Below are 72,089 nucleotides of genomic sequence, written 5' to 3'. Positions count from 1 at the left end.
TCAGTGCTGCAAACATTGCCGACACCTGCCTAGGGCACACCCACAACACCTGCGCTGCTCACCTTCCTCCTCTCCCAACACTTCCACCACACCTACTCACAGCTACCTGCTAGCTGCGCCACTTCGAGGAAAAGCCTCCCCCTCAAAGCCACTCTCAAAGCAAAGACGACTACTCACACAGGCTCACACAGACAGCTGGCATCCACCTGCCTGCGGCAGCCCCACAACATGTCTCATGCTCACCTTCCTGCCCTCACAACACTTTACACCACACCTACTCTCACCTCACTGCTCGCAGTCCCAGCCTGCTTCAAGGGCTTCCCGACCATGACGGACTCACCGTCAAGACCTCTGCACAAGCCGACCTTGCCTCCACCTGCCTAGGGCAGCCCCACAGCACGTCACACTTGCCTTTCTGACCTCACAACACTTACACTATGCCTCCTCTCACCACACTGCAGGGACTGCTAGCTTGCTACAGCACCTTCCCCACCCTTAGAGACACAAAGTCACGACTTCTGCACCAGCCAGGCTGGCCTCCACCTGCCTAGGGCACCTCTGCAACTTCTGCCCTGCTCTCCTTCTTACTGCCCGACACTTTTCTCCAGGCCGCCTCTTACCCAAAAGCTACAACAGCTCTACTCTCTCCTCACTGCTCGCAGTCCCAGCCTGCTTCAAGGGCTTCCCGACCAGGACGGACTCACCGTCAAGACCTCTGCACAAGCTGACCTTGCCTCCACCTGCCTAGGGCAGCCCCACAACATGGGCCCTGCTCACCTTCCTGCCCTCACAACACTTTACACCACTCCTACTCTCACCAGTGCCATCCTCATCAAACGCCCAGCCCACCACACAGGCCTCCCACAGAGGAGCACTGCGCAAGCAAAGCTTGCGGCTCCATTCCTGCCGCAGCCCCACAACACCCACCAGGCTCACATTCCTCCCCTCCCAAAACTTGCACCACGCCTGCTCACACTTTACTCCTAGCAGGACCACCCTCATAAAGCCACTCCCCCACCACCCAGGGCTCCCAGGCCACGACTCAGTGCTGCAAACATTGCCGACACCTGCCTAGGGCACACCCACAACACCTGCGCTGCTCACCTTCCTCCTCTCCCAACACTTCCACCACACCTACTCACAGCTACCTGCTAGCTGCGCCACTTCGAGGAAAAGCCTCCCCCTCAAAGCCACTCTCAAAGCAAAGACGACTACTCACACAGGCTCACACAGACAGCTGGCATCCACCTGCCTGCGGCAGCCCCACAACATGTCTCATGCTCACCTTCCTGCCCTCACAACACTTTACACCACACCTACTCTCACCTCACTGCTCGCAGTCCCAGCCTGCTTCAAGGGCTTCCCGACCATGACGGACTCACCGTCAAGACCTCTGCACAAGCCGACCTTGCCTCCACCTGCCTAGGGCAGCCCCACAGCACGTCACACTTGCCTTTCTGACCTCACAACACTTACACTATGCCTCCTCTCACCACACTGCAGGGACTGCTAGCTTGCTACAGCACCTTCCCCACCCTTAGAGACACAAAGTCACGACTTCTGCACCAGCCAGGCTGGCCTCCACCTGCCTAGGGCACCTCTGCAACTTCTGCCCTGCTCTCCTTCTTACTGCCCGACACTTTTCTCCAGGCCGCCTCTTACCCAAAAGCTACAACAGCTCTACTCTCTCCTCACTGCTCGCAGTCCCAGCCTGCTTCAAGGGCTTCCCGACCAGGACGGACTCACCGTCAAGACCTCTGCACAAGCTGACCTTGCCTCCACCTGCCTAGGGCAGCCCCACAACATGGGCCCTGCTCACCTTCCTGCCCTCACAACACTTTACACCACTCCTACTCTCACCAGTGCCATCCTCATCAAACGCCCAGCCCACCACACAGGCCTCCCACAGAGGAGCACTGCGCAAGCAAAGCTTGCGGCTCCATTCCTGCCGCAGCCCCACAACACCCACCAGGCTCACATTCCTCCCCTCCCAAAACTTGCACCACGCCTGCTCACACTTTACTCCTAGCAGGACAACCCTCATAAAGCCACTCCCCCACCACCCAGGGCTCCCAGGCCACGACTCAGTGCTGCAAACATTGCCGACACCTGCCTAGGGCACACCCACAACACCTGCGCTGCTCACCTTCCTCCTCTCCCAACACTTCCACCACACCTACTCACAGCTACCTGCTAGCTGCGCCACTTCGAGGAAAAGCCTCCTCCTCAAAGCCACTCTCAAAGCAAAGACGACTACTCACACAGGCTCACACAGACAGCTGGCATCCACCTGCCTGCGGCAGCCCCACAACATGTCTCATGCTCACCTTCCTGCCCTCACAACACTTTACACCACACCTACTCTCACCTCACTGCTCGCAGTCCCAGCCTGCTTCAAGGGCTTCCCGACCATGACGGACTCACCGTCAAGACCTCTGCACAAGCCGACCTTGCCTCCACCTGCCTAGGGCAGCCCCACAGCACGTCACACTTGCCTTTCTGACCTCACAACACTTACACTATGCCTCCTCTCACCACACTGCAGGGACTGCTAGCTTGCTACAGCACCTTCCCCACCCTTAGAGACACAAAGTCACGACTTCTGCACCAGCCAGGCTGGCCTCCACCTGCCTAGGGCACCTCTGCAACTTCTGCCCTGCTCTCCTTCTTACTGCCCGACACTTTTCTCCAGGCCGCCTCTTACCCAAAAGCTACAACAGCTCTACTCTCTCCTCACTGCTCGCAGTCCCAGCCTGCTTCAAGGGCTTCCCGACCAGGACGGACTCACCGTCAAGACCTCTGCACAAGCTGACCTTGCCTCCACCTGCCTAGGGCAGCCCCACAACATGGGCCCTGCTCACCTTCCTGCCCTCACAACACTTTACACCACTCCTACTCTCACCAGTGCCATCCTCATCAAACGCCCAGCCCACCACACAGGCCTCCCACAGAGGAGCACTGCGCAAGCAAAGCTTGCGGCTCCATTCCTGCCGCAGCCCCACAACACCCACCAGGCTCACATTCCTCCCCTCCCAAAACTTGCACCACGCCTGCTCACACTTTACTCCTAGCAGGACCACCCTCATAAAGCCACTCCCCCACCACCCAGGGCTCCCAGGCCACGACTCAGTGCTGCAAACATTGCCGACACCTGCCTAGGGCACACCCACAACACCTGCGCTGCTCACCTTCCTCCTCTCCCAACACTTCCACCACACCTACTCACAGCTACCTGCTAGCTGCGCCACTTCGAGGAAAAGCCTCCCCCTCAAAGCCACTCTCAAAGCAAAGACGACTACTCACACAGGCTCACACAGACAGCTGGCATCCACCTGCCTGCGGCAGCCCCACAACATGTCTCATGCTCACCTTCCTGCCCTCACAACACTTTACACCACACCTACTCTCACCTCACTGCTCGCAGTCCCAGCCTGCTTCAAGGGCTTCCCGACCAGGACGGACTCACCGTCAAGACCTCTGCACAAGCCGACCTTGCCTCCACCTGCCTAGGGCAGCCCCACAGCACATCACACTTGCCTTTCTGACCTCACAACACTTACACTATGCCTCCTCTCACCACACTGCAGGGACTGCTAGCTTGCTACAGCACCTTCCCCACCCTTAGAGACACAAAGTCACGACTTCTGCACCAGCCAGGCTGGCCTCCACCTGCCTAGGGCAGCCCCACAGCACGTCACACTTGCCTTTCTGACCTCACAACACTTACACTATGCCTCCTCTCACCACACTGCAGGGACTGCTAGCTTGCTACAGCACCTTCCCCACCCTTAGAGACACAAAGTCACGACTTCTGCACCAGCCAGGCTGGCCTCCACCTGCCTAGGGCACCTCTGCAACTTCTGCCCTGCTCTCCTTCTTACTGCCCGACACTTTTCTCCAGGCCGCCTCTTACCCAAAAGCTACAACAGCTCTACTCTCTCCTCACTGCTCGCAGTCCCAGCCTGCTTCAAGGGCTTCCCGACCAGGACGGACTCACCGTCAAGACCTCTGCACAAGCTGACCTTGCCTCCACCTGCCTAGGGCAGCCCCACAACATGGGCCCTGCTCACCTTCCTGCCCTCACAACACTTTACACCACTCCTACTCTCACCAGTGCCATCCTCATCAAACGCCCAGCCCACCACACAGGCCTCCCACAGAGGAGCACTGCGCAAGCAAAGCTTGCGGCTCCATTCCTGCCGCAGCCCCACAACACCCACCAGGCTCACATTCCTCCCCTCCCAAAACTTGCACCACGCCTGCTCACACTTTACTCCTAGCAGGACCACCCTCATAAAGCCACTCCCCCACCACCCAGGGCTCCCAGGCCACGACTCAGTGCTGCAAACATTGCCGACACCTGCCTAGGGCACACCCACAACACCTGCGCTGCTCACCTTCCTCCTCTCCCAACACTTCCACCACACCTACTCACAGCTACCTGCTAGCTGCGCCACTTCGAGGAAAAGCCTCCTCCTCAAAGCCACTCTCAAAGCAAAGACGACTACTCACACAGGCTCACACAGACAGCTGGCATCCACCTGCCTGCGGCAGCCCCACAACATGTCTCATGCTCACCTTCCTGCCCTCACAACACTTTACACCACACCTACTCTCACCTCACTGCTCGCAGTCCCAGCCTGCTTCAAGGGCTTCCCGACCAGGACGGACTCACCGTCAAGACCTCTGCACAAGCTGACCTTGCCTCCACCTGCCTAGGGCAGCCCCACAACATGGGCCCTGCTCACCTTCCTGCCCTCACAACACTTTACACCACTCCTACTCTCACCAGTGCCATCCTCATCAAACGCCCAGCCCACCACACAGGCCTCCCACAGAGGAGCACTGCGCAAGCAAAGCTTGCGGCTCCATTCCTGCCGCAGCCCCACAACACCCACCAGGCTCACATTCCTCCCCTCCCAAAACTTGCACCACGCCTGCTCACACTTTACTCCTAGCAGGACCACCCTCATAAAGCCACTCCCCCACCACCCAGGGCTCCCAGGCCACGACTCAGTGCTGCAAACATTGCCGACACCTGCCTAGGGCACACCCACAACACCTGCGCTGCTCACCTTCCTCCTCTCCCAACACTTCCACCACACCTACTCACAGCTACCTGCTAGCTGCGCCACTTCGAGGAAAAGCCTCCTCCTCAAAGCCACTCTCAAAGCAAAGACGACTACTCACACAGGCTCACACAGACAGCTGGCATCCACCTGCCTGCGGCAGCCCCACAACATGTCTCATGCTCACCTTCCTGCCCTCACAACACTTTACACCACACCTACTCTCACCTCACTGCTCGCAGTCCCAGCCTGCTTCAAGGGCTTCCCGACCATGACGGACTCACCGTCAAGACCTCTGCACAAGCCGACCTTGCCTCCACCTGCCTAGGGCAGCCCCACAGCACGTCACACTTGCCTTTCTGACCTCACAACACTTACACTATGCCTCCTCTCACCACACTGCAGGGACTGCTAGCTTGCTACAGCACCTTCCCCACCCTTAGAGACACAAAGTCACGACTTCTGCACCAGCCAGGCTGGCCTCCACCTGCCTAGGGCACCTCTGCAACTTCTGCCCTGCTCTCCTTCTTACTGCCCGACACTTTTCTCCAGGCCGCCTCTTACCCAAAAGCTACAACAGCTCTACTCTCTCCTCACTGCTCGCAGTCCCAGCCTGCTTCAAGGGCTTCCCGACCAGGACGGACTCACCGTCAAGACCTCTGCACAAGCTGACCTTGCCTCCACCTGCCTAGGGCAGCCCCACAACATGGGCCCTGCTCACCTTCCTGCCCTCACAACACTTTACACCACTCCTACTCTCACCAGTGCCATCCTCATCAAACGCCCAGCCCACCACACAGGCCTCCCACAGAGGAGCACTGCGCAAGCAAAGCTTGCGGCTCCATTCCTGCCGCAGCCCCACAACACCCACCAGGCTCACATTCCTCCCCTCCCAAAACTTGCACCACGCCTGCTCACACTTTACTCCTAGCAGGACCACCCTCATAAAGCCACTCCCCCACCACCCAGGGCTCCCAGGCCACGACTCAGTGCTGCAAACATTGCCGACACCTGCCTAGGGCACACCCACAACACCTGCGCTGCTCACCTTCCTCCTCTCCCAACACTTCCACCACACCTACTCACAGCTACCTGCTAGCTGCGCCACTTCGAGGAAAAGCCTCCCCCTCAAAGCCACTCTCAAAGCAAAGACGACTACTCACACAGGCTCACACAGACAGCTGGCATCCACCTGCCTGCGGCAGCCCCACAACATGTCTCATGCTCACCTTCCTGCCCTCACAACACTTTACACCACACCTACTCTCACCTCACTGCTCGCAGTCCCAGCCTGCTTCAAGGGCTTCCCGACCATGACGGACTCACCGTCAAGACCTCTGCACAAGCCGACCTTGCCTCCACCTGCCTAGGGCAGCCCCACAGCACGTCACACTTGCCTTTCTGACCTCACAACACTTACACTATGCCTCCTCTCGCCACACTGCAGGGACTGCTAGCTTGCTACAGCACCTTCCCCACCCTTAGAGACACAAAGTCACGACTTCTGCACCAGCCAAGCTGGCCTCCACCTGCCTAGGGCACCTCTGCAACTTCTGCCCTGCTCTCCTTCTTACCGCCCGACACTTTTCTCCAGGCCGCCTCTTACCCAAAAGCTACAACAGCTCTACTCTCTCCTCACTGCTCGCAGTCCCAGCCTGCTTCAAGGGCTTCCCGACCAGGACGGACTCACCGTCAAGACCTCTGCACAAGCTGACCTTGCCTCCACCTGCCTAGGGCAGCCCCACAACATGGGCCCTGCTCACCTTCCTGCCCTCACAACACTTTACACCACTCCTACTCTCACCAGTGCCATCCTCATCAAACGCCCAGCCCACCACACAGGCCTCCCACAGAGGAGCACTGCGCAAGCAAAGCTTGCGGCTCCATTCCTGCCGCAGCCCCACAACACCCACCAGGCTCACATTCCTCCCCTCCCAAAACTTGCACCACGCCTGCTCACACTTTACTCCTAGCAGGACCACCCTCATAAAGCCACTCCCCCACCACCCAGGGCTCCCAGGCCACGACTCAGTGCTGCAAACATTGCCGACACCTGCCTAGGGCACACCCACAACACCTGCGCTGCTCACCTTCCTCCTCTCCCAACACTTCCACCACACCTACTCACAGCTACCTGCTAGCTGCGCCACTTCGAGGAAAAGCCTCCTCCTCAAAGCCACTCTCAAAGCAAAGACGACTACTCACACAGGCTCACACAGACAGCTGGCATCCACCTGCCTGCGGCAGCCCCACAACATGTCTCATGCTCACCTTCCTGCCCTCACAACACTTTACACCACACCTACTCTCACCTCACTGCTCGCAGTCCCAGCCTGCTTCAAGGGCTTCCCGACCAGGACGGACTCACCGTCAAGACCTCTGCACAAGCCGACCTTGCCTCCACCTGCCTAGGGCAGCCCCACAGCACGTCACACTTGCCTTTCTGACCTCACAACACTTACACTATGCCTCCTCTCACCACACTGCAGGGACTGCTAGCTTGCTACAGCACCTTCCCCACCCTTAGAGACACAAAGTCACGACTTCTGCACCAGCCAGGCTGGCCTCCACCTGCCTAGGGCACCTCTGCAACTTCTGCCCTGCTCTCCTTCTTACTGCCCGACACTTTTCTCCAGGCCGCCTCTTACCCAAAAGCTACAACAGCTCTACTCTCTCCTCACTGCTCGCAGTCCCAGCCTGCTTCAAGGGCTTCCCGACCAGGACGGACTCACCGTCAAGACCTCTGCACAAGCTGACCTTGCCTCCACCTGCCTAGGGCAGCCCCACAACATGGGCCCTGCTCACCTTCCTGCCCTCACAACACTTTACACCACTCCTACTCTCACCAGTGCCATCCTCATCAAACGCCCAGCCCACCACACAGGCCTCCCACAGAGGAGCACTGCGCAAGCAAAGCTTGCGGCTCCATTCCTGCCGCAGCCCCACAACACCCACCAGGCTCACATTCCTCCCCTCCCAAAACTTGCACCATGCCTGCTCACACTTTACTCCTAGCAGGACCACCCTCATAAAGCCACTCCCCCACCACCCAGGGCTCCCAGGCCACGACTCAGTGCTGCAAACATTGCCGACACCTGCCTAGGGCACACCCACAACACCTGCGCTGCTCACCTTCCTCCTCTCCCAACACTTCCACCACACCTACTCACAGCTACCTGCTAGCTGCGCCACTTCGAGGAAAAGCCTCCTCCTCAAAGCCACTCTCAAAGCAAAGACGACTACTCACACAGGCTCACACAGACAGCTGGCATCCACCTGCCTGCGGCAGCCCCACAACATGTCTCATGCTCACCTTCCTGCCCTCACAACACTTTACACCACACCTACTCTCACCTCACTGCTCGCAGTCCCAGCCTGCTTCAAGGGCTTCCCGACCATGACGGACTCACCGTCAAGACCTCTGCACAAGCCGACCTTGCCTCCACCTGCCTAGGGCAGCCCCACAGCACGTCACACTTGCCTTTCTGACCTCACAACACTTACACTATGCCTCCTCTCACCACACTGCAGGGACTGCTAGCTTGCTACAGCACCTTCCCCACCCTTAGAGACACAAAGTCACGACTTCTGCACCAGCCAGGCTGGCCTCCACCTGCCTAGGGCACCTCTGCAACTTCTGCCCTGCTCTCCTTCTTACTGCCCGACACTTTTCTCCAGGCCGCCTCTTACCCAAAAGCTACAACAGCTCTACTCTCTCCTCACTGCTCGCAGTCCCAGCCTGCTTCAAGGGCTTCCCGACCAGGACGGACTCACCGTCAAGACCTCTGCACAAGCTGACCTTGCCTCCACCTGCCTAGGGCAGCCCCACAACATGGGCCCTGCTCACCTTCCTGCCCTCACAACACTTTACACCACTCCTACTCTCACCAGTGCCATCCTCATCAAACGCCCAGCCCACCACACAGGCCTCCCACAGACGAGCACTGCGCAAGCAAAGCTTGCGGCTCCATTCCTGCCGCAGCCCCACAACACCCACCAGGCTCACATTCCTCCCCTCCCAAAACTTGCACCACGCCTGCTCACACTTTACTCCTAGCAGGACCACCCTCATAAAGCCACTCCCCCACCACCCAGGGCTCCCAGGCCACGACTCAGTGCTGCAAACATTGCCGACACCTGCCTAGGGCACACCCACAACACCTGCGCTGCTCACCTTCCTCCTCTCCCAACACTTCCACCACACCTACTCACAGCTACCTGCTAGCTGCGCCACTTCGAGGAAAAGCCTCCTCCTCAAAGCCACTCTCAAAGCAAAGACGACTACTCACACAGGCTCACACAGACAGCCGGCATCCACCTGCCTGCGGCAGCCCCACAACATGTCTCATGCTCACCTTCCTGCCCTCACAACACTTTACACCACACCTACTCTCACCTCACTGCTCGCAGTCCCAGCCTGCTTCAAGGGCTTCCCGACCATGACGGACTCACCGTCAAGACCTCTGCACAAGCCGACCTTGCCTCCACCTGCCTAGGGCAGCCCCACAGCACGTCACACTTGCCTTTCTGACCTCACAACACTTACACTATGCCTCCTCTCACCACACTGCAGGGACTGCTAGCTTGCTACAGCACCTTCCCCACCCTTAGAGACACAAAGTCACGACTTCTGCACCAGCCAGGCTGGCCTCCACCTGCCTAGGGCACCTCTGCAACTTCTGCCCTGCTCTCCTTCTTACTGCCCGACACTTTTCTCCAGGCCGCCTCTTACCCAAAAGCTACAACAGCTCTACTCTCTCCTCACTGCTCGCAGTCCCAGCCTGCTTCAAGGGCTTCCCGACCAGGACGGACTCACCGTCAAGACCTCTGCACAAGCTGACCTTGCCTCCACCTGCCTAGGGCAGCCCCACAACATGGGCCCTGCTCACCTTCCTGCCCTCACAACACTTTACACCACTCCTACTCTCACCAGTGCCATCCTCATCAAACGCCCAGCCCACCACACAGGCCTCCCACAGAGGAGCACTGCGCAAGCAAAGCTTGCGGCTCCATTCCTGCCGCAGCCCCACAACACCCACCAGGCTCACATTCCTCCCCTCCCAAAACTTGCACCACGCCTGCTCACACTTTACTCCTAGCAGGACCACCCTCATAAAGCCACTCCCCCACCACCCAGGGCTCCCAGGCCACGACTCAGTGCTGCAAACATTGCCGACACCTGCCTAGGGCACACCCACAACACCTGCGCTGCTCACCTTCCTCCTCTCCCAACACTTCCACCACACCTACTCACAGCTACCTGCTAGCTGCGCCACTTCGAGGAAAAGCCTCCTCCTCAAAGCCACTCTCAAAGCAAAGACGACTACTCACACAGGCTCACACAGACAGCTGGCATCCACCTGCCTGCGGCAGCCCCACAACATGTCTCATGCTCACCTTCCTGCCCTCACAACACTTTACACCACACCTACTCTCACCTCACTGCTCGCAGTCCCAGCCTGCTTCAAGGGCTTCCCGACCATGACGGACTCACCGTCAAGACCTCTGCACAAGCCGACCTTGCCTCCACCTGCCTAGGGCAGCCCCACAGCACGTCACACTTGCCTTTCTGACCTCACAACACTTACACTATGCCTCCTCTCACCACACTGCAGGGACTGCTAGCTTGCTACAGCACCTTCCCCACCCTTAGAGACACAAAGTCACGACTTCTGCACCAGCCAGGCTGGCCTCCACCTGCCTAGGGCACCTCTGCAACTTCTGCCCTGCTCTCCTTCTTACTGCCCGACACTTTTCTCCAGGCCGCCTCTTACCCAAAAGCTACAACAGCTCTACTCTCTCCTCACTGCTCGCAGTCCCAGCCTGCTTCAAGGGCTTCCCGACCAGGACGGACTCACCGTCAAGACCTCTGCACAAGCTGACCTTGCCTCCACCTGCCTAGGGCAGCCCCACAACATGGGCCCTGCTCACCTTCCTGCCCTCACAACACTTTACACCACTCCTACTCTCACCAGTGCCATCCTCATCAAACGCCCAGCCCACCACACAGGCCTCCCACAGAGGAGCACTGCGCAAGCAAAGCTTGCGGCTCCATTCCTGCCGCAGCCCCACAACACCCACCAGGCTCACATTCCTCCCCTCCCAAAACTTGCACCACGCCTGCTCACACTTTACTCCTAGCAGGACCACCCTCATAAAGCCACTCCCCCACCACCCAGGGCTCCCAGGCCACGACTCAGTGCTGCAAACATTGCCGACACCTGCCTAGGGCACACCCACAACACCTGCGCTGCTCACCTTCCTCCTCTCCCAACACTTCCACCACACCTACTCACAGCTACCTGCTAGCTGCGCCACTTCGAGGAAAAGCCTCCTCCTCAAAGCCACTCTCAAAGCAAAGACGACTACTCACACAGGCTCACACAGACAGCTGGCATCCACCTGCCTGCGGCAGCCCCACAACATGTCTCATGCTCACCTTCCTGCCCTCACAACACTTTACACCACACCTACTCTCACCTCACTGCTCGCAGTCCCAGCCTGCTTCAAGGGCTTCCCGACCATGACGGACTCACCGTCAAGACCTCTGCACAAGCCGACCTTGCCTCCACCTGCCTAGGGCAGCCCCACAGCACGTCACACTTGCCTTTCTGACCTCACAACACTTACACTATGCCTCCTCTCACCACACTGCAGGGACTGCTAGCTTGCTACAGCACCTTCCCCACCCTTAGAGACACAAAGTCACGACTTCTGCACCAGCCAGGCTGGCCTCCACCTGCCTAGGGCACCTCTGCAACTTCTGCCCTGCTCTCCTTCTTACTGCCCGACACTTTTCTCCAGGCCGCCTCTTACCCAAAAGCTACAACAGCTCTACTCTCTCCTCACTGCTCGCAGTCCCAGCCTGCTTCAAGGGCTTCCCGACCAGGACGGACTCACCGTCAAGACCTCTGCACAAGCTGACCTTGCCTCCACCTGCCTAGGGCAGCCCCACAACATGGGCCCTGCTCACCTTCCTGCCCTCACAACACTTTACACCACTCCTACTCTCACCAGTGCCATCCTCATCAAACGCCCAGCCCACCACACAGGCCTCCCACAGAGGAGCACTGCGCAAGCAAAGCTTGCGGCTCCATTCCTGCCGCAGCCCCACAACACCCACCAGGCTCACATTCCTCCCCTCCCAAAACTTGCACCACGCCTGCTCACACTTTACTCCTAGCAGGACCACCCTCATAAAGCCACTCCCCCACCACCCAGGGCTCCCAGGCCACGACTCAGTGCTGCAAACATTGCCGACACCTGCCTAGGGCACACCCACAACACCTGCGCTGCTCACCTTCCTCCTCTCCCAACACTTCCACCACACCTACTCACAGCTACCTGCTAGCTGCGCCACTTCGAGGAAAAGCCTCCTCCTCAAAGCCACTCTCAAAGCAAAGACGACTACTCACACAGGCTCACACAGACAGCCGGCATCCACCTGCCTGCGGCAGCCCCACAACATGTCTCATGCTCACCTTCCTGCCCTCACAACACTTTACACCACACCTACTCTCACCTCACTGCTCGCAGTCCCAGCCTGCTTCAAGGGCTTCCCGACCATGACGGACTCACCGTCAAGACCTCTGCACAAGCCGACCTTGCCTCCACCTGCCTAGGGCAGCCCCACAGCACGTCACACTTGCCTTTCTGACCTCACAACACTTACACTATGCCTCCTCTCACCACACTGCAGGGACTGCTAGCTTGCTACAGCACCTTCCCCACCCTTAGAGACACAAAGTCACGACTTCTGCACCAGCCAAGCTGGCCTCCACCTGCCTAGGGCACCTCTGCAACTTCTGCCCTGCTCTCCTTCTTACCGCCCGACACTTTTCTCCAGGCCGCCTCTTACCCAAAAGCTACAACAGCTCTACTCTCTCCTCACTGCTCGCAGTCCCAGCCTGCTTCAAGGGCTTCCCGACCAGGACGGACTCACCGTCAAGACCTCTGCACAAGCTGACCTTGCCTCCACCTGCCTAGGGCAGCCCCACAACATGGGCCCTGCTCACCTTCCTGCCCTCACAACACTTTACACCACTCCTACTCTCACCAGTGCCATCCTCATCAAACGCCCAGCCCACCACACAGGCCTCCCACAGAGGAGCACTGCGCAAGCAAAGCTTGCGGCTCCATTCCTGCCGCAGCCCCACAACACCCACCAGGCTCACATTCCTCCCCTCCCAAAACTTGCACCACGCCTGCTCACACTTTACTCCTAGCAGGACCACCCTCATAAAGCCACTCCCCCACCACCCAGGGCTCCCAGGCCACGACTCAGTGCTGCAAACATTGCCGACACCTGCCTAGGGCACACCCACAACACCTGCGCTGCTCACCTTCCTCCTCTCCCAACACTTCCACCACACCTACTCACAGCTACCTGCTAGCTGCGCCACTTCGAGGAAAAGCCTCCTCCTCAAAGCCACTCTCAAAGCAAAGACGACTACTCACACAGGCTCACACAGACAGCTGGCATCCACCTGCCTGCGGCAGCCCCACAACATGTCTCACGCTCACCTTCCTGCCCTCACAACACTTTACACCACACCTACTCTCACCTCACTGCTCGCAGTCCCAGCCTGCTTCAAGGGCTTCCCGACCATGACGGACTCACCGTCAAGACCTCTGCACAAGCCGACCTTGCCTCCACCTGCCTAGGGCAGCCCCACAGCACGTCACACTTGCCTTTCTGACCTCACAACACTTACACTATGCCTCCTCTCACCACACTGCAGGGACTGCTAGCTTGCTACAGCACCTTCCCCACCCTTAGAGACACAAAGTCACGACTTCTGCACCAGCCAGGCTGGCCTCCACCTGCCTAGGGCACCTCTGCAACTTCTGCCCTGCTCTCCTTCTTACTGCCCGACACTTTTCTCCAGGCCGCCTCTTACCCAAAAGCTACAACAGCTCTACTCTCTCCTCACTGCTCGCAGTCCCAGCCTGCTTCAAGGGCTTCCCGACCAGGACGGACTCACCGTCAAGACCTCTGCACAAGCTGACCTTGCCTCCACCTGCCTAGGGCAGCCCCACAACATGGGCCCTGCTCACCTTCCTGCCCTCACAACACTTTACACCACTCCTACTCTCACCAGTGCCATCCTCATCAAACGCCCAGCCCACCACACAGGCCTCCCACAGACGAGCACTGCGCAAGCAAAGCTTGCGGCTCCATTCCTGCCGCAGCCCCACAACACCCACCAGGCTCACATTCCTCCCCTCCCAAAACTTGCACCACGCCTGCTCACACTTTACTCCTAGCAGGACCACCCTCATAAAGCCACTCCCCCACCACCCAGGGCTCCCAGGCCACGACTCAGTGCTGCAAACATTGCCGACACCTGCCTAGGGCACACCCACAACACCTGCGCTGCTCACCTTCCTCCTCTCCCAACACTTCCACCACACCTACTCACAGCTACCTGCTAGCTGCGCCACTTCGAGGAAAAGCCTCCTCCTCAAAGCCACTCTCAAAGCAAAGACGACTACTCACACAGGCTCACACAGACAGCTGGCATCCACCTGCCTGCGGCAGCCCCACAACATGTCTCATGCTCACCTTCCTGCCCTCACAACACTTTACACCACACCTACTCTCACCTCACTGCTCGCAGTCCCAGCCTGCTTCAAGGGCTTCCCGACCATGACGGACTCACCGTCAAGACCTCTGCACAAGCCGACCTTGCCTCCACCTGCCTAGGGCAGCCCCACAGCACGTCACACTTGCCTTTCTGACCTCACAACACTTACACTATGCCTCCTCTCACCACACTGCAGGGACTGCTAGCTTGCTACAGCACCTTCCCCACCCTTAGAGACACAAAGTCACGACTTCTGCACCAGCCAAGCTGGCCTCCACCTGCCTAGGGCACCTCTGCAACTTCTGCCCTGCTCTCCTTCTTACCGCCCGACACTTTTCTCCAGGCCGCCTCTTACCCAAAAGCTACAACAGCTCTACTCTCTCCTCACTGCTCGCAGTCCCAGCCTGCTTCAAGGGCTTCCCGACCAGGACGGACTCACCGTCAAGACCTCTGCACAAGCTGACCTTGCCTCCACCTGCCTAGGGCAGCCCCACAACATGGGCCCTGCTCACCTTCCTGCCCTCACAACACTTTACACCACTCCTACTCTCACCAGTGCCATCCTCATCAAACGCCCAGCCCACCACACAGGCCTCCCACAGAGGAGCACTGCGCAAGCAAAGCTTGCGGCTCCATTCCTGCCGCAGCCCCACAACACCCACCAGGCTCACATTCCTCCCCTCCCAAAACTTGCACCACGCCTGCTCACACTTTACTCCTAGCAGGACCACCCTCATAAAGCCACTCCCCCACCACCCAGGGCTCCCAGGCCACGACTCAGTGCTGCAAACATTGCCGACACCTGCCTAGGGCACACCCACAACACCTGCGCTGCTCACCTTCCTCCTCTCCCAACACTTCCACCACACCTACTCACAGCTACCTGCTAGCTGCGCCACTTCGAGGAAAAGCCTCCTCCTCAAAGCCACTCTCAAAGCAAAGACGACTACTCACACAGGCTCACACAGACAGCTGGCATCCACCTGCCTGCGGCAGCCCCACAACATGTCTCATGCTCACCTTCCTGCCCTCACAACACTTTACACCACACCTACTCTCACCTCACTGCTCGCAGTCCCAGCCTGCTTCAAGGGCTTCCCGACCATGACGGACTCACCGTCAAGACCTCTGCACAAGCCGACCTTGCCTCCACCTGCCTAGGGCAGCCCCACAGCACGTCACACTTGCCTTTCTGACCTCACAACACTTACACTATGCCTCCTCTCACCACACTGCAGGGACTGCTAGCTTGCTACAGCACCTTCCCCACCCTTAGAGACACAAAGTCACGACTTCTGCACCAGCCAGGCTGGCCTCCACCTGCCTAGGGCACCTCTGCAACTTCTGCCCTGCTCTCCTTCTTACCGCCCGACACTTTTCTCCAGGCCGCCTCTTACCCAAAAGCTACAACAGCTCTACTCTCTCCTCACTGCTCGCAGTCCCAGCCTGCTTCAAGGGCTTCCCGACCAGGACGGACTCACCGTCAAGACCTCTGCACAAGCTGACCTTGCCTCCACCTGCCTAGGGCAGCCCCACAACATGGGCCCTGCTCACCTTCCTGCCCTCACAACACTTTACACCACTCCTACTCTCACCAGTGCCATCCTCATCAAACGCCCAGCCCACCACACAGGCCTCCCACAGAGGAGCACTGCGCAAGCAAAGCTTGCGGCTCCATTCCTGCCGCAGCCCCACAACACCCACCAGGCTCACATTCCTCCCCTCCCAAAACTTGCACCACGCCTGCTCACACTTTACTCCTAGCAGGACCACCCTCATAAAGCCACTCCCCCACCACCCAGGGCTCCCAGGCCACGACTCAGTGCTGCAAACATTGCCGACACCTGCCTAGGGCACACCCACAACACCTGCGCTGCTCACCTTCCTCCTCTCCCAACACTTCCACCACACCTACTCACAGCTACCTGCTAGCTGCGCCACTTCGAGGAAAAGCCTCCTCCTCAAAGCCACTCTCAAAGCAAAGACGACTACTCACACAGGCTCACACAGACAGCTGGCATCCACCTGCCTGCGGCAGCCCCACAACATGTCTCACGCTCACCTTCCTGCCCTCACAACACTTTACACCACACCTACTCTCACCTCACTGCTCGCAGTCCCAGCCTGCTTCAAGGGCTTCCCGACCATGACGGACTCACCGTCAAGACCTCTGCACAAGCCGACCTTGCCTCCACCTGCCTAGGGCAGCCCCACAGCACGTCACACTTGCCTTTCTGACCTCACAACACTTACACTATGCCTCCTCTCACCACACTGCAGGGACTGCTAGCTTCCTACAGCACCTTCCCCACCCTTAGAGACACAAAGTCACGACTTCTGCACCAGCCAGGCTGGCCTCCACCTGCCTAGGGCACCTCTGCAACTTCTGCCCTGCTCTCCTTCTTACTGCCCGACACTTTTCTCCAGGCCGCCTCTTACCCAAAAGCTACAACAGCTCTACTCTCTCCTCACTGCTCGCAGTCCCAGCCTGCTTCAAGGGCTTCCCGACCAGGACGGACTCACCGTCAAGACCTCTGCACAAGCTGACCTTGCCTCCACCTGCCTAGGGCAGCCCCACAACATGGGCCCTGCTCACCTTCCTGCCCTCACAACACTTTACACCACTCCTACTCTCACCAGTGCCATCCTCATCAAACGCCCAGCCCACCACACAGGCCTCCCACAGAGGAGCACTGCGCAAGCAAAGCTTGCGGCTCCATTCCTGCCGCAGCCCCACAACACCCACCAGGCTCACATTCCTCCCCTCCCAAAACTTGCACCACGCCTGCTCACACTTTACTCCTAGCAGGACCACCCTCATAAAGCCACTCCCCCACCACCCAGGGCTCCCAGGCCACGACTCAGTGCTGCAAACATTGCCGACACCTGCCTAGGGCACACCCACAACACCTGCGCTGCTCACCTTCCTCCTCTCCCAACACTTCCACCACACCTACTCACAGCTACCTGCTAGCTGCGCCACTTCGAGGAAAAGCCTCCTCCTCAAAGCCACTCTCAAAGCAAAGACGACTACTCACACAGGCTCACACAGACAGCTGGCATCCACCTGCCTGCGGCAGCCCCACAACATGTCTCATGCTCACCTTCCTGCCCTCACAACACTTTACACCACACCTACTCTCACCTCACTGCTCGCAGTCCCAGCCTGCTTCAAGGGCTTCCCGACCATGACGGACTCACCGTCAAGACCTCTGCACAAGCCGACCTTGCCTCCACCTGCCTAGGGCAGCCCCACAGCACGTCACACTTGCCTTTCTGACCTCACAACACTTACACTATGCCTCCTCTCACCACACTGCAGGGACTGCTAGCTTGCTACAGCACCTTCCCCACCCTTAGAGACACAAAGTCACGACTTCTGCACCAGCCAGGCTGGCCTCCACCTGCCTAGGGCACCTCTGCAACTTCTGCCCTGCTCTCCTTCTTACTGCCCGACACTTTTCTCCAGGCCGCCTCTTACCCAAAAGCTACAACAGCTCTACTCTCTCCTCACTGCTCGCAGTCCCAGCCTGCTTCAAGGGCTTCCCGACCAGGACGGACTCACCGTCAAGACCTCTGCACAAGCTGACCTTGCCTCCACCTGCCTAGGGCAGCCCCACAACATGGGCCCTGCTCACCTTCCTGCCCTCACAACACTTTACACCACTCCTACTCTCACCAGTGCCATCCTCATCAAACGCCCAGCCCACCACACAGGCCTCCCACAGAGGAGCACTGCGCAAGCAAAGCTTGCGGCTCCATTCCTGCCGCAGCCCCACAACACCCACCAGGCTCACATTCCTCCCCTCCCAAAACTTGCACCACGCCTGCTCACACTTTACTCCTAGCAGGACCACCCTCATAAAGCCACTCCCCCACCACCCAGGGCTCCCAGGCCACGACTCAGTGCTGCAAACATTGCCGACACCTGCCTAGGGCACACCCACAACACCTGCGCTGCTCACCTTCCTCCTCTCCCAACACTTCCACCACACCTACTCACAGCTACCTGCTAGCTGCGCCACTTCGAGGAAAAGCCTCCTCCTCAAAGCCACTCTCAAAGCAAAGACGACTACTCACACAGGCTCACACAGACAGCTGGCATCCACCTGCCTGCGGCAGCCCCACAACATGTCTCATGCTCACCTTCCTGCCCTCACAACACTTTACACCACACCTACTCTCACCTCACTGCTCGCAGTCCCAGCCTGCTTCAAGGGCTTCCCGACCATGACGGACTCACCGTCAAGACCTCTGCACAAGCCGACCTTGCCTCCACCTGCCTAGGGCAGCCCCACAGCACGTCACACTTGCCTTTCTGACCTCACAACACTTACACTATGCCTCCTCTCACCACACTGCAGGGACTGCTAGCTTGCTACAGCACCTTCCCCACCCTTAGAGACACAAAGTCACGACTTCTGCACCAGCCAGGCTGGCCTCCACCTGCCTAGGGCACCTCTGCAACTTCTGCCCTGCTCTCCTTCTTACTGCCCGACACTTTTCTCCAGGCCGCCTCTTACCCAAAAGCTACAACAGCTCTACTCTCTCCTCACTGCTCGCAGTCCCAGCCTGCTTCAAGGGCTTCCCGACCAGGACGGACTCACCGTCAAGACCTCTGCACAAGCTGACCTTGCCTCCACCTGCCTAGGGCAGCCCCACAACATGGGCCCTGCTCACCTTCCTGCCCTCACAACACTTTACACCACTCCTACTCTCACCAGTGCCATCCTCATCAAACGCCCAGCCCACCACACAGGCCTCCCACAGAGGAGCACTGCGCAAGCAAAGCTTGCGGCTCCATTCCTGCCGCAGCCCCACAACACCCACCAGGCTCACATTCCTCCCCTCCCAAAACTTGCACCACGCCTGCTCACACTTTACTCCTAGCAGGACCACCCTCATAAAGCCACTCCCCCACCACCCAGGGCTCCCAGGCCACGACTCAGTGCTGCAAACATTGCCGACACCTGCCTAGGGCACACCCACAACACCTGCGCTGCTCACCTTCCTCCTCTCCCAACACTTCCACCACACCTACTCACAGCTACCTGCTAGCTGCGCCACTTCGAGGAAAAGCCTCCTCCTCAAAGCCACTCTCAAAGCAAAGACGACTACTCACACAGGCTCACACAGACAGCTGGCATCCACCTGCCTGCGGCAGCCCCACAACATGTCTCATGCTCACCTTCCTGCCCTCACAACACTTTACACCACACCTACTCTCACCTCACTGCTCGCAGTCCCAGCCTGCTTCAAGGGCTTCCCGACCATGACGGACTCACCGTCAAGACCTCTGCACAAGCCGACCTTGCCTCCACCTGCCTAGGGCAGCCCCACAGCACGTCACACTTGCCTTTCTGACCTCACAACACTTACACTATGCCTCCTCTCACCACACTGCAGGGACTGCTAGCTTGCTACAGCACCTTCCCCACCCTTAGAGACACAAAGTCACGACTTCTGCACCAGCCAGGCTGGCCTCCACCTGCCTAGGGCACCTCTGCAACTTCTGCCCTGCTCTCCTTCTTACTGCCCGACACTTTTCTCCAGGCCGCCTCTTACCCAAAAGCTACAACAGCTCTACTCTCTCCTCACTGCTCGCAGTCCCAGCCTGCTTCAAGGGCTTCCCGACCAGGACGGACTCACCGTCAAGACCTCTGCACAAGCTGACCTTGCCTCCACCTGCCTAGGGCAGCCCCACAACATGGGCCCTGCTCACCTTCCTGCCCTCACAACACTTTACACCACTCCTACTCTCACCAGTGCCATCCTCATCAAACGCCCAGCCCACCACACAGGCCTCCCACAGAGGAGCACTGCGCAAGCAAAGCTTGCGGCTCCATTCCTGCCGCAGCCCCACAACACCCACCAGGCTCACATTCCTCCCCTCCCAAAACTTGCACCACGCCTGCTCACACTTTACTCCTAGCAGGACCACCCTCATAAAGCCACTCCCCCACCACCCAGGGCTCCCAGGCCACGACTCAGTGCTGCAAACATTGCCGACACCTGCCTAGGGCACACCCACAACACCTGCGCTGCTCACCTTCCTCCTCTCCCAACACTTCCACCACACCTACTCACAGCTACCTGCTAGCTGCGCCACTTCGAGGAAAAGCCTCCTCCTCAAAGCCACTCTCAAAGCAAAGACGACTACTCACACAGGCTCACACAGACAGCTGGCATCCACCTGCCTGCGGCAGCCCCACAACATGTCTCATGCTCACCTTCCTGCCCTCACAACACTTTACACCACACCTACTCTCACCTCACTGCTCGCAGTCCCAGCCTGCTTCAAGGGCTTCCCGACCATGACGGACTCACCGTCAAGACCTCTGCACAAGCCGACCTTGCCTCCACCTGCCTAGGGCAGCCCCACAGCACGTCACACTTGCCTTTCTGACCTCACAACACTTACACTATGCCTCCTCTCACCACACTGCAGGGACTGCTAGCTTGCTACAGCACCTTCCCCACCCTTAGAGACACAAAGTCACGACTTCTGCACCAGCCAGGCTGGCCTCCACCTGCCTAGGGCACCTCTGCAACTTCTGCCCTGCTCTCCTTCTTACTGCCCGACACTTTTCTCCAGGCCGCCTCTTACCCAAAAGCTACAACAGCTCTACTCTCTCCTCACTGCTCGCAGTCCCAGCCTGCTTCAAGGGCTTCCCGACCAGGACGGACTCACCGTCAAGACCTCTGCACAAGCTGACCTTGCCTCCACCTGCCTAGGGCAGCCCCACAACATGGGCCCTGCTCACCTTCCTGCCCTCACAACACTTTACACCACTCCTACTCTCACCAGTGCCATCCTCATCAAACGCCCAGCCCACCACACAGGCCTCCCACAGAGGAGCACTGCGCAAGCAAAGCTTGCGGCTCCATTCCTGCCGCAGCCCCACAACACCCACCAGGCTCACATTCCTCCCCTCCCAAAACTTGCACCACGCCTGCTCACACTTTACTCCTAGCAGGACCACCCTCATAAAGCCACTCCCCCACCACCCAGGGCTCCCAGGCCACGACTCAGTGCTGCAAACATTGCCGACACCTGCCTAGGGCACACCCACAACACCTGCGCTGCTCACCTTCCTCCTCTCCCAACACTTCCACCACACCTACTCACAGCTACCTGCTAGCTGCGCCACTTCGAGGAAAAGCCTCCTCCTCAAAGCCACTCTCAAAGCAAAGACGACTACTCACACAGGCTCACACAGACAGCTGGCATCCACCTGCCTGCGGCAGCCCCACAACATGTCTCACGCTCACCTTCCTGCCCTCACAACACTTTACACCACACCTACTCTCACCTCACTGCTCGCAGTCCCAGCCTGCTTCAAGGGCTTCCCGACCATGACGGACTCACCGTCAAGACCTCTGCACAAGCCGACCTTGCCTCCACCTGCCTAGGGCAGCCCCACAGCACGTCACACTTGCCTTTCTGACCTCACAACACTTACACTATGCCTCCTCTCACCACACTGCAGGGACTGCTAGCTTGCTACAGCACCTTCCCCACCCTTAGAGACACAAAGTCACGACTTCTGCACCAGCCAGGCTGGCCTCCACCTGCCTAGGGCACCTCTGCAACTTCTGCCCTGCTCTCCTTCTTACTGCCCGACACTTTTCTCCAGGCCGCCTCTTACCCAAAAGCTACAACAGCTCTACTCTCTCCTCACTGCTCGCAGTCCCAGCCTGCTTCAAGGGCTTCCCGACCAGGACGGACTCACCGTCAAGACCTCTGCACAAGCTGACCTTGCCTCCACCTGCCTAGGGCAGCCCCACAACATGGGCCCTGCTCACCTTCCTGCCCTCACAACACTTTACACCACTCCTACTCTCACCAGTGCCATCCTCATCAAACGCCCAGCCCACCACACAGGCCTCCCACAGACGAGCACTGCGCAAGCAAAGCTTGCGGCTCCATTCCTGCCGCAGCCCCACAACACCCACCAGGCTCACATTCCTCCCCTCCCAAAACTTGCACCACGCCTGCTCACACTTTACTCCTAGCAGGACCACCCTCATAAAGCCACTCCCCCACCACCCAGGGCTCCCAGGCCACGACTCAGTGCTGCAAACATTGCCGACACCTGCCTAGGGCACACCCACAACACCTGCGCTGCTCACCTTCCTCCTTTCCCAACACTTCCACCACACCTACTCACAGCTACCTGCTAGCTGCGCCACTTCGAGGAAAAGCCTCCTCCTCAAAGCCACTCTCAAAGCAAAGACGACTACTCACACAGGCTCACACAGACAGCTGGCATCCACCTGCCTGCGGCAGCCCCACAACATGTCTCACGCTCACCTTCCTGCCCTCACAACACTTTACACCACACCTACTCTCACCTCACTGCTCGCAGTCCCAGCCTGCTTCAAGGGCTTCCCGACCATGACGGACTCACCGTCAAGACCTCTGCACAAGCCGACCTTGCCTCCACCTGCCTAGGGCAGCCCCACAGCACGTCACACTTGCCTTTCTGACCTCACAACACTTACACTATGCCTCCTCTCACCACACTGCAGGGACTGCTAGCTTGCTACAGCACCTTCCCCACCCTTAGAGACACAAAGTCACGACTTCTGCACCAGCCAGGCTGGCCTCCACCTGCCTAGGGCACCTCTGCAACTTCTGCCCTGCTCTCCTTCTTACCGCCCGACACTTTTCTCCAGGCCGCCTCTTACCCAAAAGCTACAACAGCTCTACTCTCTCCTCACTGCTCGCAGTCCCAGCCTGCTTCAAGGGCTTCCCGACCAGGACGGACTCACCGTCAAGACCTCTGCACAAGCTGACCTTGCCTCCACCTGCCTAGGGCAGCCCCACAACATGGGCCCTGCTCACCTTCCTGCCCTCACAACACTTTACACCACTCCTACTCTCACCAGTGCCATCCTCATCAAACGCCCAGCCCACCACACAGGCCTCCCACAGAGGAGCACTGCGCAAGCAAAGCTTGCGGCTCCATTCCTGCCGCAGCCCCACAACACCCACCAGGCTCACATTCCTCCCCTCCCAAAACTTGCACCACGCCTGCTCACACTTTACTCCTAGCAGGACCACCCTCATAAAGCCACTCCCCCACCACCCAGGGCTCCCAGGCCACGACTCAGTGCTGCAAACATTGCCGACACCTGCCTAGGGCACACCCACAACACCTGCGCTGCTCACCTTCCTCCTCTCCCAACACTTCCACCACACCTACTCACAGCTACCTGCTAGCTGCGCCACTTCGAGGAAAAGCCTCCTCCTCAAAGCCACTCTCAAAGCAAAGACGACTACTCACACAGGCTCACACAGACAGCTGGCATCCACCTGCCTGCGGCAGCCCCACAACATGTCTCATGCTCACCTTCCTGCCCTCACAACACTTTACACCACACCTACTCTCACCTCACTGCTCGCAGTCCCAGCCTGCTTCAAGGGCTTCCCGACCATGACGGACTCACCGTCAAGACCTCTGCACAAGCCGACCTTGCCTCCACCTGCCTAGGGCAGCCCCACAGCACGTCACACTTGCCTTTCTGACCTCACAACACTTACACTATGCCTCCTCTCACCACACTGCAGGGACTGCTAGCTTGCTACAGCACCTTCCCCACCCTTAGAGACACAAAGTCACGACTTCTGCACCAGCCAGGCTGGCCTCCACCTGCCTAGGGCACCTCTGCAACTTCTGCCCTGCTCTCCTTCTTACCGCCCGACACTTTTCTCCAGGCCGCCTCTTACCCAAAAGCTACAACAGCTCTACTCTCTCCTCACTGCTCGCAGTCCCAGCCTGCTTCAAGGGCTTCCCGACCAGGACGGACTCACCGTCAAGACCTCTGCACAAGCTGACCTTGCCTCCACTTGCCTAGGGCAGCCCCACAACATGGGCCCTGCTCACCTTCCTGCCCTCACAACACTTTACACCACTCCTACTCTCACCAGTGCCATCCTCATCAAACGCCCAGCCCACCACACAGGCCTCCCACAGAGGAGCACTGCGCAAGCAAAGCTTGCGGCTCCATTCCTGCCGCAGCCCCACAACACCCACCAGGCTCACATTCCTCCCCTCCCAAAACTTGCACCACGCCTGCTCACACTTTACTCCTAGCAGGACCACCCTCATAAAGCCACTCCCCCACCACCCAGGGCTCCCAGGCCACGACTCAGTGCTGCAAACATTGCCGACACCTGCCTAGGGCACACCCACAACACCTGCGCTGCTCACCTTCCTCCTCTCCCAACACTTCCACCACACCTACTCACAGCTACCTGCTAGCTGCGCCACTTCGAGGAAAAGCCTCCTCCTCAAAGCCACTCTCAAAGCAAAGACGACTACTCACACAGGCTCACACAGACAGCTGGCATCCACCTGCCTGCGGCAGCCCCACAACATGTCTCATGCTCACCTTCCTGCCCTCACAACACTTTACACCACACCTACTCTCACCTCACTGCTCGCAGTCCCAGCCTGCTTCAAGGGCTTCCCGACCATGACGGACTCACCGTCAAGACCTCTGCACAAGCCGACCTTGCCTCCACCTGCCTAGGGCAGCCCCACAGCACGTCACACTTGCCTTTCTGACCTCACAACACTTACACTATGCCTCCTCTCACCACACTGCAGGGACTGCTAGCTTGCTACAGCACCTTCCCCACCCTTAGAGACACAAAGTCACGACTTCTGCACCAGCCAGGCTGGCCTCCACCTGCCTAGGGCACCTCTGCAACTTCTGCCCTGCTCTCCTTCTTACTGCCCGACACTTTTCTCCAGGCCGCCTCTTACCCAAAAGCTACAACAGCTCTACTCTCTCCTCACTGCTCGCAGTCCCAGCCTGCTTCAAGGGCTTCCCGACCAGGACGGACTCACCGTCAAGACCTCTGCACAAGCTGACCTTGCCTCCACCTGCCTAGGGCAGCCCCACAACATGGGCCCTGCTCACCTTCCTGCCCTCACAACACTTTACACCACTCCTACTCTCACCAGTGCCATCCTCATCAAACGCCCAGCCCACCACACAGGCCTCCCACAGACGAGCACTGCGCAAGCAAAGCTTGCGGCTCCATTCCTGCCGCAGCCCCACAACACCCACCAGGCTCACATTCCTCCCCTCCCAAAACTTGCACCACGCCTGCTCACACTTTACTCCTAGCAGGACCACCCTCATAAAGCCACTCCCCCACCACCCAGGGCTCCCAGGCCACGACTCAGTGCTGCAAACATTGCCGACACCTGCCTAGGGCACACCCACAACACCTGCGCTGCTCACCTTCCTCCTCTCCCAACACTTCCACCACACCTACTCACAGCTACCTGCTAGCTGCGCCACTTCGAGGAAAAGCCTCCTCCTCAAAGCCACTCTCAAAGCAAAGACGACTACTCACACAGGCTCACACAGACAGCTGGCATCCACCTGCCTGCGGCAGCCCCACAACATGTCTCATGCTCACCTTCCTGCCCTCACAACACTTTACACCACACCTACTCTCACCTCACTGCTCGCAGTCCCAGCCTGCTTCAAGGGCTTCCCGACCATGACGGACTCACCGTCAAGACCTCTGCACAAGCCGACCTTGCCTCCACCTGCCTAGGGCAGCCCCACAGCACGTCACACTTGCCTTTCTGACCTCACAACACTTACACTATGCCTCCTCTCACCACACTGCAGGGACTGCTAGCTTGCTACAGCACCTTCCCCACCCTTAGAGACACAAAGTCACGACTTCTGCACCAGCCAGGCTGGCCTCCACCTGCCTAGGGCACCTCTGCAACTTCTGCCCTGCTCTCCTTCTTACCGCCCGACACTTTTCTCCAGGCCGCCTCTTACCCAAAAGCTACAACAGCTCTACTCTCTCCTCACTGCTCGCAGTCCCAGCCTGCTTCAAGGGCTTCCCGACCAGGACGGACTCACCGTCAAGACCTCTGCACAAGCTGACCTTGCCTCCACTTGCCTAGGGCAGCCCCACAACATGGGCCCTGCTCACCTTCCTGCCCTCACAACACTTTACACCACTCCTACTCTCACCAGTGCCATCCTCATCAAACGCCCAGCCCACCACACAGGCCTCCCACAGAGGAGCACTGCGCAAGCAAAGCTTGCGGCTCCATTCCTGCCGCAGCCCCACAACACCCACCAGGCTCACATTCCTCCCCTCCCAAAACTTGCACCACGCCTGCTCACACTTTACTCCTAGCAGGACCACCCTCATAAAGCCACTCCCCCACCACCCAGGGCTCCCAGGCCACGACTCAGTGCTGCAAACATTGCCGACACCTGCCTAGGGCACACCCACAACACCTGCGCTGCTCACCTTCCTCCTCTCCCAACACTTCCACCACACCTACTCACAGCTACCTGCTAGCTGCGCCACTTCGAGGAAAAGCCTCCTCCTCAAAGCCACTCTCAAAGCAAAGACGACTACTCACACAGGCTCACACAGACAGCTGGCATCCACCTGCCTGCGGCAGCCCCACAACATGTCTCATGCTCACCTTCCTGCCCTCACAACACTTTACACCACACCTACTCTCACCTCACTGCTCGCAGTCCCAGCCTGCTTCAAGGGCTTCCCGACCATGACGGACTCACCGTCAAGACCTCTGCACAAGCCGACCTTGCCTCCACCTGCCTAGGGCAGCCCCACAGCACGTCACACTTGCCTTTCTGACCTCACAACACTTACACTATGCCTCCTCTCACCACACTGCAGGGACTGCTAGCTTGCTACAGCACCTTCCCCACCCTTAGAGACACAAAGTCACGACTTCTGCACCAGCCAGGCTGGCCTCCACCTGCCTAGGGCACCTCTGCAACTTCTGCCCTGCTCTCCTTCTTACTGCCCGACACTTTTCTCCAGGCCGCCTCTTACCCAAAAGCTACAACAGCTCTACTCTCTCCTCACTGCTCGCAGTCCCAGCCTGCTTCAAGGGCTTCCCGACCAGGACGGACTCACCGTCAAGACCTCTGCACAAGCTGACCTTGCCTCCACCTGCCTAGGGCAGCCCCACAACATGGGCCCTGCTCACCTTCCTGCCCTCACAACACTTTACACCACTCCTACTCTCACCAGTGCCATCCTCATCAAACGCCCAGCCCACCACACAGGCCTCCCACAGACGAGCACTGCGCAAGCAAAGCTTGCGGCTCCATTCCTGCCGCAGCCCCACAACACCCACCAGGCTCACATTCCTCCCCTCCCAAAACTTGCACCACGCCTGCTCACACTTTACTCCTAGCAGGACCACCCTCATAAAGCCACTCCCCCACCACCCAGGGCTCCCAGGCCACGACTCAGTGCTGCAAACATTGCCGACACCTGCCTAGGGCACACCCACAACACCTGCGCTGCTCACCTTCCTCCTCTCCCAACACTTCCACCACACCTACTCACAGCTACCTGCTAGCTGCGCCACTTCGAGGAAAAGCCTCCTCCTCAAAGCCACTCTCAAAGCAAAGACGACTACTCACACAGGCTCACACAGACAGCTGGCATCCACCTGCCTGCGGCAGCCCCACAACATGTCTCATGCTCACCTTCCTGCCCTCACAACACTTTACACCACACCTACTCTCACCTCACTGCTCGCAGTCCCAGCCTGCTTCAAGGGCTTCCCGACCATGACGGACTCACCGTCAAGACCTCTGCACAAGCCGACCTTGCCTCCACCTGCCTAGGGCAGCCCCACAGCACGTCACACTTGCCTTTCTGACCTCACAACACTTACACTATGCCTCCTCTCACCACACTGCAGGGACTGCTAGCTTGCTACAGCACCTTCCCCACCCTTAGAGACACAAAGTCACGACTTCTGCACCAGCCAGGCTGGCCTCCACCTGCCTAGGGCACCTCTGCAACTTCTGCCCTGCTCTCCTTCTTACTGCCCGACACTTTTCTCCAGGCCGCCTCTTACCCAAAAGCTACAACAGCTCTACTCTCTCCTCACTGCTCGCAGTCCCAGCCTGCTTCAAGGGCTTCCCGACCAGGACGGACTCACCGTCAAGACCTCTGCACAAGCTGACCTTGCCTCCACCTGCCTAGGGCAGCCCCACAACATGGGCCCTGCTCACCTTCCTGCCCTCACAACACTTTACACCACTCCTACTCTCACCAGTGCCATCCTCATCAAACGCCCAGCCCACCACACAGGCCTCCCACAGAGGAGCACTGCGCAAGCAAAGCTTGCGGCTCCATTCCTGCCGCAGCCCCACAACACCCACCAGGCTCACATTCCTCCCCTCCCAAAACTTGCACCACGCCTGCTCACACTTTACTCCTAGCAGGACCACCCTCATAAAGCCACTCCCCCACCACCCAGGGCTCCCAGGCCACGACTCAGTGCTGCAAACATTGCCGACACCTGCCTAGGGCACACCCACAACACCTGCGCTGCTCACCTTCCTCCTCTCCCAACACTTCCACCACACCTACTCACAGCTACCTGCTAGCTGCGCCACTTCGAGGAAAAGCCTCCTCCTCAAAGCCACTCTCAAAGCAAAGACGACTACTCACACAGGCTCACACAGACAGCCGGCATCCACCTGCCTGCGGCAGCCCCACAACATGTCTCATGCTCACCTTCCTGCCCTCACAACACTTTACACCACACCTACTCTCACCTCACTGCTCGCAGTCCCAGCCTGCTTCAAGGGCTTCCCGACCATGACGGACTCACCGTCAAGACCTCTGCACAAGCCGACCTTGCCTCCACCTGCCTAGGGCAGCCCCACAGCACGTCACACTTGCCTTTCTGACCTCACAACACTTACACTATGCCTCCTCTCACCACACTGCAGGGACTGCTAGCTTGCTACAGCACCTTCCCCACCCTTAGAGACACAAAGTCACGACTTCTGCACCAGCCAGGCTGGCCTCCACCTGCCTAGGGCACCTCTGCAACTTCTGCCCTGCTCTCCTTCTTACTGCCCGACACTTTTCTCCAGGCCGCCTCTTACCCAAAAGCTACAACAGCTCTACTCTCTCCTCACTGCTCGCAGTCCCAGCCTGCTTCAAGGGCTTCCCGACCAGGACGGACTCACCGTCAAGACCTCTGCACAAGCTGACCTTGCCTCCACCTGCCTAGGGCAGCCCCACAACATGGGCCCTGCTCACCTTCCTGCCCTCACAACACTTTACACCACTCCTACTCTCACCAGTGCCATCCTCATCAAACGCCCAGCCCACCACACAGGCCTCCCACAGAGGAGCACTGCGCAAGCAAAGCTTGCGGCTCCATTCCTGCCGCAGCCCCACAACACCCACCAGGCTCACATTCCTCCCCTCCCAAAACTTGCACCACGCCTGCTCACACTTTACTCCTAGCAGGACCACCCTCATAAAGCCACTCCCCCACCACCCAGGGCTCCCAGGCCACGACTCAGTGCTGCAAACACTGCCGACACCTGCCTAGGGCACACCCACAACACCTGCGCTGCTCACCTTCCTCCTCTCCCAACACTTCCACCACACCTACTCACAGCTACCTGCTAGCTGCGCCACTTCGAGGAAAAGCCTCCTCCTCAAAGCCACTCTCAAAGCAAAGACGACTACTCACACAGGCTCACACAGACAGCCGGCATCCACCTGCCTGCGGCAGCCCCACAACATGTCTCACGCTCACCTTCCTGCCCTCACAACACTTTACACCACACCTACTCTCACCTCACTGCTCGCAGTCCCAGCCTGCTTCAAGGGCTTCCCGACCATGACGGACTCACCGTCAAGACCTCTGCACAAGCCGACCTTGCCTCCACCTGCCTAGGGCAGCCCCACAGCACGTCACACTTGCCTTTCTGACCTCACAACACTTACACTATGCCTCCTCTCACCACACTGCAGGGACTGCTAGCTTGCTACAGCACCTTCCCCACCCTTAGAGACACAAAGTCACGACTTCTGCACCAGCCAGGCTGGCCTCCACCTGCCTAGGGCACCTCTGCAACTTCTGCCCTGCTCTCCTTCTTACTGCCCGACACTTTTCTCCAGGCCGCCTCTTACCCAAAAGCTACAACAGCTCTACTCTCTCCTCACTGCTCGCAGTCCCAGCCTGCTTCAAGGGCTTCCCGACCAGGACGGACTCACCGTCAAGACCTCTGCACAAGCTGACCTTGCCTCCACCTGCCTAGGGCAGCCCCACAACATGGGCCCTGCTCACCTTCCTGCCCTCACAACACTTTACACCACTCCTACTCTCACCAGTGCCATCCTCATCAAACGCCCAGCCCACCACACAGGCCTCCCACAGAGGAGCACTGCGCAAGCAAAGCTTGCGGCTCCATTCCTGCCGCAGCCCCACAACACCCACCAGGCTCACATTCCTCCCCTCCCAAAACTTGCACCACGCCTGCTCACACTTTACTCCTAGCAGGACCACCCTCATAAAGCCACTCCCCCACCACCCAGGGCTCCCAGGCCACGACTCAGTGCTGCAAACATTGCCGACACCTGCCTAGGGCACACCCACAACACCTGCGCTGCTCACCTTCCTCCTCTCCCAACACTTCCACCACACCTACTCACAGCTACCTGCTAGCTGCGCCACTTCGAGGAAAAGCCTCCTCCTCAAAGCCACTCTCAAAGCAAAGACGACTACTCACACAGGCTCACACAGACAGCTGGCATCCACCTGCCTGCGGCAGCCCCACAACATGTCTCACGCTCACCTTCCTGCCCTCACAACACTTTACACCACACCTACTCTCACCTCACTGCTCGCAGTCCCAGCCTGCTTCAAGGGCTTCCCGACCATGACGGACTCACCGTCAAGACCTCTGCACAAGCCGACCTTGCCTCCACCTGCCTAGGGCAGCCCCACAGCACGTCACACTTGCCTTTCTGACCTCACAACACTTACACTATGCCTCCTCTCACCACACTGCAGGGACTGCTAGCTTGCTACAGCACCTTCCCCACCCTTAGAGACACAAAGTCACGACTTCTGCACCAGCCAAGCTGGCCTCCACCTGCCTAGGGCACCTCTGCAACTTCTGCCCTGCTCTCCTTCTTACCGCCCGACACTTTTCTCCAGGCCGCCTCTTACCCAAAAGCTACAACAGCTCTACTCTCTCCTCACTGCTCGCAGTCCCAGCCTGCTTCAAGGGCTTCCCGACCAGGACGGACTCACCGTCAAGACCTCTGCACAAGCTGACCTTGCCTCCACCTGCCTAGGGCAGCCCCACAACATGGGCCCTGCTCACCTTCCTGCCCTCACAACACTTTACACCACTCCTACTCTCACCAGTGCCATCCTCATCAAACGCCCAGCCCACCACACAGGCCTCCCACAGAGGAGCACTGCGCAAGCAAAGCTTGCGGCTCCATTCCTGCCGCAGCCCCACAACACCCACCAGGCTCACATTCCTCCCCTCCCAAAACTTGCACCACGCCTGCTCACACTTTACTCCTAGCAGGACCACCCTCATAAAGCCACTCCCCCACCACCCAGGGCTCCCAGGCCACGACTCAGTGCTGCAAACATTGCCGACACCTGCCTAGGGCACACCCACAACACCTGCGCTGCTCACCTTCCTCCTCTCCCAACACTTCCACCACACCTACTCACAGCTACCTGCTAGCTGCGCCACTTCGAGGAAAAGCCTCCTCCTCAAAGCCACTCTCAAAGCAAAGACGACTACTCACACAGGCTCACACAGACAGCTGGCATCCACCTGCCTGCGGCAGCCCCACAACATGTCTCATGCTCACCTTCCTGCCCTCACAACACTTTACACCACACCTACTCTCACCTCACTGCTCGCAGTCCCAGCCTGCTTCAAGGGCTTCCCGACCATGACGGACTCACCGTCAAGACCTCTGCACAAGCCGACCTTGCCTCCACCTGCCTAGGGCAGCCCCACAGCACGTCACACTTGCCTTTCTGACCTCACAACACTTACACTATGCCTCCTCTCACCACACTGCAGGGACTGCTAGCTTGCTACAGCACCTTCCCCACCCTTAGAGACACAAAGTCACGACTTCTGCACCAGCCAGGCTGGCCTCCACCTGCCTAGGGCACCTCTGCAACTTCTGCCCTGCTCTCCTTCTTACCGCCCGACACTTTTCTCCAGGCCGCCTCTTACCCAAAAGCTACAACAGCTCTACTCTCTCCTCACTGCTCGCAGTCCCAGCCTGCTTCAAGGGCTTCCCGACCAGGACGGACTCACCGTCAAGACCTCTGCACAAGCTGACCTTGCCTCCACCTGCCTAGGGCAGCCCCACAACATGGGCCCTGCTCACCTTCCTGCCCTCACAACACTTTACACCACTCCTACTCTCACCAGTGCCATCCTCATCAAACGCCCAGCCCACCACACAGGCCTCCCACAGAGGAGCACTGCGCAAGCAAAGCTTGCGGCTCCATTCCTGCCGCAGCCCCACAACACCCACCAGGCTCACATTCCTCCCCTCCCAAAACTTGCACCACGCCTGCTCACACTTTACTCCTAGCAGGACCACCCTCATAAAGCCACTCCCCCACCACCCAGGGCTCCCAGGCCACGACTCAGTGCTGCAAACATTGCCGACACCTGCCTAGGGCACACCCACAACACCTGCGCTGCTCACCTTCCTCCTCTCCCAACACTTCCACCACACCTACTCACAGCTACCTGCTAGCTGCGCCACTTCGAGGAAAAGCCTCCTCCTCCTCAAAGCCACTCTCAAAGCAAAGACGACTACTCACACAGGCTCACACAGACAGCTGGCATCCACCTGCCTGCGGCAGCCCCACAACATGTCTCATGCTCACCTTCCTGCCCTCACAACACTTTACACCACACCTACTCTCACCTCACTGCTCGCAGTCCCAGCCTGCTTCAAGGGCTTCCCGACCATGACGGACTCACCGTCAAGACCTCTGCACAAGCCGACCTTGCCTCCACCTGCCTAGGGCAGCCCCACAGCACGTCACACTTGCCTTTCTGACCTCACAACACTTACACTATGCCTCCTCTCACCACACTGCAGGGACTGCTAGCTTGCTACAGCACCTTCCCCACCCTTAGAGACACAAAGTCACGACTTCTGCACCAGCCAAGCTGGCCTCCACCTGCCTAGGGCACCTCTGCAACTTCTGCCCTGCTCTCCTTCTTACCGCCCGACACTTTTCTCCAGGCCGCCTCTTACCCAAAAGCTACAACAGCTCTACTCTCTCCTCACTGCTCGCAGTCCCAGCCTGCTTCAAGGGCTTCCCGACCAGGACGGACTCACCGTCAAGACCTCTGCACAAGCTGACCTTGCCTCCACCTGCCTAGGGCAGCCCCACAACATGGGCCCTGCTCACCTTCCTGCCCTCACAACACTTTACACCACTCCTACTCTCACCAGTGCCATCCTCATCAAACGCCCAGCCCACCACACAGGCCTCCCACAGAGGAGCACTGCGCAAGCAAAGCTTGCGGCTCCATTCCTGCCGCAGCCCCACAACACCCACCAGGCTCACATTCCTCCCCTCCCAAAACTTGCACCACGCCTGCTCACACTTTACTCCTAGCAGGACCACCCTCATAAAGCCACTCCCCCACCACCCAGGGCTCCCAGGCCACGACTCAGTGCTGCAAACATTGCCGACACCTGCCTAGGGCACACCCACAACACCTGCGCTGCTCACCTTCCTCCTCTCCCAACACTTCCACCACACCTACTCACAGCTACCTGCTAGCTGCGCCACTTCGAGGAAAAGCCTCCTCCTCAAAGCCACTCTCAAAGCAAAGACGACTACTCACACAGGCTCACACAGACAGCTGGCATCCACCTGCCTGCGGCAGCCCCACAACATGTCTCATGCTCACCTTCCTGCCCTCACAACACTTTACACCACACCTACTCTCACCTCACTGCTCGCAGTCCCAGCCTGCTTCAAGGGCTTCCCGACCATGACGGACTCACCGTCAAGACCTCTGCACAAGCCGACCTTGCCTCCACCTGCCTAGGGCAGCCCCACAGCACGTCACACTTGCCTTTCTGACCTCACAACACTTACACTATGCCTCCTCTCACCACACTGCAGGGACTGCTAGCTTGCTACAGCACCTTCCCCACCCTTAGAGACACAAAGTCACGACTTCTGCACCAGCCAGGCTGGCCTCCACCTGCCTAGGGCACCTCTGCAACTTCTGCCCTGCTCTCCTTCTTACCGCCCGACACTTTTCTCCAGGCCGCCTCTTACCCAAAAGCTACAACAGCTCTACTCTCTCCTCACTGCTCGCAGTCCCAGCCTGCTTCAAGGGCTTCCCGACCAGGACGGACTCACCGTCAAGACCTCTGCACAAGCTGACCTTGCCTCCACCTGCCTAGGGCAGCCCCACAACATGGGCCCTGCTCACCTTCCTGCCCTCACAACACTTTACACCACTCCTACTCTCACCAGTGCCATCCTCATCAAACGCCCAGCCCACCACACAGGCCTCCCACAGAGGAGCACTGCGCAAGCAAAGCTTGCGGCTCCATTCCTGCCGCAGCCCCACAACACCCACCAGGCTCACATTCCTCCCCTCCCAAAACTTGCACCACGCCTGCTCACACTTTACTCCTAGCAGGACCACCCTCATAAAGCCACTCCCCCACCACCCAGGGCTCCCAGGCCACGACTCAGTGCTGCAAACATTGCCGACACCTGCCTAGGGCACACCCACAACACCTGCGCTGCTCACCTTCCTCCTCTCCCAACACTTCCACCACACCTACTCACAGCTACCTGCTAGCTGCGCCACTTCGAGGAAAAGCCTCCTCCTCAAAGCCACTCTCAAAGCAAAGACGACTACTCACACAGGCTCACACAGACAGCTGGCATCCACCTGCCTGCGGCAGCCCCACAACATGTCTCATGCTCACCTTCCTGCCCTCACAACACTTTACACCACACCTACTCTCACCTCACTGCTCGCAGTCCCAGCCTGCTTCAAGGGCTTCCCGACCATGACGGACTCACCGTCAAGACCTCTGCACAAGCCGACCTTGCCTCCACCTGCCTAGGGCAGCCCCACAGCACGTCACACTTGCCTTTCTGACCTCACAACACTTACACTATGCCTCCTCTCACCACACTGCAGGGACTGCTAGCTTGCTACAGCACCTTCCCCACCCTTAGAGACACAAAGTCACGACTTCTGCACCAGCCAGGCTGGCCTCCACCTGCCTAGGGCACCTCTGCAACTTCTGCCCTGCTCTCCTTCTTACTGCCCGACACTTTTCTCCAGGCCGCCTCTTACCCAAAAGCTACAACAGCTCTACTCTCTCCTCACTGCTCGCAGTCCCAGCCTGCTTCAAGGGCTTCCCGACCAGGACGGACTCACCGTCAAGACCTCTGCACAAGCTGACCTTGCCTCCACCTGCCTAGGGCAGCCCCACAACATGGGCCCTGCTCACCTTCCTGCCCTCACAACACTTTACACCACTCCTACTCTCACCAGTGCCATCCTCATCAAACGCCCAGCCCACCACACAGGCCTCCCACAGAGGAGCACTGCGCAAGCAAAGCTTGCGGCTCCATTCCTGCCGCAGCCCCACAACACCCACCAGGCTCACATTCCTCCCCTCCCAAAACTTGCACCACGCCTGCTCACACTTTACTCCTAGCAGGACCACCCTCATAAAGCCACTCCCCCACCACCCAGGGCTCCCAGGCCACGACTCAGTGCTGCAAACATTGCCGACACCTGCCTAGGGCACACCCACAACACCTGCGCTGCTCACCTTCCTCCTCTCCCAACACTTCCACCACACCTACTCACAGCTACCTGCTAGCTGCGCCACTTCGAGGAAAAGCCTCCTCCTCAAAGCCACTCTCAAAGCAAAGACGACTACTCACACAGGCTCACACAGACAGCTGGCATCCACCTGCCTGTGGCAGCCCCACAACATGTCTCATGCTCACCTTCCTGCCCTCACAACACTTTACACCACACCTACTCTCACCTCACTGCTCGCAGTCCCAGCCTGCTTCAAGGGCTTCCCGACCAGGACGGACTCACCGTCAAGACCTCTGCACAAGCTGACCTTGCCTCCACCTGCCTAGGGCAGCCCCACAACATGGGCCCTGCTCACCTTCCTGCCCTCACAACACTTTACACCACTCCTACTCTCACCAGTGCCATCCTCATCAAACGCCCAGCCCACCACACAGGCCTCCCACAGAGGAGCACTGCGCAAGCAAAGCTTGCGGCTCCATTCCTGCCGCAGCCCCACAACACCCACCAGGCTCACATTCCTCCCCTCCCAAAACTTGCACCACGCCTGCTCACACTTTACTCCTAGCAGGACCACCCTCATAAAGCCACTCCCCCACCACCCAGGGCTCCCAGGCCACGACTCAGTGCTGCAAACATTGCCGACACCTGCCTAGGGCACACCCACAACACCTGCGCTGCTCACCTTCCTCCTCTCCCAACACTTCCACCACACCTACTCACAGCTACCTGCTAGCTGCGCCACTTCGAGGAAAAGCCTCCTCCTCAAAGCCACTCTCAAAGCAAAGACGACTACTCACACAGGCTCACACAGACAGCTGGCATCCACCTGCCTGCGGCAGCCCCACAACATGTCTCACGCTCACCTTCCTGCCCTCACAACACTTTACACCACACCTACTCTCACCTCACTGCTCGCAGTCCCAGCCTGCTTCAAGGGCTTCCCGACCATGACGGACTCACCGTCAAGACCTCTGCACAAGCCGACCTTGCCTCCACCTGCCTAGGGCAGCCCCACAGCACGTCACACTTGCCTTTCTGACCTCACAACACTTACACTATGCCTCCTCTCACCACACTGCAGGGACTGCTAGCTTGCTACAGCACCTTCCCCACCCTTAGAGACACAAAGTCACGACTTCTGCACCAGCCAGGCTGGCCTCCACCTGCCTAGGGCACCTCTGCAACTTCTGCCCTGCTCTCCTTCTTACTGCCCGACACTTTTCTCCAGGCCGCCTCTTACCCAAAAGCTACAACAGCTCTACTCTCTCCTCACTGCTCGCAGTCCCAGCCTGCTTCAAGGGCTTCCCGACCAGGACGGACTCACCGTCAAGACCTCTGCACAAGCTGACCTTGCCTCCACCTGCCTAGGGCAGCCCCACAACATGGGCCCTGCTCACCTTCCTGCCCTCACAACACTTTACACCACTCCTACTCTCACCAGTGCCATCCTCATCAAACGCCCAGCCCACCACACAGGCCTCCCACAGAGGAGCACTGCGCAAGCAAAGCTTGCGGCTCCATTCCTGCCGCAGCCCCACAACACCCACCAGGCTCACATTCCTCCCCTCCCAAAACTTGCACCACGCCTGCTCACACTTTACTCCTAGCAGGACCACCCTCATAAAGCCACTCCCCCACCACCCAGGGCTCCCAGGCCACGACTCAGTGCTGCAAACATTGCCGACACCTGCCTAGGGCACACCCACAACACCTGCGCTGCTCACCTTCCTCCTCTCCCAACACTTCCACCACACCTACTCACAGCTACCTGCTAGCTGCGCCACTTTGAGGAAAAGCCTCCTCCTCAAAGCCACTCTCAAAGCAAAGACGACTACTCACACAGGCTCACACAGACAGCTGGCATCCACCTGCCTGCGGCAGCCCCACAACATGTCTCATGCTCACCTTCCTGCCCTCACAACACTTTACACCACACCTACTCTCACCTCACTGCTCGCAGTCCCAGCCTGCTTCAAGGGCTTCCCGACCATGACGGACTCACCGTCAAGACCTCTGCACAAGCCGACCTTGCCTCCACCTGCCTAGGGCAGCCCCACAGCACGTCACACTTGCCTTTCTGACCTCACAACACTTACACTATGCCTCCTCTCACCACACTGCAGGGACTGCTAGCTTGCTACAGCACCTTCCCCACCCTTAGAGACACAAAGTCACGACTTCTGCACCAGCCAGGCTGGCCTCCACCTGCCTAGGGCACCTCTGCAACTTCTGCCCTGCTCTCCTTCTTACTGCCCGACACTTTTCTCCAGGCCGCCTCTTACCCAAAAGCTACAACAGCTCTACTCTCTCCTCACTGCTCGCAGTCCCAGCCTGCTTCAAGGGCTTCCCGACCAGGACGGACTCACCGTCAAGACCTCTGCACAAGCTGACCTTGCCTCCACCTGCCTAGGGCAGCCCCACAACATGGGCCCTGCTCACCTTCCTGCCCTCACAACACTTTACACCACTCCTACTCTCACCAGTGCCATCCTCATCAAACGCCCAGCCCACCACACAGGCCTCCCACAGAGGAGCACTGCGCAAGCAAAGCTTGCGGCTCCATTCCTGCCGCAGCCCCACAACACCCACCAGGCTCACATTCCTCCCCTCCCAAAACTTGCACCACGCCTGCTCACACTTTACTCCTAGCAGGACCACCCTCATAAAGCCACTCCCCCACCACCCAGGGCTCCCAGGCCACGACTCAGTGCTGCAAACATTGCCGACACCTGCCTAGGGCACACCCACAACACCTGCGCTGCTCACCTTCCTCCTCTCCCAACACTTCCACCACACCTACTCACAGCTACCTGCTAGCTGCGCCACTTCGAGGAAAAGCCTCCTCCTCAAAGCCACTCTCAAAGCAAAGACGACTACTCACACAGGCTCACACAGACAGCTGGCATCCACCTGCCTGCGGCAGCCCCACAACATGTCTCATGCTCACCTTCCTGCCCTCACAACACTTTACACCACACCTACTCTCACCTCACTGCTCGCAGTCCCAGCCTGCTTCAAGGGCTTCCCGACCATGACGGACTCACCGTCAAGACCTCTGCACAAGCCGACCTTGCCTCCACCTGCCTAGGGCAGCCCCACAGCACGTCACACTTGCCTTTCTGACCTCACAACACTTACACTATGCCTCCTCTCACCACACTGCAGGGACTGCTAGCTTGCTACAGCACCTTCCCCACCCTTAGAGACACAAAGTCACGACTTCTGCACCAGCCAGGCTGGCCTCCACCTGCCTAGGGCACCTCTGCAACTTCTGCCCTGCTCTCCTTCTTACTGCCCGACACTTTTCTCCAGGCCGCCTCTTACCCAAAAGCTACAACAGCTCTACTCTCTCCTCACTGCTCGCAGTCCCAGCCTGCTTCAAGGGCTTCCCGACCAGGACGGACTCACCGTCAAGACCTCTGCACAAGCTGACCTTGCCTCCACCTGCCTAGGGCAGCCCCACAACATGGGCCCTGCTCACCTTCCTGCCCTCACAACACTTTACACCACTCCTACTCTCACCAGTGCCATCCTCATCAAACGCCCAGCCCACCACACAGGCCTCCCACAGAGGAGCACTGCGCAAGCAAAGCTTGCGGCTCCATTCCTGCCGCAGCCCCACAACACCCACCAGGCTCACATTCCTCCCCTCCCAAAACTTGCACCACGCCTGCTCACACTTTACTCCTAGCAGGACCACCCTCATAAAGCCACTCCCCCACCACCCAGGGCTCCCAGGCCACGACTCAGTGCTGCAAACATTGCCGACACCTGCCTAGGGCACACCCACAACACCTGCGCTGCTCACCTTCCTCCTCTCCCAACACTTCCACCACACCTACTCACAGCTACCTGCTAGCTGCGCCACTTCGAGGAAAAGCCTCCTCCTCAAAGCCACTCTCAAAGCAAAGACGACTACTCACACAGGCTCACACAGACAGCTGGCATCCACCTGCCTGCGGCAGCCCCACAACATGTCTCACGCTCACCTTCCTGCCCTCACAACACTTTACACCACACCTACTCTCACCTCACTGCTCGCAGTCCCAGCCTGCTTCAAGGGCTTCCCGACCATGACGGACTCACCGTCAAGACCTCTGCACAAGCCGACCTTGCCTCCACCTGCCTAGGGCAGCCCCACAGCACGTCACACTTGCCTTTCTGACCTCACAACACTTACACTATGCCTCCTCTCACCACACTGCAGGGACTGCTAGCTTGCTACAGCACCTTCCCCACCCTTAGAGACACAAAGTCACGACTTCTGCACCAGCCAGGCTGGCCTCCACCTGCCTAGGGCACCTCTGCAACTTCTGCCCTGCTCTCCTTCTTACTGCCCGACACTTTTCTCCAGGCCGCCTCTTACCCAAAAGCTACAACAGCTCTACTCTCTCCTCACTGCTCGCAGTCCCAGCCTGCTTCAAGGGCTTCCCGACCAGGACGGACTCACCGTCAAGACCTCTGCACAAGCTGACCTTGCCTCCACCTGCCTAGGGCAGCCCCACAACATGGGCCCTGCTCACCTTCCTGCCCTCACAACACTTTACACCACTCCTACTCTCACCAGTGCCATCCTCATCAAACGCCCAGCCCACCACACAGGCCTCCCACAGAGGAGCACTGCGCAAGCAAAGCTTGCGGCTCCATTCCTGCCGCAGCCCCACAACACCCACCAGGCTCACATTCCTCCCCTCCCAAAACTTGCACCACGCCTGCTCACACTTTACTCCTAGCAGGACCACCCTCATAAAGCCACTCCCCCACCACCCAGGGCTCCCAGGCCACGACTCAGTGCTGCAAACATTGCCGACACCTGCCTAGGGCACACCCACAACACCTGCGCTGCTCACCTTCCTCCTCTCCCAACACTTCCACCACACCTACTCACAGCTACCTGCTAGCTGCGCCACTTCGAGGAAAAGCCTCCTCCTCAAAGCCACTCTCAAAGCAAAGACGACTACTCACACAGGCTCACACAGACAGCTGGCATCCACCTGCCTGCGGCAGCCCCACAACATGTCTCATGCTCACCTTCCTGCCCTCACAACACTTTACACCACACCTACTCTCACCTCACTGCTCGCAGTCCCAGCCTGCTTCAAGGGCTTCCCGACCATGACGGACTCACCGTCAAGACCTCTGCACAAGCCGACCTTGCCTCCACCTGCCTAGGGCAGCCCCACAGCACGTCACACTTGCCTTTCTGACCTCACAACACTTACACTATGCCTCCTCTCACCACACTGCAGGGACTGCTAGCTTGCTACAGCACCTTCCCCACCCTTAGAGACACAAAGTCACGACTTCTGCACCAGCCAGGCTGGCCTCCACCTGCCTAGGGCACCTCTGCAACTTCTGCCCTGCTCTCCTTCTTACTGCCCGACACTTTTCTCCAGGCCGCCTCTTACCCAAAAGCTACAACAGCTCTACTCTCTCCTCACTGCTCGCAGTCCCAGCCTGCTTCAAGGGCTTCCCGACCAGGACGGACTCACCGTCAAGACCTCTGCACAAGCTGACCTTGCCTCCACCTGCCTAGGGCAGCCCCACAACATGGGCCCTGCTCACCTTCCTGCCCTCACAACACTTTACACCACTCCTACTCTCACCAGTGCCATCCTCATCAAACGCCCAGCCCACCACACAGGCCTCCCACAGAGGAGCACTGCGCAAGCAAAGCTTGCGGCTCCATTCCTGCCGCAGCCCCACAACACCCACCAGGCTCACATTCCTCCCCTCCCAAAACTTGCACCACGCCTGCTCACACTTTACTCCTAGCAGGACCACCCTCATAAAGCCACTCCCCCACCACCCAGGGCTCCCAGGCCACGACTCAGTGCTGCAAACATTGCCGACACCTGCCTAGGGCACACCCACAACACCTGCGCTGCTCACCTTCCTCCTCTCCCAACACTTCCACCACACCTACTCACAGCTACCTGCTAGCTGCGCCACTTCGAGGAAAAGCCTCCTCCTCAAAGCCACTCTCAAAGCAAAGACGACTACTCACACAGGCTCACACAGACAGCTGGCATCCACCTGCCTGCGGCAGCCCCACAACATGTCTCATGCTCACCTTCCTGCCCTCACAACACTTTACACCACACCTACTCTCACCTCACTGCTCGCAGTCCCAGCCTGCTTCAAGGGCTTCCCGACCATGACGGACTCACCGTCAAGACCTCTGCACAAGCCGACCTTGCCTCCACCTGCCTAGGGCAGCCCCACAGCACGTCACACTTGCCTTTCTGACCTCACAACACTTACACTATGCCTCCTCTCACCACACTGCAGGGACTGCTAGCTTGCTACAGCACCTTCCCCACCCTTAGAGACACAAAGTCACGACTTCTGCACCAGCCAGGCTGGCCTCCACCTGCCTAGGGCACCTCTGCAACTTCTGCCCTGCTCTCCTTCTTACTGCCCGACACTTTTCTCCAGGCCGCCTCTTACCCAAAAGCTACAACAGCTCTACTCTCTCCTCACTGCTCGCAGTCCCAGCCTGCTTCAAGGGCTTCCCGACCAGGACGGACTCACCGTCAAGACCTCTGCACAAGCTGACCTTGCCTCCACCTGCCTAGGGCAGCCCCACAACATGGGCCCTGCTCACCTTCCTGCCCTCACAACACTTTACACCACTCCTACTCTCACCAGTGCCATCCTCATCAAACGCCCAGCCCACCACACAGGCCTCCCACAGAGGAGCACTGCGCAAGCAAAGCTTGCGGCTCCATTCCTGCCGCAGCCCCACAACACCCACCAGGCTCACATTCCTCCCCTCCCAAAACTTGCACCACGCCTGCTCACACTTTACTCCTAGCAGGACCACCCTCATAAAGCCACTCCCCCACCACCCAGGGCTCCCAGGCCACGACTCAGTGCTGCAAACATTGCCGACACCTGCCTAGGGCACACCCACAACACCTGCGCTGCTCACCTTCCTCCTCTCCCAACACTTCCACCACACCTACTCACAGCTACCTGCTAGCTGCGCCACTTCGAGGAAAAGCCTCCTCCTCAAAGCCACTCTCAAAGCAAAGACGACTACTCACACAGGCTCACACAGACAGCTGGCATCCACCTGCCTGCGGCAGCCCCACAACATGTCTCATGCTCACCTTCCTGCCCTCACAACACTTTACACCACACCTACTCTCACCTCACTGCTCGCAGTCCCAGCCTGCTTCAAGGGCTTCCCGACCATGACGGACTCACCGTCAAGACCTCTGCACAAGCCGACCTTGCCTCCACCTGCCTAGGGCAGCCCCACAGCACGTCACACTTGCCTTTCTGACCTCACAACACTTACACTATGCCTCCTCTCACCACACTGCAGGGACTGCTAGCTTGCTACAGCACCTTCCCCACCCTTAGAGACACAAAGTCACGACTTCTGCACCAGCCAAGCTGGCCTCCACCTGCCTAGGGCACCTCTGCAACTTCTGCCCTGCTCTCCTTCTTACCGCCCGACACTTTTCTCCAGGCCGCCTCTTACCCAAAAGCTACAACAGCTCTACTCTCTCCTCACTGCTCGCAGTCCCAGCCTGCTTCAAGGGCTTCCCGACCAGGACGGACTCACCGTCAAGACCTCTGCACAAGCTGACCTTGCCTCCACCTGCCTAGGGCAGCCCCACAACATGGGCCCTGCTCACCTTCCTGCCCTCACAACACTTTACACCACTCCTACTCTCACCAGTGCCATCCTCATCAAACGCCCAGCCCACCACACAGGCCTCCCACAGAGGAGCACTGCGCAAGCAAAGCTTGCGGCTCCATTCCTGCCGCAGCCCCACAACACCCACCAGGCTCACATTCCTCCCCTCCCAAAACTTGCACCACGCCTGCTCACACTTTACTCCTAGCAGGACCACCCTCATAAAGCCACTCCCCCACCACCCAGGGCTCCCAGGCCACGACTCAGTGCTGCAAACATTGCCGACACCTGCCTAGGGCACACCCACAACACCTGCGCTGCTCACCTTCCTCCTCTCCCAACACTTCCACCACACCTACTCACAGCTACCTGCTAGCTGCGCCACTTCGAGGAAAAGCCTCCTCCTCAAAGCCACTCTCAAAGCAAAGACGACTACTCACACAGGCTCACACAGACAGCTGGCATCCACCTGCCTGCGGCAGCCCCACAACATGTCTCATGCTCACCTTCCTGCCCTCACAACACTTTACACCACACCTACTCTCACCTCACTGCTCGCAGTCCCAGCCTGCTTCAAGGGCTTCCCGACCATGACGGACTCACCGTCAAGACCTCTGCACAAGCCGACCTTGCCTCCACCTGCCTAGGGCAGCCCCACAGCACGTCACACTTGCCTTTCTGACCTCACAACACTTACACTATGCCTCCTCTCACCACACTGCAGGGACTGCTAGCTTGCTACAGCACCTTCCCCACCCTTAGAGACACAAAGTCACGACTTCTGCACCAGCCAGGCTGGCCTCCACCTGCCTAGGGCACCTCTGCAACTTCTGCCCTGCTCTCCTTCTTACTGCCCGACACTTTTCTCCAGGCCGCCTCTTACCCAAAAGCTACAACAGCTCTACTCTCTCCTCACTGCTCGCAGTCCCAGCCTGCTTCAAGGGCTTCCCGACCAGGACGGACTCACCGTCAAGACCTCTGCACAAGCTGACCTTGCCTCCACCTGCCTAGGGCAGCCCCACAACATGGGCCCTGCTCACCTTCCTGCCCTCACAACACTTTACACCACTCCTACTCTCACCAGTGCCATCCTCATCAAACGCCCAGCCCACCACACAGGCCTCCCACAGAGGAGCACTGCGCAAGCAAAGCTTGCGGCTCCATTCCTGCCGCAGCCCCACAACACCCACCAGGCTCACATTCCTCCCCTCCCAAAACTTGCACCACGCCTGCTCACACTTTACTCCTAGCAGGACCACCCTCATAAAGCCACTCCCCCACCACCCAGGGCTCCCAGGCCACGACTCAGTGCTGCAAACATTGCCGACACCTGCCTAGGGCACACCCACAACACCTGCGCTGCTCACCTTCCTCCTCTCCCAACACTTCCACCACACCTACTCACAGCTACCTGCTAGCTGCGCCACTTCGAGGAAAAGCCTCCTCCTCAAAGCCACTCTCAAAGCAAAGACGACTACTCACACAGGCTCACACAGACAGCTGGCATCCACCTGCCTGCGGCAGCCCCACAACATGTCTCATGCTCACATTCCTGCCCTCACAACACTTTACACCACACCTACTCTCACCTCACTGCTCGCAGTCCCAGCCTGCTTCAAGGGCTTCCCGACCATGACGGACTCACCGTCAAGACCTCTGCACAAGCCGACCTTGCCTCCACCTGCCTAGGGCAGCCCCACAACATGGGCCCTGCTCACCTTCCTGCCCTCACAACACTTTACACCACTCCTACTCTCACCAGTGCCATCCTCATCAAACGCCCAGCCCACCACACAGGCCTCCCACAGAGGAGCACTGCGCAAGCAAAGCTTGCGGCTCCATTCCTGCCGCAGCCCCACAACACCCACCAGGCTCACATTCCTCCCCTCCCAAAACTTGCACCACGCCTGCTCACACTTTACTCCTAGCAGGACCACCCTCATAAAGCCACTCCCCCACCACCCAGGGCTCCCAGGCCACGACTCAGTGCTGCAAACATTGCCGACACCTGCCTAGGGCACACCCACAACACCTGCGCTGCTCACCTTCCTCCTCTCCCAACACTTCCACCACACCTACTCACAGCTACCTGCTAGCTGCGCCACTTCGAGGAAAAGCCTCCTCCTCAAAGCCACTCTCAAAGCAAAGACGACTACTCACACAGGCTCACACAGACAGCTGGCATCCACCTGCCTGCGGCAGCCCCACAACATGTCTCATGCTCACCTTCCTGCCCTCACAACACTTTACACCACACCTACTCTCACCTCACTGCTCGCAGTCCCAGCCTGCTTCAAGGGCTTCCCGACCATGACGGACTCACCGTCAAGACCTCTGCACAAGCCGACCTTGCCTCCACCTGCCTAGGGCAGCCCCACAGCACGTCACACTTGCCTTTCTGACCTCACAACACTTACACTATGCCTCCTCTCACCACACTGCAGGGACTGCTAGCTTGCTACAGCACCTTCCCCACCCTTAGAGACACAAAGTCACGACTTCTGCACCAGCCAAGCTGGCCTCCACCTGCCTAGGGCACCTCTGCAACTTCTGCCCTGCTCTCCTTCTTACCGCCCGACACTTTTCTCCAGGCCGCCTCTTACCCAAAAGCTACAACAGCTCTACTCTCTCCTCACTGCTCGCAGTCCCAGCCTGCTTCAAGGGCTTCCCGACCAGGACGGACTCACCGTCAAGACCTCTGCACAAGCTGACCTTGCCTCCACCTGCCTAGGGCAGCCCCACAACATGGGCCCTGCTCACCTTCCTGCCCTCACAACACTTTACACCACTCCTACTCTCACCAGTGCCATCCTCATCAAACGCCCAGCCCACCACACAGGCCTCCCACAGAGGAGCACTGCGCAAGCAAAGCTTGCGGCTCCATTCCTGCCGCAGCCCCACAACACCCACCAGGCTCACATTCCTCCCCTCCCAAAACTTGCACCACGCCTGCTCACACTTTACTCCTAGCAGGACCACCCTCATAAAGCCACTCCCCCACCACCCAGGGCTCCCAGGCCACGACTCAGTGCTGCAAACATTGCCGACACCTGCCTAGGGCACACCCACAACACCTGCGCTGCTCACCTTCCTCCTCTCCCAACACTTCCACCACACCTACTCACAGCTACCTGCTAGCTGCGCCACTTCGAGGAAAAGCCTCCTCCTCAAAGCCACTCTCAAAGCAAAGACAACTACTCACACAGGCTCACACAGACAGCTGGCATCCACCTGCCTGCGGCAGCCCCACAACATGTCTCATGCTCACCTTCCTGCCCTCACAACACTTTACACCACACCTACTCTCACCTCACTGCTCGCAGTCCCAGCCTGCTTCAAGGGCTTCCCGACCATGACGGACTCACCGTCAAGACCTCTGCACAAGCCGACCTTGCCTCCACCTGCCTAGGGCAGCCCCACAGCACGTCACACTTGCCTTTCTGACCTCACAACACTTACACTATGCCTCCTCTCACCACACTGCAGGGACTGCTAGCTTGCTACAGCACCTTCCCCACCCTTAGAGACACAAAGTCACGACTTCTGCACCAGCCAGGCTGGCCTCCACCTGCCTAGGGCACCTCTGCAACTTCTGCCCTGCTCTCCTTCTTACTGCCCGACACTTTTCTCCAGGCCGCCTCTTACCCAAAAGCTACAACAGCTCTACTCTCTCCTCACTGCTCGCAGTCCCAGCCTGCTTCAAGGGCTTCCCGACCAGGACGGACTCACCGTCAAGACCTCTGCACAAGCTGACCTTGCCTCCACCTGCCTAGGGCAGCCCCACAACATGGGCCCTGCTCACCTTCCTGCCCTCACAACACTTTACACCACTCCTACTCTCACCAGTGCCATCCTCATCAAACGCCCAGCCCACCACACAGGCCTCCCACAGAGGAGCACTGCGCAAGCAAAGCTTGCGGCTCCATTCCTGCCGCAGCCCCACAACACCCACCAGGCTCACATTCCTCCCCTCCCAAAACTTGCACCACGCCTGCTCACACTTTACTCCTAGCAGGACCACCCTCATAAAGCCACTCCCCCACCACCCAGGGCTCCCAGGCCACGACTCAGTGCTGCAAACATTGCCGACACCTGCCTAGGGCACACCCACAACACCTGCGCTGCTCACCTTCCTCCTCTCCCAACACTTCCACCACACCTACTCACAGCTACCTGCTAGCTGCGCCACTTCGAGGAAAAGCCTCCTCCTCAAAGCCACTCTCAAAGCAAAGACAACTACTCACACAGGCTCACACAGACAGCTGGCATCCACCTGCCTGCGGCAGCCCCACAACATGTCTCATGCTCACCTTCCTGCCCTCACAACACTTTACACCACACCTACTCTCACCTCACTGCTCGCAGTCCCAGCCTGCTTCAAGGGCTTCCCGACCATGACGGACTCACCGTCAAGACCTCTGCACAAGCCGACCTTGCCTCCACCTGCCTAGGGCAGCCCCACAGCACGTCACACTTGCCTTTCTGACCTCACAACACTTACACTATGCCTCCTCTCACCACACTGCAGGGACTGCTAGCTTGCTACAGCACCTTCCCCACCCTTAGAGACACAAAGTCACGACTTCTGCACCAGCCAGGCTGGCCTCCACCTGCCTAGGGCACCTCTGCAACTTCTGCCCTGCTCTTCTTCTTACTGCCCGACACTTTTCTCCAGGCCGCCTCTTACCCAAAAGCTACAACAGCTCTACTCTCTCCTCACTGCTCGCAGTCCCAGCCTGCTTCAAGGGCTTCCCGACCAGGACGGACTCACCGTCAAGACCTCTGCACAAGCTGACCTTGCCTCCACCTGCCTAGGGCAGCCCCACAACATGGGCCCTGCTCACCTTCCTGCCCTCACAACACTTTACACCACTCCTACTCTCACCAGTGCCATCCTCATCAAACGCCCAGCCCACCACACAGGCCTCCTACAGAGGAGCACTGCGCAAGCAAAGCTTGCGGCTCCATTCCTGCCGCAGCCCCACAACACCCACCAGGCTCACATTCCTCCCCTCCCAAAACTTGCACCACGCCTGCTCACACTTTACTCCTAGCAGGACCACCCTCATAAAGCCACTCCCCCACCACCCAGGGCTCCCAGGCCACGACTCAGTGCTGCAAACATTGCCGACACCTGCCTAGGGCACACCCACAACACCTGCGCTGCTCACCTTCCTCCTCTCCCAACACTTCCACCACACCTACTCACAGCTACCTGCTAGCTGCGCCACTTCGAGGAAAAGCCTCCTCCTCAAAGCCACTCTCAAAGCAAAGACGACTACTCACACAGGCTCACACAGACAGCTGGCATCCACCTGCCTGCGGCAGCCCCACAACATGTCTCATGCTCACCTTCCTGCCCTCACAACACTTTACACCACACCTACTCTCACCTCACTGCTCGCAGTCCCAGCCTGCTTCAAGGGCTTCCCGACCAGGACGGACTCACCGTCAAGACCTCTGCACAAGCTGACCTTGCCTCCACCTGCCTAGGGCAGCCCCACAACATGGGCCCTGCTCACCTTCCTGCCCTCACAACACTTTACACCACTCCTACTCTCACCAGTGCCATCCTCATCAAACGCCCAGCCCACCACACAGGCCTCCCACAGAGGAGCACTGCGCAAGCAAAGCTTGCGGCTCCATTCCTGCCGCAGCCCCACAACACCCACCAGGCTCACATTCCTCCCCTCCCAAAACTTGCACCACGCCTGCTCACACTTTACTCCTAGCAGGACCACCCTCATAAAGCCACTCCCCCACCACCCAGGGCTCCCAGGCCACGACTCAGTGCTGCAAACATTGCCGACACCTGCCTAGGGCACACCCACAACACCTGCGCTGCTCACCTTCCTCCTCTCCCAACACTTCCACCACACCTACTCACAGCTACCTGCTAGCTGCGCCACTTCGAGGAAAAGCCTCCTCCTCAAAGCCACTCTCAAAGCAAAGACGACTACTCACACAGGCTCACACAGACAGCTGGCATCCACCTGCCTGCGGCAGCCCCACAACATGTCTCATGCTCACCTTCCTGCCCTCACAACACTTTACACCACACCTACTCTCACCTCACTGCTCGCAGTCCCAGCCTGCTTCAAGGGCTTCCCGACCAGGACGGACTCACCGTCAAGACCTCTGCACAAGCCGGCCTTGCCTCCACCTGCCTAGGGCAGCCCCACAGCACGTCACACTTGCCTTTCTGACCTCACAACACTTACACTATGCCTCCTCTCACCACACTGCAGGGACTGCTAGCTTGCTACAGCACCTTCCCCACCCTTAGAGACACAAAGTCACGACTTCTGCACCAGCCAGGCTGGCCTCCACCTGCCTAGGGCACCTCTGCAACTTCTGCCCTGCTCTTCTTCTTACTGCCCGACACTTTTCTCCAGGCTGCCTCTTACCCAAAAGCTACAACAGCTCTACTCTCTCCTCACTGCTCGCAGTCCCAGCCTGCTTCAAGGGCTTCCCGACCAGGACGGACTCACCGTCAAGACCTCTGCACAAGCTGACCTTGCCTCCACCTGCCTAGGGCAGCCCCACAACATGGGCCCTGCTCACCTTCCTGCCCTCACAACACTTTACACCACTCCTACTCTCACCAGTGCCATCCTCATCAAACGCCCAGCCCACCACACAGGCCTCCTACAGAGGAGCACTGCGCAAGCAAAGCTTGCGGCTCCATTCCTGCCGCAGCCCCACAACACCCACCAGGCTCACATTCCTCCCCTCCCAAAACTTGCACCACGCCTGCTCACACTTTACTCCTAGCAGGACCACCCTCATAAAGCCACTCCCCCACCACCCAGGGCTCCCAGGCCACGACTCAGTGCTGCAAACATTGCCGACACCTGCCTAGGGCACACCCACAACACCTGCGCTGCTCACCTTCCTCCTCTCCCAACACTTCCACCACACCTACTCACAGCTACCTGCTAGCTGCGCCACTTCGAGGAAAAGCCTCCTCCTCAAAGCCACTCTCAAAGCAAAGACGACTACTCACACAGGCTCACACAGACAGCTGGCATCCACCTGCCTGCGGCAGCCCCACAACATGTCTCATGCTCACCTTCCTGCCCTCACAACACTTTACACCACACCTACTCTCACCTCACTGCTCGCAGTCCCAGCCTGCTTCAAGGGCTTCCCGACCAGGACGGACTCACCGTCAAGACCTCTGCACAAGCTGACCTTGCCTCCACCTGCCTAGGGCAGCCCCACAACATGGGCCCTGCTCACCTTCCTGCCCTCACAACACTTTACACCACTCCTACTCTCACCAGTGCCATCCTCATCAAACGCCCAGCCCACCACACAGGCCTCCCACAGAGGAGCACTGCGCAAGCAAAGCTTGCGGCTCCATTCCTGCCGCAGCCCCACAACACCCACCAGGCTCACATTCCTCCCCTCCCAAAACTTGCACCACGCCTGCTCACACTTTACTCCTAGCAGGACCACCCTCATAAAGCCACTCCCCCACCACCCAGGGCTCCCAGGCCACGACTCAGTGCTGCAAACATTGCCGACACCTGCCTAGGGCACACCCACAACACCTGCGCTGCTCACCTTCCTCCTCTCCCAACACTTCCACCACACCTACTCACAGCTACCTGCTAGCTGCGCCACTTCGAGGAAAAGCCTCCTCCTCAAAGCCACTCTCAAAGCAAAGACGACTACTCACACAGGCTCACACAGACAGCTGGCATCCACCTGCCTGCGGCAGCCCCACAACATGTCTCATGCTCACCTTCCTGCCCTCACAACACTTTACACCACACCTACTCTCACCTCACTGCTCGCAGTCCCAGCCTGCTTCAAGGGCTTCCCGACCATGACGGACTCACCGTCAAGACCTCTGCACAAGCCGACCTTGCCTCCACCTGCCTAGGGCAGCCCCACAGCACGTCACACTTGCCTTTCTGACCTCACAACACTTACACTATGCCTCCTCTCACCACACTGCAGGGACTGCTAGCTTGCTACAGCACCTTCCCCACCCTTAGAGACACAAAGTCACGACTTCTGCACCAGCCAGGCTGGCCTCCACCTGCCTAGGGCACCTCTGCAACTTCTGCCCTGCTCTCCTTCTTACTGCCCGACACTTTTCTCCAGGCCGCCTCTTACCCAAAAGCTACAACAGCTCTACTCTCTCCTCACTGCTCGCAGTCCCAGCCTGCTTCAAGGGCTTCCCGACCAGGACGGACTCACCGTCAAGACCTCTGCACAAGCTGACCTTGCCTCCACCTGCCTAGGGCAGCCCCACAACATGGGCCCTGCTCACCTTCCTGCCCTCACAACACTTTACACCACTCCTACTCTCACCAGTGCCATCCTCATCAAACGCCCAGCCCACCACACAGGCCTCCCACAGAGGAGCACTGCGCAAGCAAAGCTTGCGGCTCCATTCCTGCCGCAGCCCCACAACACCCACCAGGCTCACATTCCTCCCCTCCCAAAACTTGCACCACGCCTGCTCACACTTTACTCCTAGCAGGACCACCCTCATAAAGCCACTCCCCCACCACCCAGGGCTCCCAGGCCACGACTCAGTGCTGCAAACATTGCCGACACCTGCCTAGGGCACACCCACAACACCTGCGCTGCTCACCTTCCTCCTCTCCCAACACTTCCACCACACCTACTCACAGCTACCTGCTAGCTGCGCCACTTCGAGGAAAAGCCTCCTCCTCAAAGCCACTCTCAAAGCAAAGACAACTACTCACACAGGCTCACACAGACAGCTGGCATCCACCTGCCTGCGGCAGCCCCACAACATGTCTCATGCTCACCTTCCTGCCCTCACAACACTTTACACCACACCTACTCTCACCTCACTGCTCGCAGTCCCAGCCTGCTTCAAGGGCTTCCCGACCATGACGGACTCACCGTCAAGACCTCTGCACAAGCCGACCTTGCCTCCACCTGCCTAGGGCAGCCCCACAGCACGTCACACTTGCCTTTCTGACCTCACAACACTTACACTATGCCTCCTCTCACCACACTGCAGGGACTGCTAGCTTGCTACAGCACCTTCCCCACCCTTAGAGACACAAAGTCACGACTTCTGCACCAGCCAGGCTGGCCTCCACCTGCCTAGGGCACCTCTGCAACTTCTGCCCTGCTCTTCTTCTTACTGCCCGACACTTTTCTCCAGGCCGCCTCTTACCCAAAAGCTACAACAGCTCTACTCTCTCCTCACTGCTCGCAGTCCCAGCCTGCTTCAAGGGCTTCCCGACCAGGACGGACTCACCGTCAAGACCTCTGCACAAGCTGACCTTGCCTCCACCTGCCTAGGGCAGCCCCACAACATGGGCCCTGCTCACCTTCCTGCCCTCACAACACTTTACACCACTCCTACTCTCACCAGTGCCATCCTCATCAAACGCCCAGCCCACCACACAGGCCTCCTACAGAGGAGCACTGCGCAAGCAAAGCTTGCGGCTCCATTCCTGCCGCAGCCCCACAACACCCACCAGGCTCACATTCCTCCCCTCCCAAAACTTGCACCACGCCTGCTCACACTTTACTCCTAGCAGGACCACCCTCATAAAGCCACTCCCCCACCACCCAGGGCTCCCAGGCCACGACTCAGTGCTGCAAACATTGCCGACACCTGCCTAGGGCACACCCACAACACCTGCGCTGCTCACCTTCCTCCTCTCCCAACACTTCCACCACACCTACTCACAGCTACCTGCTAGCTGCGCCACTTCGAGGAAAAGCCTCCTCCTCAAAGCCACTCTCAAAGCAAAGACGACTACTCACACAGGCTCACACAGACAGCTGGCATCCACCTGCCTGCGGCAGCCCCACAACATGTCTCATGCTCACCTTCCTGCCCTCACAACACTTTACACCACACCTACTCTCACCTCACTGCTCGCAGTCCCAGCCTGCTTCAAGGGCTTCCCGACCAGGACGGACTCACCGTCAAGACCTCTGCACAAGCTGACCTTGCCTCCACCTGCCTAGGGCAGCCCCACAACATGGGCCCTGCTCACCTTCCTGCCCTCACAACACTTTACACCACTCCTACTCTCACCAGTGCCATCCTCATCAAACGCCCAGCCCACCACACAGGCCTCCCACAGAGGAGCACTGCGCAAGCAAAGCTTGCGGCTCCATTCCTGCCGCAGCCCCACAACACCCACCAGGCTCACATTCCTCCCCTCCCAAAACTTGCACCACGCCTGCTCACACTTTACTCCTAGCAGGACCACCCTCATAAAGCCACTCCCCCACCACCCAGGGCTCCCAGGCCACGACTCAGTGCTGCAAACATTGCCGACACCTGCCTAGGGCACACCCACAACACCTGCGCTGCTCACCTTCCTCCTCTCCCAACACTTCCACCACACCTACTCACAGCTACCTGCTAGCTGCGCCACTTCGAGGAAAAGCCTCCTCCTCAAAGCCACTCTCAAAGCAAAGACGACTACTCACACAGGCTCACACAGACAGCTGGCATCCACCTGCCTGCGGCAGCCCCACAACATGTCTCATGCTCACCTTCCTGCCCTCACAACACTTTACACCACACCTACTCTCACCTCACTGCTCGCAGTCCCAGCCTGCTTCAAGGGCTTCCCGACCAGGACGGACTCACCGTCAAGACCTCTGCACAAGCCGGCCTTGCCTCCACCTGCCTAGGGCAGCCCCACAGCACGTCACACTTGCCTTTCTGACCTCACAACACTTACACTATGCCTCCTCTCACCACACTGCAGGGACTGCTAGCTTGCTACAGCACCTTCCCCACCCTTAGAGACACAAAGTCACGACTTCTGCACCAGCCAGGCTGGCCTCCACCTGCCTAGGGCACCTCTGCAACTTCTGCCCTGCTCTTCTTCTTACTGCCCGACACTTTTCTCCAGGCTGCCTCTTACCCAAAAGCTACAACAGCTCTACTCTCTCCTCACTGCTCGCAGTCCCAGCCTGCTTCAAGGGCTTCCCGACCAGGACGGACTCACCGTCAAGACCTCTGCACAAGCTGACCTTGCCTCCACCTGCCTAGGGCAGCCCCACAACATGGGCCCTGCTCACCTTCCTGCCCTCACAACACTTTACACCACTCCTACTCTCACCAGTGCCATCCTCATCAAACGCCCAGCCCACCACACAGGCCTCCTACAGAGGAGCACTGCGCAAGCAAAGCTTGCGGCTCCATTCCTGCCGCAGCCCCACAACACCCACCAGGCTCACATTCCTCCCCTCCCAAAACTTGCACCACGCCTGCTCACACTTTACTCCTAGCAGGACCACCCTCATAAAGCCACTCCCCCACCACCCAGGGCTCCCAGGCCACGACTCAGTGCTGCAAACATTGCCGACACCTGCCTAGGGCACACCCACAACACCTGCGCTGCTCACCTTCCTCCTCTCCCAACACTTCCACCACACCTACTCACAGCTACCTGCTAGCTGCGCCACTTCGAGGAAAAGCCTCCTCCTCAAAGCCACTCTCAAAGCAAAGACGACTACTCACACAGGCTCACACAGACAGCTGGCATCCACCTGCCTGCGGCAGCCCCACAACATGTCTCATGCTCACCTTCCTGCCCTCACAACACTTTACACCACACCTACTCTCACCTCACTGCTCGCAGTCCCAGCCTGCTTCAAGGGCTTCCCGACCAGGACGGACTCACCGTCAAGACCTCTGCACAAGCTGACCTTGCCTCCACCTGCCTAGGGCAGCCCCACAACATGGGCCCTGCTCACCTTCCTGCCCTCACAACACTTTACACCACTCCTACTCTCACCAGTGCCATCCTCATCAAACGCCCAGCCCACCACACAGGCCTCCCACAGAGGAGCACTGCGCAAGCAAAGCTTGCGGCTCCATTCCTGCCGCAGCCCCACAACACCCACCAGGCTCACATTCCTCCCCTCCCAAAACTTGCACCACGCCTGCTCACACTTTACTCCTAGCAGGACCACCCTCATAAAGCCACTCCCCCACCACCCAGGGCTCCCAGGCCACGACTCAGTGCTGCAAACATTGCCGACACCTGCCTAGGGCACACCCACAACACCTGCGCTGCTCACCTTCCTCCTCTCCCAACACTTCCACCACACCTACTCACAGCTACCTGCTAGCTGCGCCACTTCGAGGAAAAGCCTCCTCCTCAAAGCCACTCTCAAAGCAAAGACGACTACTCACACAGGCTCACACAGACAGCTGGCATCCACCTGCCTGCGGCAGCCCCACAACATGTCTCATGCTCACCTTCCTGCCCTCACAACACTTTACACCACACCTACTCTCACCTCACTGCTCGCAGTCCCAGCCTGCTTCAAGGGCTTCCCGACCATGACGGACTCACCGTCAAGACCTCTGCACAAGCCGACCTTGCCTCCACCTGCCTAGGGCAGCCCCACAGCACGTCACACTTGCCTTTCTGACCTCACAACACTTACACTATGCCTCCTCTCACCACACTGCAGGGACTGCTAGCTTGCTACAGCACCTTCCCCACCCTTAGAGACACAAAGTCACGACTTCTGCACCAGCCAGGCTGGCCTCCACCTGCCTAGGGCACCTCTGCAACTTCTGCCCTGCTCTCCTTCTTACTGCCCGACACTTTTCTCCAGGCCGCCTCTTACCCAAAAGCTACAACAGCTCTACTCTCTCCTCACTGCTCGCAGTCCCAGCCTGCTTCAAGGGCTTCCCGACCAGGACGGACTCACCGTCAAGACCTCTGCACAAGCTGACCTTGCCTCCACCTGCCTAGGGCAGCCCCACAACATGGGCCCTGCTCACCTTCCTGCCCTCACAACACTTTACACCACTCCTACTCTCACCAGTGCCATCCTCATCAAACGCCCAGCCCACCACACAGGCCTCCCACAGAGGAGCACTGCGCAAGCAAAGCTTGCGGCTCCATTCCTGCCGCAGCCCCACAACACCCACCAGGCTCACATTCCTCCCCTCCCAAAACTTGCACCACGCCTGCTCACACTTTACTCCTAGCAGGACCACCCTCATAAAGCCACTCCCCCACCACCCAGGGCTCCCAGGCCACGACTCAGTGCTGCAAACATTGCCGACACCTGCCTAGGGCACACCCACAACACCTGCGCTGCTCACCTTCCTCCTCTCCCAACACTTCCACCACACCTACTCACAGCTACCTGCTAGCTGCGCCACTTCGAGGAAAAGCCTCCTCCTCAAAGCCACTCTCAAAGCAAAGACGACTACTCACACAGGCTCACACAGACAGCTGGCATCCACCTGCCTGCGGCAGCCCCACAACATGTCTCATGCTCACATTCCTGCCCTCACAACACTTTACACCACACCTACTCTCACCTCACTGCTCGCAGTCCCAGCCTGCTTCAAGGGCTTCCCGACCATGACGGACTCACCGTCAAGACCTCTGCACAAGCCGACCTTGCCTCCACCTGCCTAGGGCAGCCCCACAACATGGGCCCTGCTCACCTTCCTGCCCTCACAACACTTTACACCACTCCTACTCTCACCAGTGCCATCCTCATCAAACGCCCAGCCCACCACACAGGCCTCCCACAGAGGAGCACTGCGCAAGCAAAGCTTGCGGCTCCATTCCTGCCGCAGCCCCACAACACCCACCAGGCTCACATTCCTCCCCTCCCAAAACTTGCACCACGCCTGCTCACACTTTACTCCTAGCAGGACCACCCTCATAAAGCCACTCCCCCACCACCCAGGGCTCCCAGGCCACGACTCAGTGCTGCAAACATTGCCGACACCTGCCTAGGGCACACCCACAACACCTGCGCTGCTCACCTTCCTCCTCTCCCAACACTTCCACCACACCTACTCACAGCTACCTGCTAGCTGCGCCACTTCGAGGAAAAGCCTCCTCCTCAAAGCCACTCTCAAAGCAAAGACGACTACTCACACAGGCTCACACAGACAGCTGGCATCCACCTGCCTGCGGCAGCCCCACAACATGTCTCATGCTCACCTTCCTGCCCTCACAACACTTTACACCACACCTACTCTCACCTCACTGCTCGCAGTCCCAGCCTGCTTCAAGGGCTTCCCGACCATGACGGACTCACCGTCAAGACCTCTGCACAAGCCGACCTTGCCTCCACCTGCCTAGGGCAGCCCCACAGCACGTCACACTTGCCTTTCTGACCTCACAACACTTACACTATGCCTCCTCTCACCACACTGCAGGGACTGCTAGCTTGCTACAGCACCTTCCCCACCCTTAGAGACACAAAGTCACGACTTCTGCACCAGCCAAGCTGGCCTCCACCTGCCTAGGGCACCTCTGCAACTTCTGCCCTGCTCTCCTTCTTACCGCCCGACACTTTTCTCCAGGCCGCCTCTTACCCAAAAGCTACAACAGCTCTACTCTCTCCTCACTGCTCGCAGTCCCAGCCTGCTTCAAGGGCTTCCCGACCAGGACGGACTCACCGTCAAGACCTCTGCACAAGCTGACCTTGCCTCCACCTGCCTAGGGCAGCCCCACAACATGGGCCCTGCTCACCTTCCTGCCCTCACAACACTTTACACCACTCCTACTCTCACCAGTGCCATCCTCATCAAACGCCCAGCCCACCACACAGGCCTCCCACAGAGGAGCACTGCGCAAGCAAAGCTTGCGGCTCCATTCCTGCCGCAGCCCCACAACACCCACCAGGCTCACATTCCTCCCCTCCCAAAACTTGCACCACGCCTGCTCACACTTTACTCCTAGCAGGACCACCCTCATAAAGCCACTCCCCCACCACCCAGGGCTCCCAGGCCACGACTCAGTGCTGCAAACATTGCCGACACCTGCCTAGGGCACACCCACAACACCTGCGCTGCTCACCTTCCTCCTCTCCCAACACTTCCACCACACCTACTCACAGCTACCTGCTAGCTGCGCCACTTCGAGGAAAAGCCTCCTCCTCAAAGCCACTCTCAAAGCAAAGACGACTACTCACACAGGCTCACACAGACAGCTGGCATCCACCTGCCTGCGGCAGCCCCACAACATGTCTCATGCTCACCTTCCTGCCCTCACAACACTTTACACCACACCTACTCTCACCTCACTGCTCGCAGTCCCAGCCTGCTTCAAGGGCTTCCCGACCATGACGGACTCACCGTCAAGACCTCTGCACAAGCCGACCTTGCCTCCACCTGCCTAGGGCAGCCCCACAGCACGTCACACTTGCCTTTCTGACCTCACAACACTTACACTATGCCTCCTCTCACCACACTGCAGGGACTGCTAGCTTGCTACAGCACCTTCCCCACCCTTAGAGACACAAAGTCACGACTTCTGCACCAGCCAGGCTGGCCTCCACCTGCCTAGGGCACCTCTGCAACTTCTGCCCTGCTCTCCTTCTTACTGCCCGACACTTTTCTCCAGGCCGCCTCTTACCCAAAAGCTACAACAGCTCTACTCTCTCCTCACTGCTCGCAGTCCCAGCCTGCTTCAAGGGCTTCCCGACCAGGACGGACTCACCGTCAAGACCTCTGCACAAGCTGACCTTGCCTCCACCTGCCTAGGGCAGCCCCACAACATGGGCCCTGCTCACCTTCCTGCCCTCACAACACTTTACACCACTCCTACTCTCACCAGTGCCATCCTCATCAAACGCCCAGCCCACCACACAGGCCTCCCACAGAGGAGCACTGCGCAAGCAAAGCTTGCGGCTCCATTCCTGCCGCAGCCCCACAACACCCACCAGGCTCACATTCCTCCCCTCCCAAAACTTGCACCACGCCTGCTCACACTTTACTCCTAGCAGGACCACCCTCATAAAGCCACTCCCCCACCACCCAGGGCTCCCAGGCCACGACTCAGTGCTGCAAACATTGCCGACACCTGCCTAGGGCACACCCACAACACCTGCGCTGCTCACCTTCCTCCTCTCCCAACACTTCCACCACACCTACTCACAGCTACCTGCTAGCTGCGCCACTTCGAGGAAAAGCCTCCTCCTCAAAGCCACTCTCAAAGCAAAGACAACTACTCACACAGGCTCACACAGACAGCTGGCATCCACCTGCCTGCGGCAGCCCCACAACATGTCTCATGCTCACCTTCCTGCCCTCACAACACTTTACACCACACCTACTCTCACCTCACTGCTCGCAGTCCCAGCCTGCTTCAAGGGCTTCCCGACCATGACGGACTCACCGTCAAGACCTCTGCACAAGCCGACCTTGCCTCCACCTGCCTAGGGCAGCCCCACAGCACGTCACACTTGCCTTTCTGACCTCACAACACTTACACTATGCCTCCTCTCACCACACTGCAGGGACTGCTAGCTTGCTACAGCACCTTCCCCACCCTTAGAGACACAAAGTCACGACTTCTGCACCAGCCAGGCTGGCCTCCACCTGCCTAGGGCACCTCTGCAACTTCTGCCCTGCTCTTCTTCTTACTGCCCGACACTTTTCTCCAGGCCGCCTCTTACCCAAAAGCTACAACAGCTCTACTCTCTCCTCACTGCTCGCAGTCCCAGCCTGCTTCAAGGGCTTCCCGACCAGGACGGACTCACCGTCAAGACCTCTGCACAAGCTGACCTTGCCTCCACCTGCCTAGGGCAGCCCCACAACATGGGCCCTGCTCACCTTCCTGCCCTCACAACACTTTACACCACTCCTACTCTCACCAGTGCCATCCTCATCAAACGCCCAGCCCACCACACAGGCCTCCCACAGAGGAGCACTGCGCAAGCAAAGCTTGCGGCTCCATTCCTGCCGCAGCCCCACAACACCCACCAGGCTCACATTCCTCCCCTCCCAAAACTTGCACCACGCCTGCTCACACTTTACTCCTAGCAGGACCACCCTCATAAAGCCACTCCCCCACCACCCAGGGCTCCCAGGCCACGACTCAGTGCTGCAAACATTGCCGACACCTGCCTAGGGCACACCCACAACACCTGCGCTGCTCACCTTCCTCCTCTCCCAACACTTCCACCACACCTACTCACAGCTACCTGCTAGCTGCGCCACTTCGAGGAAAAGCCTCCTCCTCAAAGCCACTCTCAAAGCAAAGACGACTACTCACACAGGCTCACACAGACAGCTGGCATCCACCTGCCTGCGGCAGCCCCACAACATGTCTCATGCTCACCTTCCTGCCCTCACAACACTTTACACCACACCTACTCTCACCTCACTGCTCGCAGTCCCAGCCTGCTTCAAGGGCTTCCCGACCAGGACGGACTCACCGTCAAGACCTCTGCACAAGCCGGCCTTGCCTCCACCTGCCTAGGGCAGCCCCACAGCACGTCACACTTGCCTTTCTGACCTCACAACACTTACACTATGCCTCCTCTCACCACACTGCAGGGACTGCTAGCTTGCTACAGCACCTTCCCCACCCTTAGAGACACAAAGTCACGACTTCTGCACCAGCCAGGCTGGCCTCCACCTGCCTAGGGCACCTCTGCAACTTCTGCCCTGCTCTCCTTCTTACTGCCCGACACTTTTCTCCAGGCCGCCTCTTACCCAAAAGCTACAACAGCTCTACTCTCTCCTCACTGCTCGCAGTCCCAGCCTGCTTCAAGGGCTTCCCGACCAGGACGGACTCACCGTCAAGACCTCTGCACAAGCTGACCTTGCCTCCACCTGCCTAGGGCAGCCCCACAACATGGGCCCTGCTCACCTTCCTGCCCTCACAACACTTTACACCACTCCTACTCTCACCAGTGCCATCCTCATCAAACGCCCAGCCCACCACACAGGCCTCCCACAGAGGAGCACTGCGCAAGCAAAGCTTGCGGCTCCATTCCTGCCGCAGCCCCACAACACCCACCAGGCTCACATTCCTCCCCTCCCAAAACTTGCACCACGCCTGCTCACACTTTACTCCTAGCAGGACCACCCTCATAAAGCCACTCCCCCACCACCCAGGGCTCCCAGGCCACGACTCAGTGCTGCAAACATTGCCGACACCTGCCTAGGGCACACCCACAACACCTGCGCTGCTCACCTTCCTCCTCTCCCAACACTTCCACCACACCTACTCACAGCTACCTGCTAGCTGCGCCACTTCGAGGAAAAGCCTCCTCCTCAAAGCCACTCTCAAAGCAAAGACAACTACTCACACAGGCTCACACAGACAGCTGGCATCCACCTGCCTGCGGCAGCCCCACAACATGTCTCATGCTCACCTTCCTGCCCTCACAACACTTTACACCACACCTACTCTCACCTCACTGCTCGCAGTCCCAGCCTGCTTCAAGGGCTTCCCGACCATGACGGACTCACCGTCAAGACCTCTGCACAAGCCGACCTTGCCTCCACCTGCCTAGGGCAGCCCCACAGCACGTCACACTTGCCTTTCTGACCTCACAACACTTACACTATGCCTCCTCTCACCACACTGCAGGGACTGCTAGCTTGCTACAGCACCTTCCCCACCCTTAGAGACACAAAGTCACGACTTCTGCACCAGCCAGGCTGGCCTCCACCTGCCTAGGGCACCTCTGCAACTTCTGCCCTGCTCTTCTTCTTACTGCCCGACACTTTTCTCCAGGCCGCCTCTTACCCAAAAGCTACAACAGCTCTACTCTCTCCTCACTGCTCGCAGTCCCAGCCTGCTTCAAGGGCTTCCCGACCAGGACGGACTCACCGTCAAGACCTCTGCACAAGCTGACCTTGCCTCCACCTGCCTAGGGCAGCCCCACAACATGGGCCCTGCTCACCTTCCTGCCCTCACAACACTTTACACCACTCCTACTCTCACCAGTGCCATCCTCATCAAACGCCCAGCCCACCACACAGGCCTCCTACAGAGGAGCACTGCGCAAGCAAAGCTTGCGGCTCCATTCCTGCCGCAGCCCCACAACACCCACCAGGCTCACATTCCTCCCCTCCCAAAACTTGCACCACGCCTGCTCACACTTTACTCCTAGCAGGACCACCCTCATAAAGCCACTCCCCCACCACCCAGGGCTCCCAGGCCACGACTCAGTGCTGCAAACATTGCCGACACCTGCCTAGGGCACACCCACAACACCTGCGCTGCTCACCTTCCTCCTCTCCCAACACTTCCACCACACCTACTCACAGCTACCTGCTAGCTGCGCCACTTCGAGGAAAAGCCTCCTCCTCAAAGCCACTCTCAAAGCAAAGACGACTACTCACACAGGCTCACACAGACAGCTGGCATCCACCTGCCTGCGGCAGCCCCACAACATGTCTCATGCTCACCTTCCTGCCCTCACAACACTTTACACCACACCTACTCTCACCTCACTGCTCGCAGTCCCAGCCTGCTTCAAGGGCTTCCCGACCAGGACGGACTCACCGTCAAGACCTCTGCACAAGCTGACCTTGCCTCCACCTGCCTAGGGCAGCCCCACAACATGGGCCCTGCTCACCTTCCTGCCCTCACAACACTTTACACCACTCCTACTCTCACCAGTGCCATCCTCATCAAACGCCCAGCCCACCACACAGGCCTCCCACAGAGGAGCACTGCGCAAGCAAAGCTTGCGGCTCCATTCCTGCCGCAGCCCCACAACACCCACCAGGCTCACATTCCTCCCCTCCCAAAACTTGCACCACGCCTGCTCACACTTTACTCCTAGCAGGACCACCCTCATAAAGCCACTCCCCCACCACCCAGGGCTCCCAGGCCACGACTCAGTGCTGCAAACATTGCCGACACCTGCCTAGGGCACACCCACAACACCTGCGCTGCTCACCTTCCTCCTCTCCCAACACTTCCACCACACCTACTCACAGCTACCTGCTAGCTGCGCCACTTCGAGGAAAAGCCTCCTCCTCAAAGCCACTCTCAAAGCAAAGACGACTACTCACACAGGCTCACACAGACAGCTGGCATCCACCTGCCTGCGGCAGCCCCACAACATGTCTCATGCTCACCTTCCTGCCCTCACAACACTTTACACCACACCTACTCTCACCTCACTGCTCGCAGTCCCAGCCTGCTTCAAGGGCTTCCCGACCATGACGGACTCACCGTCAAGACCTCTGCACAAGCCGACCTTGCCTCCACCTGCCTAGGGCAGCCCCACAGCACGTCACACTTGCCTTTCTGACCTCACAACACTTACACTATGCCTCCTCTCACCACACTGCAGGGACTGCTAGCTTGCTACAGCACCTTCCCCACCCTTAGAGACACAAAGTCACGACTTCTGCACCAGCCAGGCTGGCCTCCACCTGCCTAGGGCACCTCTGCAACTTCTGCCCTGCTCTTCTTCTTACTGCCCGACACTTTTCTCCAGGCCGCCTCTTACCCAAAAGCTACAACAGCTCTACTCTCTCCTCACTGCTCGCAGTCCCAGCCTGCTTCAAGGGCTTCCCGACCAGGACGGACTCACCGTCAAGACCTCTGCACAAGCTGACCTTGCCTCCACCTGCCTAGGGCAGCCCCACAACATGGGCCCTGCTCACCTTCCTGCCCTCACAACACTTTACACCACTCCTACTCTCACCAGTGCCATCCTCATCAAACGCCCAGCCCACCACACAGGCCTCCTACAGAGGAGCACTGCGCAAGCAAAGCTTGCGGCTCCATTCCTGCCGCAGCCCCACAACACCCACCAGGCTCACATTCCTCCCCTCCCAAAACTTGCACCACGCCTGCTCACACTTTACTCCTAGCAGGACCACCCTCATAAAGCCACTCCCCCACCACCCAGGGCTCCCAGGCCACAACTCAGTGCTGCAAACATTGCCGACACCTGCCTAGGGCACACCCACAACACCTGCGCTGCTCACCTTCCTCCTCTCCCAACACTTCCACCACACCTACTCACAGCTACCTGCTAGCTGCGCCACTTCGAGGAAAAGCCTCCTCCTCAAAGCCACTCTCAAAGCAAAGACGACTACTCACACAGGCTCACACAGACAGCTGGCATCCACCTGCCTGCGGCAGCCCCACAACATGTCTCATGCTCACCTTCCTGCCCTCACAACACTTTACACCACACCTACTCTCACCTCACTGCTCGCAGTCCCAGCCTGCTTCAAGGGCTTCCCGACCATGACGGACTCACCGTCAAGACCTCTGCACAAGCTGACCTTGCCTCCACCTGCCTAGGGCAGGCCCACAACATGGGCCCTGCTCACCTTCCTGCCCTCACAACACTTTACACCACTCCTACTCTCACCAGTGCCATCCTCATCAAACGCCCAGCCCACCACACAGGCCTCCCACAGAGGAGCACTGCGCAAGCAAAGCTTGCGGCTCCATTCCTGCCGCAGCCCCACAACACCCACCAGGCTCACATTCCTCCCCTCCCAAAACTTGCACCACGCCTGCTCACACTTTACTCCTAGCAGGACCACCCTCATAAAGCCACTCCCCCACCACCCAGGGCTCCCAGGCCACGACTCAGTGCTGCAAACATTGCCGACACCTGCCTAGGGCACACCCACAACACCTGCGCTGCTCACCTTCCTCCTCTCCCAACACTTCCACCACACCTACTCACAGCTACCTGCTAGCTGCGCCACTTCGAGGAAAAGCCTCCTCCTCAAAGCCACTCTCAAAGCAAAGACGACTACTCACACAGGCTCACACAGACAGCTGGCATCCACCTGCCTGCGGCAGCCCCACAACATGTCTCATGCTCACCTTCCTGCCCTCACAACACTTTACACCACACCTACTCTCACCTCACTGCTCGCAGTCCCAGCCTGCTTCAAGGGCTTCCCGACCAGGACGGACTCACCGTCAAGACCTCTGCACAAGCTGACCTTGCCTCCACCTGCCTAGGGCAGCCCCACAACATGGGCCCTGCTCACCTTCCTGCCCTCACAACACTTTACACCACTCCTACTCTCACCAGTGCCATCCTCATCAAACGCCCAGCCCACCACACAGGCCTCCCACAGAGGAGCACTGCGCAAGCAAAGCTTGCGGCTCCATTCCTGCCGCAGCCCCACAACACCCACCAGGCTCACATTCCTCCCCTCCCAAAACTTGCACCACGCCTGCTCACACTTTACTCCTAGCAGGACCACCCTCATAAAGCCACTCCCCCACCACCCAGGGCTCCCAGGCCACGACTCAGTGCTGCAAACATTGCCGACACCTGCCTAGGGCACACCCACAACACCTGCGCTGCTCACCTTCCTCCTCTCCCAACACTTCCACCACACCTACTCACAGCTACCTGCTAGCTGCGCCACTTCGAGGAAAAGCCTCCTCCTCAAAGCCACTCTCAAAGCAAAGACGACTACTCACACAGGCTCACACAGACAGCTGGCATCCACCTGCCTGCGGCAGCCCCACAACATGTCTCATGCTCACCTTCCTGCCCTCACAACACTTTACACCACACCTACTCTCACCTCACTGCTCGCAGTCCCAGCCTGCTTCAAGGGCTTCCCGACCATGACGGACTCACCGTCAAGACCTCTGCACAAGCCGACCTTGCCTCCACCTGCCTAGGGCAGCCCCACAGCACGTCACACTTGCCTTTCTGACCTCACAACACTTACACTATGCCTCCTCTCACCACACTGCAGGGACTGCTAGCTTGCTACAGCACCTTCCCCACCCTTAGAGACACAAAGTCACGACTTCTGCACCAGCCAAGCTGGCCTCCACCTGCCTAGGGCACCTCTGCAACTTCTGCCCTGCTCTCCTTCTTACCGCCCGACACTTTTCTCCAGGCCGCCTCTTACCCAAAAGCTACAACAGCTCTACTCTCTCCTCACTGCTCGCAGTCCCAGCCTGCTTCAAGGGCTTCCCGACCAGGACGGACTCACCGTCAAGACCTCTGCACAAGCTGACCTTGCCTCCACCTGCCTAGGGCAGCCCCACAACATGGGCCCTGCTCACCTTCCTGCCCTCACAACACTTTACACCACTCCTACTCTCACCAGTGCCATCCTCATCAAACGCCCAGCCCACCACACAGGCCTCCTACAGAGGAGCACTGCGCAAGCAAAGCTTGCGGCTCCATTCCTGCCGCAGCCCCACAACACCCACCAGGCTCACATTCCTCCCCTCCCAAAACTTGCACCACGCCTGCTCACACTTTACTCCTAGCAGGACCACCCTCATAAAGCCACTCCCCCACCACCCAGGGCTCCCAGGCCACGACTCAGTGCTGCAAACATTGCCGACACCTGCCTAGGGCACACCCACAACACCTGCGCTGCTCACCTTCCTCCTCTCCCAACACTTCCACCACACCTACTCACAGCTACCTGCTAGCTGCGCCACTTCGAGGAAAAGCCTCCTCCTCAAAGCCACTCTCAAAGCAAAGACGACTACTCACACAGGCTCACACAGACAGCTGGCATCCACCTGCCTGCGGCAGCCCCACAACATGTCTCATGCTCACCTTCCTGCCCTCACAACACTTTACACCACACCTACTCTCACCTCACTGCTCGCAGTCCCAGCCTGCTTCAAGGGCTTCCCGACCATGACGGACTCACCGTCAAGACCTCTGCACAAGCCGACCTTGCCTCCACCTGCCTAGGGCAGCCCCACAGCACGTCACACTTGCCTTTCTGACCTCACAACACTTACACTATGCCTCCTCTCACCACACTGCAGGGACTGCTAGCTTGCTACAGCACCTTCCCCACCCTTAGAGACACAAAGTCACGACTTCTGCACCAGCCAGGCTGGCCTCCACCTGCCTAGGGCACCTCTGCAACTTCTGCCCTGCTCTCCTTCTTACTGCCCGACACTTTTCTCCAGGCCGCCTCTTACCCAAAAGCTACAACAGCTCTACTCTCTCCTCACTGCTCGCAGTCCCAGCCTGCTTCAAGGGCTTCCCGACCAGGACGGACTCACCGTCAAGACCTCTGCACAAGCTGACCTTGCCTCCACCTGCCTAGGGCAGCCCCACAACATGGGCCCTGCTCACCTTCCTGCCCTCACAACACTTTACACCACTCCTACTCTCACCAGTGCCATCCTCATCAAACGCCCAGCCCACCACACAGGCCTCCTACAGAGGAGCACTGCGCAAGCAAAGCTTGCGGCTCCATTCCTGCCGCAGCCCCACAACACCCACCAGGCTCACATTCCTCCCCTCCCAAAACTTGCACCACGCCTGCTCACACTTTACTCCTAGCAGGACCACCCTCATAAAGCCACTCCCCCACCACCCAGGGCTCCCAGGCCACGACTCAGTGCTGCAAACATTGCCGACACCTGCCTAGGGCACACCCACAACACCTGCGCTGCTCACCTTCCTCCTCTCCCAACACTTCCACCACACCTACTCACAGCTACCTGCTAGCTGCGCCACTTCGAGGAAAAGCCTCCTCCTCAAAGCCACTCTCAAAGCAAAGACGACTACTCACACAGGCTCACACAGACAGCTGGCATCCACCTGCCTGCGGCAGCCCCACAACATGTCTCATGCTCACCTTCCTGCCCTCACAACACTTTACACCACACCTACTCTCACCTCACTGCTCGCAGTCCCAGCCTGCTTCAAGGGCTTCCCGACCAGGACGGACTCACCGTCAAGACCTCTGCACAAGCTGACCTTGCCTCCACCTGCCTAGGGCAGCCCCACAACATGGGCCCTGCTCACCTTCCTGCCCTCACAACACTTTACACCACTCCTACTCTCACCAGTGCCATCCTCATCAAACGCCCAGCCCACCACACAGGCCTCCCACAGAGGAGCACTGCGCAAGCAAAGCTTGCGGCTCCATTCCTGCCGCAGCCCCACAACACCCACCAGGCTCACATTCCTCCCCTCCCAAAACTTGCACCACGCCTGCTCACACTTTACTCCTAGCAGGACCACCCTCATAAAGCCACTCCCCCACCACCCAGGGCTCCCAGGCCACGACTCAGTGCTGCAAACATTGCCGACACCTGCCTAGGGCACACCCACAACACCTGCGCTGCTCACCTTCCTCCTCTCCCAACACTTCCACCACACCTACTCACAGCTACCTGCTAGCTGCGCCACTTCGAGGAAAAGCCTCCTCCTCAAAGCCACTCTCAAAGCAAAGACGACTACTCACACAGGCTCACACAGACAGCTGGCATCCACCTGCCTGCGGCAGCCCCACAACATGTCTCATGCTCACCTTCCTGCCCTCACAACACTTTACACCACACCTACTCTCACCTCACTGCTCGCAGTCCCAGCCTGCTTCAAGGGCTTCCCGACCATGACGGACTCACCGTCAAGACCTCTGCACAAGCCGACCTTGCCTCCACCTGCCTAGGGCAGCCCCACAGCACGTCACACTTGCCTTTCTGACCTCACAACACTTACACTATGCCTCCTCTCACCACACTGCAGGGACTGCTAGCTTGCTACAGCACCTTCCCCACCCTTAGAGACACAAAGTCACGACTTCTGCACCAGCCAGGCTGGCCTCCACCTGCCTAGGGCACCTCTGCAACTTCTGCCCTGCTCTTCTTCTTACTGCCCGACACTTTTCTCCAGGCCGCCTCTTACCCAAAAGCTACAACAGCTCTACTCTCTCCTCACTGCTCGCAGTCCCAGCCTGCTTCAAGGGCTTCCCGACCAGGACGGACTCACCGTCAAGACCTCTGCACAAGCTGACCTTGCCTCCACCTGCCTAGGGCAGCCCCACAACATGGGCCCTGCTCACCTTCCTGCCCTCACAACACTTTACACCACTCCTACTCTCACCAGTGCCATCCTCATCAAACGCCCAGCCCACCACACAGGCCTCCTACAGAGGAGCACTGCGCAAGCAAAGCTTGCGGCTCCATTCCTGCCGCAGCCCCACAACACCCACCAGGCTCACATTCCTCCCCTCCCAAAACTTGCACCACGCCTGCTCACACTTTACTCCTAGCAGGACCACCCTCATAAAGCCACTCCCCCACCACCCAGGGCTCCCAGGCCACAACTCAGTGCTGCAAACATTGCCGACACCTGCCTAGGGCACACCCACAACACCTGCGCTGCTCACCTTCCTCCTCTCCCAACACTTCCACCACACCTACTCACAGCTACCTGCTAGCTGCGCCACTTCGAGGAAAAGCCTCCTCCTCAAAGCCACTCTCAAAGCAAAGACGACTACTCACACAGGCTCACACAGACAGCTGGCATCCACCTGCCTGCGGCAGCCCCACAACATGTCTCATGCTCACCTTCCTGCCCTCACAACACTTTACACCACACCTACTCTCACCTCACTGCTCGCAGTCCCAGCCTGCTTCAAGGGCTTCCCGACCATGACGGACTCACCGTCAAGACCTCTGCACAAGCTGACCTTGCCTCCACCTGCCTAGGGCAGGCCCACAACATGGGCCCTGCTCACCTTCCTGCCCTCACAACACTTTACACCACTCCTACTCTCACCAGTGCCATCCTCATCAAACGCCCAGCCCACCACACAGGCCTCCCACAGAGGAGCACTGCGCAAGCAAAGCTTGCGGCTCCATTCCTGCCGCAGCCCCACAACACCCACCAGGCTCACATTCCTCCCCTCCCAAAACTTGCACCACGCCTGCTCACACTTTACTCCTAGCAGGACCACCCTCATAAAGCCACTCCCCCACCACCCAGGGCTCCCAGGCCACGACTCAGTGCTGCAAACATTGCCGACACCTGCCTAGGGCACACCCACAACACCTGCGCTGCTCACCTTCCTCCTCTCCCAACACTTCCACCACACCTACTCACAGCTACCTGCTAGCTGCGCCACTTCGAGGAAAAGCCTCCTCCTCAAAGCCACTCTCAAAGCAAAGACGACTACTCACACAGGCTCACACAGACAGCTGGCATCCACCTGCCTGCGGCAGCCCCACAACATGTCTCATGCTCACCTTCCTGCCCTCACAACACTTTACACCACACCTACTCTCACCTCACTGCTCGCAGTCCCAGCCTGCTTCAAGGGCTTCCCGACCAGGACGGACTCACCGTCAAGACCTCTGCACAAGCTGACCTTGCCTCCACCTGCCTAGGGCAGCCCCACAACATGGGCCCTGCTCACCTTCCTGCCCTCACAACACTTTACACCACTCCTACTCTCACCAGTGCCATCCTCATCAAACGCCCAGCCCACCACACAGGCCTCCCACAGAGGAGCACTGCGCAAGCAAAGCTTGCGGCTCCATTCCTGCCGCAGCCCCACAACACCCACCAGGCTCACATTCCTCCCCTCCCAAAACTTGCACCACGCCTGCTCACACTTTACTCCTAGCAGGACCACCCTCATAAAGCCACTCCCCCACCACCCAGGGCTCCCAGGCCACGACTCAGTGCTGCAAACATTGCCGACACCTGCCTAGGGCACACCCACAACACCTGCGCTGCTCACCTTCCTCCTCTCCCAACACTTCCACCACACCTACTCACAGCTACCTGCTAGCTGCGCCACTTCGAGGAAAAGCCTCCTCCTCAAAGCCACTCTCAAAGCAAAGACGACTACTCACACAGGCTCACACAGACAGCTGGCATCCACCTGCCTGCGGCAGCCCCACAACATGTCTCATGCTCACCTTCCTGCCCTCACAACACTTTACACCACACCTACTCTCACCTCACTGCTCGCAGTCCCAGCCTGCTTCAAGGGCTTCCCGACCATGACGGACTCACCGTCAAGACCTCTGCACAAGCCGACCTTGCCTCCACCTGCCTAGGGCAGCCCCACAGCACGTCACACTTGCCTTTCTGACCTCACAACACTTACACTATGCCTCCTCTCACCACACTGCAGGGACTGCTAGCTTGCTACAGCACCTTCCCCACCCTTAGAGACACAAAGTCACGACTTCTGCACCAGCCAAGCTGGCCTCCACCTGCCTAGGGCACCTCTGCAACTTCTGCCCTGCTCTCCTTCTTACCGCCCGACACTTTTCTCCAGGCCGCCTCTTACCCAAAAGCTACAACAGCTCTACTCTCTCCTCACTGCTCGCAGTCCCAGCCTGCTTCAAGGGCTTCCCGACCAGGACGGACTCACCGTCAAGACCTCTGCACAAGCTGACCTTGCCTCCACCTGCCTAGGGCAGCCCCACAACATGGGCCCTGCTCACCTTCCTGCCCTCACAACACTTTACACCACTCCTACTCTCACCAGTGCCATCCTCATCAAACGCCCAGCCCACCACACAGGCCTCCTACAGAGGAGCACTGCGCAAGCAAAGCTTGCGGCTCCATTCCTGCCGCAGCCCCACAACACCCACCAGGCTCACATTCCTCCCCTCC

The sequence above is a fragment of the Apteryx mantelli genome, chromosome Z (genome assembly GCF_036417845.1).
Source record: "Apteryx mantelli isolate bAptMan1 chromosome Z, bAptMan1.hap1, whole genome shotgun sequence".
NCBI classification, from domain to species: Eukaryota; Metazoa; Chordata; class Aves; order Apterygiformes; family Apterygidae; genus Apteryx; species Apteryx mantelli.
Note: the sequence above shows the minus strand (reverse complement) of the source record.